The sequence below is a fragment of the Ananas comosus genome, linkage group 14, assembly GCF_001540865.1.
Source record: "Ananas comosus cultivar F153 linkage group 14, ASM154086v1, whole genome shotgun sequence".
NCBI classification, from domain to species: domain Eukaryota; kingdom Viridiplantae; phylum Streptophyta; class Magnoliopsida; order Poales; family Bromeliaceae; genus Ananas; species Ananas comosus.
The window spans coordinates 1,887,221-1,955,172 of NC_033634.1; the positions used below are offsets into that span (position 1 = coordinate 1,887,221).

The 67,952-nt window shown below is 39.1% G+C and overlaps 10 protein-coding genes across 15 annotated transcripts in view; 6 read left to right on the top strand and 4 right to left on the bottom strand.

The window, feature by feature from the left end:
* LOC109720585 (ubiquitin receptor RAD23b-like) overlaps nt 1–4,651 on the top strand; it is a 4,925-nt gene extending 274 nt beyond the window's left edge. The window contains exons 2-13 of one of the 3 annotated variants that reach the window (XM_020247814.1): nt 791–952; nt 1,198–1,236; nt 1,310–1,368; nt 1,495–1,539; nt 2,038–2,215; nt 2,542–2,697; nt 2,774–2,839; nt 3,000–3,047; nt 3,134–3,243; nt 3,821–3,902; nt 3,988–4,125; nt 4,262–4,651. In XM_020247814.1, coding sequence (XP_020103403.1) covers nt 791–952; nt 1,198–1,236; nt 1,310–1,368; nt 1,495–1,539; nt 2,038–2,215; nt 2,542–2,697; nt 2,774–2,839; nt 3,000–3,047; nt 3,134–3,243; nt 3,821–3,902; nt 3,988–4,101 — 1,059 coding nt within the window. In that variant the 3' untranslated portion in view covers nt 4,102–4,125; nt 4,262–4,651. The remainder of the gene's footprint in view (nt 1–790; nt 953–1,197; nt 1,237–1,309; nt 1,369–1,494; nt 1,540–2,037; nt 2,216–2,541; nt 2,698–2,773; nt 2,840–2,999; nt 3,048–3,133; nt 3,244–3,820; nt 3,903–3,987; nt 4,126–4,261) is intronic. The other 2 variants (XM_020247813.1, XM_020247815.1) reach the window with 2 other exon arrangements.
* On the bottom strand, nt 10,463–12,707 carry LOC109720739 (heptahelical transmembrane protein ADIPOR2-like). Its single transcript, XM_020248031.1, has 4 exons — nt 12,257–12,707; nt 12,056–12,154; nt 11,814–11,859; nt 10,463–11,236 (listed from the first exon to the last, which is right to left on the bottom strand). Exons 1-4 carry the CDS (start codon nt 12,685–12,687, stop codon nt 10,565–10,567), a joined length of 1,248 nt encoding a protein of 415 aa, XP_020103620.1. The 5' UTR covers nt 12,688–12,707; the 3' UTR covers nt 10,463–10,564.
* On the top strand, nt 13,652–16,961 carry LOC109720303 (nuclear pore complex protein NUP43-like). Its single transcript, XM_020247325.1, has 5 exons — nt 13,652–14,385; nt 15,070–15,139; nt 15,684–15,918; nt 16,383–16,456; nt 16,585–16,961. The coding sequence occupies exons 1-5, from the start codon at nt 13,739–13,741 to the stop codon at nt 16,657–16,659; spliced, it is 1,101 nt and encodes a 366-aa protein (XP_020102914.1). The 5' UTR covers nt 13,652–13,738; the 3' UTR covers nt 16,660–16,961.
* On the bottom strand, nt 17,164–22,906 carry LOC109720304 (CMP-sialic acid transporter 2). Its single transcript, XM_020247326.1, has 15 exons — nt 22,743–22,906; nt 21,432–21,495; nt 21,259–21,322; nt 21,049–21,160; nt 20,774–20,853; nt 19,975–20,050; nt 19,785–19,885; nt 19,082–19,153; nt 18,810–18,858; nt 18,649–18,690; nt 18,400–18,521; nt 18,225–18,284; nt 18,100–18,148; nt 17,736–17,830; nt 17,164–17,646 (listed from the first exon to the last, which is right to left on the bottom strand). The coding sequence occupies exons 1-15, from the start codon at nt 22,767–22,769 to the stop codon at nt 17,589–17,591; spliced, it is 1,071 nt and encodes a 356-aa protein (XP_020102915.1). The 5' UTR covers nt 22,770–22,906; the 3' UTR covers nt 17,164–17,588.
* LOC109720301 (sister chromatid cohesion 1 protein 3) lies at nt 23,369–29,623 on the top strand. Its single transcript, XM_020247322.1, has 14 exons — nt 23,369–23,705; nt 24,250–24,511; nt 24,920–24,966; nt 25,059–25,105; nt 25,202–25,269; nt 25,350–25,747; nt 26,051–26,156; nt 26,581–26,717; nt 27,043–27,476; nt 27,832–27,868; nt 27,943–27,985; nt 28,103–28,235; nt 28,524–28,662; nt 29,124–29,623. The coding sequence occupies exons 1-13, from the start codon at nt 23,582–23,584 to the stop codon at nt 28,620–28,622; spliced, it is 1,935 nt and encodes a 644-aa protein (XP_020102911.1). The 5' UTR covers nt 23,369–23,581; the 3' UTR covers nt 28,623–28,662; nt 29,124–29,623.
* Nucleotides 29,615–31,970, bottom strand: LOC109720302. Its single transcript, XM_020247323.1, has one exon. It carries the CDS (start codon nt 31,724–31,726, stop codon nt 29,816–29,818), a length of 1,911 nt encoding a protein of 636 aa, XP_020102912.1. The 5' UTR covers nt 31,727–31,970; the 3' UTR covers nt 29,615–29,815.
* Nucleotides 33,654–36,126, bottom strand: LOC109720569 (aspartyl protease family protein At5g10770). The gene is made up of 3 exons (XM_020247790.1): nt 35,879–36,126; nt 34,862–35,296; nt 33,654–34,696 (listed from the first exon to the last, which is right to left on the bottom strand). Exons 1-3 carry the CDS (start codon nt 36,081–36,083, stop codon nt 33,858–33,860), a joined length of 1,479 nt encoding a protein of 492 aa, XP_020103379.1. The 5' UTR covers nt 36,084–36,126; the 3' UTR covers nt 33,654–33,857.
* On the top strand, nt 41,973–46,138 carry LOC109720502. Its single transcript, XM_020247663.1, has 6 exons — nt 41,973–42,310; nt 42,975–43,229; nt 43,623–43,796; nt 43,882–43,988; nt 44,203–44,471; nt 45,036–46,138. The coding sequence occupies exons 1-6, from the start codon at nt 42,131–42,133 to the stop codon at nt 45,605–45,607; spliced, it is 1,557 nt and encodes a 518-aa protein (XP_020103252.1). The 5' UTR covers nt 41,973–42,130; the 3' UTR covers nt 45,608–46,138.
* LOC109720458 (DNA-directed RNA polymerase III subunit RPC5) lies at nt 50,568–64,669 on the top strand. 4 transcript variants are annotated; one of them, XM_020247589.1, is made up of 15 exons: nt 50,576–51,068; nt 51,954–52,022; nt 52,218–52,325; nt 52,882–52,947; nt 53,304–53,405; nt 54,614–54,661; nt 55,361–55,467; nt 56,523–56,594; nt 57,214–57,312; nt 58,222–58,273; nt 58,689–59,299; nt 62,248–62,448; nt 62,537–62,651; nt 63,289–63,402; nt 64,367–64,669. In XM_020247589.1, exons 1-14 carry the CDS (start codon nt 50,727–50,729, stop codon nt 63,349–63,351), a joined length of 2,055 nt encoding a protein of 684 aa, XP_020103178.1. In that variant the 5' UTR covers nt 50,576–50,726; the 3' UTR covers nt 63,352–63,402; nt 64,367–64,669. The 4 variants fall into 4 exon arrangements, with proteins under 4 accessions (XP_020103181.1, XP_020103178.1, XP_020103179.1 ...); XM_020247590.1 differs by having other exon boundaries at nt 57,217–57,312; XM_020247591.1 differs by lacking the exon at nt 57,214–57,312 and having other exon boundaries at nt 50,578–51,068.
* LOC109720178 overlaps nt 66,005–67,952 on the top strand; it is a 4,671-nt gene continuing 2,723 nt past the window's right edge. Inside the window, exons 1-3 of the mRNA XM_020247092.1 lie at nt 66,005–66,047; nt 67,042–67,664; nt 67,760–67,952. The exon at nt 67,760–67,952 is cut by the window's right edge and continues 858 nt beyond it. Coding sequence (XP_020102681.1) covers nt 67,044–67,664; nt 67,760–67,952 — 814 coding nt within the window. The 5' untranslated portion in view covers nt 66,005–66,047; nt 67,042–67,043. The remainder of the gene's footprint in view (nt 66,048–67,041; nt 67,665–67,759) is intronic.

Consider the following 67,952-nt stretch of genomic DNA (forward strand, 5'->3'; position numbering starts at 1 on the left):
TGATCGATTTGTGTTATAAATCTATTGCATTGATGTGTTTGGATGCATGCTGGTTGCATGCTCCGCAAACAATTGAAACGGAGGAGTTTGAGCATTGGATTTCTTCGTTGTTTATCTGAAGCTATTAGTTTTTGGTCTAGTGTTAGTTTGTAAAAGTATGTGTCGGAGTGAACTAGGCATTACCAGCGTGATGTTTGTAATGCTCTTATGCGACTTCACGGGGTGGATTAATGTAGTGGTGGTAGTTCTTTTGAAACATGGGGTAAACCAGCATTACAATTTCTGTTCAAAACTATTTAGTTTGAGATGATGCTACATATACGATATACAATTCAGTAGTCTTAAATATTCTTACGGTGTTATACTATGGAGCATGTTTATTTAAACATGACAATATGACATTTTCATTTTGATGTGAAAGTGGGTTCAGCAGGAGCAGTTCTATGGTTCCTTTGGTGATGTCTAGTTTGTGAATAAGGTTTTCTTAAACAGTAAAGTTTATTCCATGCTTTCTGAGTTGTATGATTCTGATTCATAGGCTTGATTTAAGAGAACAATTAGAATATATGTAATCAGTACTCTATTATTGATGCTATATGACTTTTGCTAATATTATGATGTTGTCATCCTATAAACTTTCTAAGTTGTTCAAGAGGTCACCACCTTAATTTTTGTAGGAATTGTCAACTTTTATCTTACATGTACTTATGCGCTAACTTGCTTCTAGTAGTACTTCCGATAAAATTCAACCCCTTTTATTCTTTTACTCATTTCGCTTTTTCTCTTGCAGATAATGGGTGTGAAGAAAATTATCGAAGAGGTACAAGGGAAAGATAGTTATCCATGGGGTCAGCAGCTGTTGATTCATAATGGAAAAGTTTTAAAAGACGAAAGTACTCTGGAAGAGAACAAAGTTAGCGAGGATGGTTTTCTTGTTGTCATGCTAAGTAAGGTGCGTCAGTGTAGCTGGAAATAGGCAGATTGGCGTTTACGTGATTAAAAATGTGTCGGCCTTCCTTAAATATTTCATTCCATTGATTCCAATAGGAAATGTTCATATGTGGCCTGGATTAGGAATTTTTATTTCATCCTTTTTGTGTGAATGCAAGGAAATTGATTTCTTCCTATGAAAAAAATGAAAATTTAAATATTGCTCCCTCCAAAATAAATACTATTAATGTTTTTGTATCTCCTCAGAGCAAAACTTCAGGTGCTGGTGGGTCTTCATCTGCCCAGGTAAATTCCATACTACAGAATTGTATGAATTTTTAATGTCCTTTAGGTATTAACCAGACATCTGTGTAAATAGCCTTCAGCAACTCCTGCTGTGAAACAACCTGCTCCTGCAGAGGCTCCACCACAGGCTCCGTGAGTATTCTTTCTTTTTATGTCGCTAAATTCTCCGAATGTACTTATTGTGTCACTAAATTCTCTGAATGTACCGACCCTGCTCATATTGTTTACTTGTTAATAATCCTTTCTGTTATTTTATAGGGCGTTGTCGACTGTTGCAACCGGATCTGAAAGACCAAATTTGGAGTGCGATTCTTCTTACTGAATTATATTTGCTTCTACCTGTTATCACCTTTGTTTTACTTATATAACTTTGGTGGGTGCAACCAGAAGAGAATTGACTGGAAGTAATGAAATAATAACTCTAATTTCTAATTTTCATTAATCATTATTAAGTGAATGTTGAGTGTCTTGATAGAAGCAATTGTGTACAATGCTCCTTTAGTTAATTTAGTGATTCATCTTTAGGCGTATGACAAGGGTATTTGCTATTGTGTGGTGATTTCATGTAGTTATGCTGAATTAGGTACTACTTTTTATGTAGTTATGCCAACTTGGGTACTACTTTTTATGTAGTAATGCCAACTTAGGTACTACATTTTTATAGTGGTGATCTTTTTTCTCGTGTACTCTGGGATGAGTTAGTTGTATAAATTGGGTCCTGGACATGCAAGCTGCTTGGTTACATTGAAAAATCTTAAGACAAAGAGCTGGCTGAATGACTTTTTTCCCCCTTCTTTGCAGTGTTTCTGCTGATGCATATGGGCAAGCTGCATCTAATCTAGTTGCTGGAAGTAATATCGAACAGACGATTAACCAGTTGATGGAGATGGGTGGTGGTAATTGGGATAGAGATACGGTTCTACGAGCACTTCGGGCTGCTTATAATAATCCAGAGCGTGCTGTGGAATATTTATATTCTGTATGTTACTCTCTTGAGTAAAATTTATAACTTAGCCTGCTGCCTGTTTAGCCTGGAGCCCGTAATAGCTTCTCTCCTCTGAGAAGCAACAGTGAGGTGGTAGAGCTTTTGCTGTGGCAAGAAGCTGAAATGGACTTGTAGGCCCAGGTGCAGAAACTCCAACGTGATGATTCTTGATCTGCTCCAGCGAAAAACTGTTGGCAGTTTTTTAACGAAAAAAGTTGTTAGTGTTCTTCAAATAGTATTCAAACATCACGTCTGCAGCAGCTCTAGACAATTTGAAACTGAGATATTAGTAGCCAATGATTTTCCTTTATGTATGTTAGGGTATCCCAGCATCAGCAGACATCGCTGTTCCAGCTGCTGCTTTCCCATCATCTGAGGCTACTGGTCAAGGGACCAATACAACTGAAACTGCTTCTACCGGGGCGGCACCCCTCTCTGGAGTGCCCAATTCCTCTCCTTTGAATATGTTTCCTCAGGTTTAGTGCTTTCCTTGAACAAGTTTCTATCTTCTTTTTTGTTATCTCTAATGTGTACTATTATAACTGTAAGCAGGGGAACCCAAATGCCGGTGTCGGTGCTGGAGGTGGATCTCTTGATTTTCTTAGAACTAACCAGCAGGTGTGTAATAATTAACATGCCAAACTATCTGGTTTCTCGTAGAGTTTTTATTGGTAGTGGTGTTATTATGTTATAGGTATTTTATATTTCCATATCTTTGAGTTCATCTCGCTCTCTCTCCCCTAATTGCTTACTTCTTTTTATCTTGATGATGCTTTAGTTTCTCGCCTTGCGAGCAATGGTCCAAGCAAACCCACAAATATTACAGGTCTGTCACTCTTGTTATTTCAAAGGATGTTCTAATATGCTTTTGCAATTTTTTTTTTTTTTACTCTTTATACGTTATTATTGCAGCCAATGCTCCAAGAGTTGAGCAAGCAAAATCCTCAACTATTGAGACTGATTCAGGAGCATCATGCTGAATTTCTTCAGCTGATAAATGAACCTATTGAAGGTGTTGAAGGGTGAGTCTCTTCATGCGTGAGCACCAACAATTTCTCAATAACTGAGGGAACATCTGGTAGTAGAAGGTTTTTGTGTGGTCTTTGGGTCACAGTTTATAGATGCCATTACAGGTTGAAACTTGAAACAGTTTACTGGACTTAGTGCCCAAAGTATTTCTAGCAACTGGTGGCTGTTATTATAACTAATGTATATGATATCAGGATTAGCTCTGCTCGTCTACAGTTTAGGCTTGTAAGTAGTTAAATGAAAGTGAATAATGGTATTGAACCAAAGGGCATGGCATATTTTAAGATTCTTTTGCTGATACCATTGTGAACTTTGTTGATTCTGCATAAAGGGTTTCTTACAAATTATATTTGCATGCAGTCAAAGTTAATAACGCTCAGCACATATATACCAGGTTTTGTGTAGTTGTATCACGTAGTCCACTTAATCGACATACAAAACAACTTGTGGTAGACAATTAGACATTGGCTTAGATAAGTTTGTTTACTTTAAATCCTAGATATGTATTTTTTTTTCCACACTAAGTTTTGTACCACTTCTTGAGTGTTTTCCTAACATAGTAATTTTCAGGGATCTTTTTGATCAGCCCGATCAGGATGATATGCCCCATTCAATTAGCGTGACCCCCGAAGAGCAAGAGGCTATTGGACGAGTATGTCCATCCTTTCATTTTCTCCTCTTATATATCTAGTTATATTCTTGCTTTTTCCCTCATGAATTTGTGATAAATTTCCCAGCTCGAAGCAATGGGGTTTGACCGTGAGCGTGTGATTGAGGCATTCTTAGCCTGTGACAGGAATGAGCAGTTGGCAGCAAATTATCTTTTGGAGCATGCTGGTGATGAGGATTAGATGATATACAACATATTTTATTTAGTAAGCACCTTGTCTTTGCGATTCATTAGTTTCTAGCAATTTCCATTTGCTTCCTTCAACTCATATTCATACTTTGCTTGCTTTACTTATACTGAGCATCCGCATCATAGCTAACACAATATGTTTATCTCAACATGCAGCAAGGAATAGCCTTGGACCTTCTCGTACTTATTGAAGATTTGCTCAAGTAATTGAAGACACTTTGGGGCAAATGGTTTAATGGAGATCAGATGGTGTTACAGTTAACTTCTTACTGAGGGTTTCCGAGTTTCGACCCAGTTATTTGTTATCTGAATATACTGTCTTTGAGAAAGCCTTAACTGGATACCGGGCCTTGGGCAAATAATTGTTCACAAACTATTCTTTTGAAACTTCTTTAACTTTGTTGTCACAAACTACTGAACAGGTTGTTTTTAGTGCATTAACTTTGGCCTCTAAGGTAAAGCTAAAGCAGGGTATATTTTCTGCTGGCGAGCAACTGTGGCCTTTGATATTAATTAAACCATTTAGTCTGTTTATTTTTAAATTTCGCCTGATCATAGTGCATCTTTAAATGTTGTTAGCAATGGAAATGAGACCAGCACTATCCCAGTGCTAGAAAAGTTCATGTAAGGAGCTTGATATGGATCGTTCTATATGATTGGAGTGTTTGATGCTAATCAGCTTGATCCAGGAGGTTGATAGTTTGCCGTGAATTATGCACGTCTGTTATAACCACGAGTTGCAGAAACATCAAATTTAGGCGTTACATTACAGTTTGTGAGGTGTTGTTCCTAGTTGCTTAGCATGATCATCTGACTGGTTAAGCCGCGCATCACTGCTGCTGCTGTTTCTATCAACCCGTTTGGCCCCGAATCAACCTGCCCGATTTCAGCCGTACCCTGTTTTTCCACCAATTTTAAGAAATCCTTGTTCAGGTTGTCTGCACCCTTTGTGATATTGATGTTATTATCAACATCGAGCCTTCTATTATGTTAGTTGGCATGGTCTGGCACAGTCGGTATGGTTTCCGTGTCTTTCATGCTGATAAGCTTATGTTATCCATGCAGATCATGCCGACATATGAAATTGGGCATGTTTACCAATCCTTAATTCAGAGCATCCTTAAAGAGTGAAGATGTTAAGTGATCAAAATTCAAATGGAAATAAAATGACCGGAGAGGACCTTCATTGTTGGCAATATCAACCTTGGCTGCAAAACTGTTTTCAGCTCCTTCAATTAAGGTGTATATCTGCATGCTATTTCAAAAAGAGAATAGCTTTTAATACAAAAGGACACGCTAATACTAATAGAGGACGTGTATGTAGACGACAATTCTATGTAGATTACATTATAACAAATAACAAATAAGGATACCGTTTCACAACCAGATCAAAGCACATAACAGATTCAATTCCATTCCTATAAAATCCCAAAAATGAAAGAAAAACGATAATAAGCCATATCAATATTTTGAACAACTGGTAAAACAGGGAACGAGATGTTCCTTGGAACAGTTCACTACCCATATAGAACTTTCAGTAAACACCCAATACTTGCACTGTGATGGCGCAACACAATAATGCCTTATCGAGGCGCAAAGAATCAAGAAATCGGGAGATTCGAGCTTTACGAATCGCCATCGTCTAATATTTTTCTTGCTAGAATTCCGACTAGAAGAATTTCAGCTTCCCCTGGTGTAAAGAAGATTTTGCTTCACAAATCGCCCTTTCGGCCCCAGACAACTCCGAACAGGACTTTGTTGGCCCCAGAGTCACCGCAAAGTACAAATAGATGGTGCATAGAAATGCTAGCACAACGAGCATTGTTAGAAGGAACTTGTGCCGGTCAAAGAGAGTAGACCAACTGCCTAACTCCTCGCGGCCCAAGAACTGCTTCTTTGATGACGACGACGATGATGAAAAGAATGTGTTCTGAGATCTCCTATGGGGAGATGAGAGTGAGTCAAGAACCATGTTAATCCTGTAACAAAGATAAAGGCAACAGCTGAAACCACTTCAAGCTGAAACTAGGTACCTCATTAACTCCAAATCATAGCATTATGCATGTTAAGTAGAGCAACTATAATGTCCACCTCCGATGGAACAAATTAGCCGATAATAACTTATTCAGTATTGAGATTTTCTTTTGTGATTGCACAAATTTCAATTCAAGTGCAAAATCCTCAAGACCGTGATTTCTTTAGGATAATGCATTTCACGTACGAAGCGATTAATCATATTCCTAAAGGTTGACATTCTTTTCATATTCTCATTAATAAGTTACCACATGTCCTCTGAGCAAATAAAAGAGATATTCCGAACAAGATAGTTAAGCATCCAAACGGGACAAAAAAGAAGACCTCAATCCATTAGAACACCTTCGAATACATCGCCGTCATTGTTGACGAACAACCACATACCACAAATGAGCTACACAATTTAGTCTGATCATGAACTTTGAGGATAAAATTTTCTTCCTACTGATGAGACCATACTCGATCCTACAACTCATATGAAAAAGTTTCCCAACATTTCATGGGTGAAAACTCAAACACCTCCAACACCTGGTTTGAGAAATCGATCTTCAAAAACTACTGCTTTTGCTCCTCCCAAACTACGAAATGGCGGCAGGAACCTCCACTAGAGGAGTGCTTCTCTGCTGACATTTTTTGCGCTTTTCACAGCGCATTTAAGTTTCGAGACAACGCAAGGCCCTAACGTTCGTTGAAACGTCCATTCATCAAAACATCAACAACCGAGGCGTTTTGATTTGCATCGTTCGTGGATCTCGCAACAAGTACATACGAAATTGACATTTCCAACAACAGCAGAAGCAGGTCACATCAAATTACACAAATTTCACCCAAAAATTCCTACGAACTCGGATCCGTCCACAAAAGCAATCAAAATTTTCAAATTTCCTCAAGATCGTGACAAATTACCCTTAGATTCACCTACGGAGCGAGGATTAAACCCTAGAAAACAAAATTTACAGGATCTAGAGGTGAGGGCTCTGGGATTTTTGCACGTACCGATCGGTGAAGAGAGAGGAGAGAGATCGGTGGACGAACCCTTGCTTCTCGAACGTTCGTTCGTGCGCGGCACCCCCCTCCCCCCAACTCCCCCTCTCTCCCGAATTAAAGTCGGAAAAAATTAAATAATTAATTAATTCATTAAACAGGCATAAAAAATCCGCCACCGGTTTCAAAAATGTGTATTGTTAATGAGGATTTATTTACAATACAATAATAATATAATATATGAGTGGTGGATTTGGGACGGTTAAAGGGACTTTTGCATATATACCCCTCTAAGACTATGTAATTACGCACGCTTCCTTAGAAAGGTTAGGTGAAAGTAGTAAAAGATGCGTGGAGACACGGTCAACTAAATTGTAGAATAGTGGATTCTCTTTAGACATTGTAAAAGAGAAAAAGAGAAAAATCTAGAAAACATATAATTTTGAAAAAACTTCAAAAATCTTCCGTGTGGTTTCGTAATTTCTCACTTTGCCCTCTTATGATTTAAAATGTATCAAATTGCCCCTTGTGGTTTCGTTTTTATCTTTTCAGTAGCTTTTTCGTTAATATTTCATTAAATTATATACAAAAAACTTCAGATACCCATCTAGATTTATCAAATATTTATTTTAGTACCTTTACTTTTAACTTTATCACTAATTTAAGAAAAAAAATAATAAAATTGATAAGAAAAAGAGAAAAAAGAAACTAGGGGAAGATAAATTGATACATTTTAAACCACAAAGGGGGCAAAGTGAGAAACTATGAAACCACATGGGGTTTTTGAAGTTTTCCCCATAATTTTTCCATCTCTTTCAGACCAAAACAGAAAAAAAAAAAAAGTAAGTATCTTTTCTTTACCACTTTTGCAGAGAAGAAAAAGTTAAGCGGTAACATTCAAACGAGAAAAAATAATTTTATGTTCTAACCTTTTTTTTCCTTCAAATTAAACTAGTCTCTTACTTTCGGGCGTAATCGCAGTAGTTAATTAGTTTGAAGGATACCACACCAAAAATGCTCTATTTACAAAAAAAGATGTATGCATATACTTTTTGTTTTTCTTATTTTGGTTAAGTGATCTATGTGCAAATAAGACGTTAAATCCGATAGACTTTTCAATAAATTAATTAAATATATAATCTAATCATTCAATAAATTTGAATTCTAATTGATTTATATTTTCAGTTAAGTTTATTTTTAAATGAAATAAATAAAACAGATAGCATACTATCTTTTTCTTAAAAAAAAATTCAAGAAATTAAACAAAGTGTACAGAAGAAAATATCGAGGGGCCAATTTTGAAATGTGCTATAATTAAGGTGGTAATCATATTTATTTACACCAAAATGTTTTTTTTTTTTTTTTGAGGAAAAGGTAGCATGCTACCCACTTCATTCATTGAATAGATGAATTAGGTAAAACAAGTTGAGGCAACGAGAGCCTCAAAAAAAAAAAAAAAAAAAAAAAAGGCTGGAGGTTACAGGGACAATGACAGACAGGAAGGGTATGTTCCCACAAGTTCACCCGACGGTTAATCCAGTGGACCACAGACGTGGGATCAGGCCGAGTATTCCTAAAGATTATATCGTTCCGGACCTTCCAGGTGGCCAACCAACAAGCTGCAAATCTGGCTAACCTAAGACTGGGAGAACGAACACCTTTCTGCTCCATCCACCTACCCCAGACCAAGTGGACATCGTCCGCCAAATCCGCAGGGTGGATATCGTCAAGCGTTGTCACAATCAAAAATCTAATAAAAATGCATCTAGAGAACAGATGATCCACCGTTTCCTCCTCGACCCCACATAGGACACAGGCGGTGTTTCCCGTCCATCCTCTCTTAAGCAAGTTATCGGCGGTAAGATGTCTTTTCCTAAGAACGAGTCAACAAAAAACTTTGACCTTGAGGGGTATACAAAGTTGTCAAATCTTGTCCGCTTTGTCATCCCTTAAGCCCCCATCGCTCAACATCATATAGGCCGACTTCACTGTGAAAATCCCGTCCTGGTTCCATCGCCACAAAACACAGTCTGGTCTCTCAACAGGTCGGAAGGTAGAAATTCTCTCTACAAGGTCCAGAAAGCCCGGGCATAGGCCTATCCCAGACGTATTAAAGTCCCCAAATATCTTTCTCCAATCCCAACCATTATTTCCCAGACATTACGAGATTTTTAAGTTTTTACTACTAGACAAGGCGTACACTTGGTGAAAGGCCTCCTGCAAAGTTGAATCTCCGCACCACCGATGTGACCAAAAGTCAACGATACTGCCGTACCCCACTTTAAAAGATAAACCCCAAGTGAATATCTCGTTCTGGCTTAACACGCCTTTCCACCACAAGGAAAGGGGTTTAAAGGATTTGCCCTCTCTCAACGGGTGTCTTCCACGATAATACAACGCGTGGATAAGTTTGTTCCATAAGAGCTGAGGTGCCGTATGGAATTTCCACCACCATTTGGTCAGAAGAGAGCGGTTCATTAAGGATAAGTCCAAGATGCCAAGTCCTCCTTCTTTCTTACTCCTACAAATCTTTTTTCACGCTATCAGGCATCCTTTACCTGGATGGTTAAAAGTTAATTAACCTAAACTAATGGTAGGATGAAAAAGCCTCACATGCGTTACAGAAACTACATTATTGAGCTTAAATCCTTGCTCCAACTAATCAAATTATTATAATAAATGAGAAACAAAACTTGGGAATGTAATTTTGAGAAGGACCAAATCCAATCTATGTCTCAATTCGTCTCAATTCGGTCGGAATCTTAGATGCACTGTTCGATTCTTTATAGATTATTATTATATTTATATTTACTTAACTGGAGATTATAATACGGGGTTGTTGTTTGAGCCTTCGTTGGGGAATCTCTTTCGCGCGAAAATCGTGGCGGGGTTTACGCGGGGAACTGAGGAGCGGTTGACGCGGCGAGTCACACGCGACTGGAGTCTGGAGTCTGGAGTCCTCTATTTTTATTTGTTTTTTGAATTTAGATTTAGCTTATTTTTGTTCTGAAAAAACAGAAACAAAAAAAAAAAAAAGTGATCACTCGCGATAATTAAATCAATTAGTGCGTGGACTCGGGTACGTATATATTATATACTAATACTAGTATGTTGGTAAAATGAATATTACGTACTATGCCATTACCGTACCGTCTCATGCATATACAGAAATGAATTGAAGGGGGATTGTTAATTACAACACTCTGATAAAAAATATACTGCTACTGCGAACTACTAGTAGTCTACAACATCCCTGATGATCTCCTCTCCAAATTCCAAATTCCAAATTCCAAATTCCAAATTCCAAATTCCCCCAGTAATCCCCACAACAAACATTAGTTTGGAATAATAATAAATTAATAATTAATAATAACAACAATTGGCGATCGATGGATGGAATCCTAATAGTATTGTTAGGGCAACGATCGATCGATCGATCATAATAGCGGCGGCGGGGGGAGGGGGCAGGAGGCGGCGGAGCGGTCGCGCCAGCGGAGGAGGACGGCGGTGGCGGCGTAGTGGGCGAGGGCGCCGGCGAGGACGAGGAGGTGGAAGAGCTGGTGGCTGTGGCCGAGCAGGTCGAAGCGGCCGGGACGCCAGCGCTCGGGGACGCGGGCGACGTAGAGGGCGGCGCCGGCGGCGTAGGCGGCGCCCATGGCGGCCTCGAGGGCGAGGGCGACGTGGCAGTCGCGGTGGGGCCAGTGGAGGGCGAGGGCGTGGGCGGCGGGGACGACGCCGGAGAAGCCGAGGGCGAGGAAGAGGGCGGCGCGGAGGGGGCGGAAGCGCGGGAGGGAGAGCGCCGGGGAGAGGAGGAAGACGGCGAGCAGCAGGCCCAGCAGGGAGACGGCGGACAGGTAGGCGAGCCGGGCCAGCGGGTGGCAGAGGAACGCGTAGTAGAGCGGCGGCACGAAGGACGACACGATCATCACCGCGATCCCCGCGTAGTCCAGCCGCCAGCACAGCAGGTTCGCCCGCCGCGAGTGGCACGCCAGCAGGTGCGACCCCGCGCTGATCGCCAGGCAGCTCATCGACCCCACCAGGAACACCAGCCGCGGCCACCGCGCCACCCGCCCACTGCCGCTGCCGCCCGACTCTGCTGCTGCTGAAGCCTGTGCGTGCAACCTCAATTATAATAATATATATGACCAATATAAAAAAGTAAACTATGAATAAATGTATTATTATTATTATTATTATAAGATTATAAGATTACGATTATTAAAAGGGCGGCGAGCACGGCTCCTGCCTCCTGTTGAAAAATATCTATCGCTATATGCCAATTTGTGGTACAACAGGACACACCCTTTTTCCCAAGGCATGAATGAAAGGACACATCGTTGCGTCATGAGACCATCACATCAACAACCTCACATGCAACCACATCCCAGCTGCTGGAAAATTATTTTGTGAACTCGGTCCTACATTCCTAAACCAGTCTTGTTGTTGTTGTTATTATTATTATTATTATTATTATTATTTGTAATGATAACTTTAAATATTATCTAAAAAATATTAATAACAGGTAAAATTAATTAATAATATTCAAAAAAATTAATGTCAAAGCAATAACACGACATAAGGCAGTGCAACCAAAAAGAAAAAGAAAATAATACAAGCAATTGGTGACGTGCACTTAAAGGGTAGGTTTCTTCACATAATAATAATAATAATAATAATATTTATTACCGTGTAATTACTCCCCCACGTGGCGGCCAGTGATTTGACGACAAAGCTGCGACATCAGTAAACAAGAGGAAGAGTAATTGTAATTATTATAATAATAATAATATAATAATAATAATAATAATAATAATAAAAGCAAGGACGAATCTCCATTATGTAATCATGGTTAATAATAATAAAATAATAATTAGAAAATCTCTAACGGAGAGATATCAGGAAATTACGAAACTGCCCCTGCTCCGTACCTCGACGTCCCCATCCCCGCCGCGCCCCGAACATCCTCGATCGCCTCCCTCGTCCCCGCCACCGCGAGCCACAGGAACACCAAAAACCCTCCCAAATGCCTACCGAAAACAAAATGAAAAAAAAGAAGAGAAAAGGATATGGATCACATGATCACGATCGGACGGTGGAGGTGGGGAGGAGGATGCGTCTTATGTACGTACGTCCACACGTTGAGTGTCTCGTTGTGCCAGGAGAAGGCGCTGAGGAGGGCGTCGCGGATGGGCCACTCGGATCGGTAGTGATCGAGGATGAACTCGTTGTCGCGGAGGTAATCGGGGAGCTCCTCGTACCTCACGAGACGGAGCCTCCGCCGCCTCCGCCGCCGCAGAAGGAGGTCGCCGGAGCCCTTCTCGTCCTCCTCCGGCTCCGGCGCCGATCTCGACGGAGAAGAGCTCCGAGCGCCGCCGATCGTCGTTGGCTTCCGCTTCCGGGTGATTGCCGGCTCCGGCGACTCCATCGGTCCTTGGGGTTTGGTCTCTCTCTCTCTGTGAATTTGTGTGGGAACGCGAAAGGGGAGAGGGAGGGAGAAGAGGTAAAAAGAGAGGTGGAGGGGAATAAAGCATCTCGAAGACTCGAACATGGAGAATGGCATGGTTAGAATTTGGGCCACACACGTGGTGACACGTAGCAGCGCACAGCTGGATTTTTTTAATATATATGAAGAAAGTGGGTCGGGTGTGATATTAGGATCCGACCGATAAGCCAATCATTAATTGGGTTCAGTAAAGGCTTTTTTTTTTTTTTTTTTTTTTTTTTTTTTTTCTTCTCTCCAATAGAGTTTGGTTTACACTTTCCAAGCAGTAAGCAAAAATTATTTTAAAAAATTATCTAAATAGCTGCATATAAAGTAGACTCGGAGATTAACATGTCATTATTATCCCGGATAAATTAACATTTTAAAATTTATATAAATATCTCATGATAACTGATAACATAATTTTTATCATTCAAATTTTGCTCCTAGCTCTTTTGAAAGGCGAATTTTTTTTTTATTTAAAATAGCCTAAAAAAATTAAGACTTAACATAACACCTTTTTATTTGCTGTGTATTTATTAGAGTTATGTTAAGCTTCGAAATATACCTTGATTTACTAAGTTTTTCAGATTTTCTAATATCACAAGTGGTTGTAAGTTTGTAACTGAGAGTATCTTAATTCTAGGCCTCATTATACCAGGTATCCAATGTTTAATTTAATCATATGTGTAATCTCATTATCATTCGGATCTGATCAATTGCAGTTTAATTTTTGATTTCGCATAATTTTTATATACGTTATCTTTAGGTTCAGAACATTTTGTAGTGATAACTTTTTCCCTATCTCTAAAGATTATAAAATTATTTATGGATAAAAAAAAAGCAGAACACGAAAAAAGTAGGGAAAATAAAAGTATTAAATTCAGAATTTATTTTATTTTAAACTTTTAAATCTCATATACATATACACTGGTGTAGAACACGAAGCATCTCCTTTATCCATCTCCCCTTCTGCCACGTGTCCCAAAATTTTTCTTTCCTTCTGAATTATTATTATTATTATTATTATTATTAATTATTATTAATCCCTCTTCTCTTTTCCCTCCTCCTCCTCCTCCGTAAACCCTAAACCCTAGCTACCATTTTCGAAGCAAAACCCCTTCCATTAATGGCGGAGCCCGGCGATCTCCGCCTCCACCGCTACCCGCAATCCAAATCCGTCGACGCCGTGCGGTGGCTCCCCTCCGCCTCCGCCTTCGGCCGCCTCGTCGCCGTCGCCGTCCACGACCCCGACGCCGACCCCGCCGCCGCCTCCGCCCTGGAGATCCACTCCCTCTCCCCAACCCAAGCGACCTCCCCCCTCTGCCTCCGCTCCTCGTGGCCCTCCCCCTCCCGCATCGCCGCGCTCCGCGCCTCCCACCTCCCCCACAACCCCCTCGCCGCCGCCGCCGCCGCATCCACCCTCGGCGGCTCCCTCCACCTGCTCCTCGTCGACCTCGTCAATGGCGCCGTCGACACCGAGCTCTCGATCTCCGGAGACCGGTCGTTCCACGCGGGGCCGGTGACGGGGCTGGACATGCAAATCGGCGGCGGCGAGTGCGTCACGGCGGGGGAGGATGGGAGGGTGAACGTGGTGGGCGCGGGGGAGGGGAGGATGGAGCACCGGAGGGTCCACGATAGCAACGGGTTGGCGTCGTACACGGCGGCGAGGTGGGGGTCCCCCGCGGAGTTTGCGACGGGCGGAGTGGGGTTCGGCGTGCGGTGGTGGGATCAGCGGAAGCCCGAGGGATTGGTGGCCCAATTCAAGGGTAGCTGGTGAGTAGATTCTGATCTCACCTTTGCGTCGAGGTGATAAAGCTCTCATTTTTGCACAATTATGGGCTTGTTTAGCTTTTACTGTTAGAGCAGTAAGTTAGTAACTAACAAAAGTATTAAATTAGAGCTTCTATTCTTAAGAAACATTTGAGCGCTTCAGCTTTTAATAATTCAAAATGTCCCATGCTTCTGGAGCAACTTTTATAATCTGAGAAGTAGCACACAGTTGTTTGTAAGCAGAAGATCTGCATTTTTTTGCTCTGGCATCTGAAATGAGCTTCTGGGCTCCAAGAACAAATGCTTCATGCTCCAAATTGTAGCTTCTGAACAGAAGAGCAACAATATTGAAAACTGAGTATGTGCAGATTTGGTCTACTTAATATGCTGTACCTTTTCCTATGGGAATTTCCCTACTGTTCAATTTCAGCTTACTGAACTAATTAGCGGATTACAGCATTTATTTTCACTTTTGAACTGTACAGGATAAATAAACATGCAGCATATGTTTTTTTTTTAAGGAAAAAGAAAAAATCTCTCTAATGTGCAATTCTCATAATCTCATTAATGATGCCGCAATATGGCTGAAGCATATCTACCAAATATGGCTACACTTATCTTCATAAGCTCTATAAGCTATTTGAATTTGCTGTTTAGCTTGACCAAATGAGCATACTGGTGTTGCAGGGGAAGAGGTAGTGTCACTGGCATGGTGCATTCAATTGACATCCATCCATCGCGAAAGCATATATGTATAGTAAGATCACCACAACTCTCTCATAGAAAGCAATTTTTTATTTTATTCGGCAGATGTTCATTTAGAAATGTGTAATCTGTTGTTTTATATCGTTGGATCCAAAAATATCCTTAGTCTATGGTACCTTCATTAAAAGACCAGCAGAAGCTGCTCTCATGTAGTATGTTATGTATACTAATATGCACACATATATATGTTAGCACATGTATTGTTGGGGGAAATTCTTTCAAAGATCAGCAGATGTACCTGAGCTGTCTTTTTATTCATATGTCCTTAATAATTTAGCTTATGTGATTAAGAAATATTCAAATCTTCTGGTGTAAAGAGTTGATAAGATCTTCGGAAGCTAAACGTGCATTCGTAGCTTTAGACATTTCTATATTTAAACACAAATAAGCTTCTTGATAGTTTCTTGCGTTAATGAGCATTTCATAATCACTTTGTTTTGGAATTTTCCCAATTTAATACCATGTCTTTCAGTTCAGTAATGAGTGCTTGATATAATGACATGCTCTTAATGTGCATCTTATTTAAAATTCTGAAGGTGGGGGGCTCTTCTGGAACTGTATTTGCTTGGGATCTTCGTTGGCAGCAGCAGCCGATCCTACTCTCTGGAGTTGGTCTTAATGGGACGGACCAACCAGTCTCCGAGAGCGAGGTGTGGGAGGTTCAGTATGACAGCTACACTCAATCTTCTGGAATTACCTCAGCTCCGTCGACGAAAATTTTACCTGTTATGGTGTGCTCAGAAGATGGGATCCTTGCAGTTCTTGAACAAGGTAAGTTTTCTCTCAAGAGACAGCGAAATATGCTTTAATGTGCAAATTGGCACTAAATTGGACAAGACAAGTTCCTTCCATATTGTTCGTTTGATTATTCAAATAGCTTGAATTATTTATAACGTGATTTGACTTATTTCGTTATCCTTTTTTCCATTGAATTCCATAATTGGTCGGATCAAATCGACGCACTCCTGTGAATCACCAGTTTCAGTCATCACGAATGCTTAGTCAAATAAAAATCAACATAAACAAATGAAAATGAAACGAATATCCGAAGTCATATGTTCAATATAAAGGAACTTTCATCTGAACTCTGTTTTTAGCCATTTATGGCCTAAATATTTCCAAGATATTGCAAACTAATCACTTTGATGCTGATATTTCAGTGGTCTTAAACAATTGGTAAGCTGTTCCTATCTTTTTTGTTTTTTGTTTTTTTGTTTTTGGGTGTGTTTTAGCAGGTGAAGATCCTGTTGAGCTATTAGCTGAGCCATGTGCTATCAATGCCTTTGACATTGATCCTCAAAATCCTTCTGTAAGTTACGAGTCAAAAAGATCAGACTGTTTATTCTTTGTAACATCTTTATAAGTAGGGGAGGAACCTTCCGTCACTCATTGTATGATGTGTATTTGTACGTGTTTAACATCCACATTCTCTTACAGGATGTGGTTTGTGCTCTGGAATGGGAAAGCATGGCGATTTTATCACGTGGAAGAGACGTGGTGGCTATTCAATAAACACAACTTCGATTTTTTTTTTCTTTCTTTTTTCTTTTCTTATCTTCTGCATATTTCGGCATGGAGGATGCTCTCACGGCAGGCGCGATCAGGACATGTTCATCTCTAAAAGAGTATTGGGATCTTTGTTTGTTTTATAAATTACTGATGAATGTAAGCTTTTAAACTTTATTCTTCGGTAGCCGAGAACTCAAATTACACTGTATAATCTGCCGAGTATGCAGATATTTTAGAAGGATAAGGAATCTCCCATTATTATAATTTTGTGAAAATTTTTGATGGCATTACAGACATTTCAAGAAGAATGTCTTAAATTGTTTGATATTTTTGAATTGAGAGGAACTTCAATTACGCAACACGAACTTGATAATGTCAAAGTTGCCCCTACAAAATCTTTATCTTTTTCGTTTAGATTGTTGTTTTATTTTGATTTATGAACATTCTGCTTCTTTTACCAATCTGAACCGACAATTAATCTAAAGGTGAAGAACCAAATCCAGCTCATTTAGCTCAAGCTTTGATTTTTTTTTTTTTTTCCCATTTGGTTGTGCTTTTTCAGACCTATAGAAGCATCACTCTTTACAAATTGTTTGTTTCTAAAATTTACGGTTGTTAGTAGCAGAAATGTCGATAAAACCTAGTAAAACAAAAAGACACAGAGAACACCCCCCATAAACAGCAGAAGAAAGAAAAGGAAAATTCAGAAGAATGGTCGAAGCTGCACTGAAGAACCCAGATTGACCCGAAACGTCTTCCAGGAAGAAAAATGATAGGGAGCGCGAATCCATATTCATTCCAGCCCATTTGGTCAAACTCAACCAATCTCTGCGACTAACAAAAGTGTTTTCACCATATTTGTTAGACCCAGAGCGTCGGCCACACCAGAAAATGCCAGCCGGATTAACAAGCTTCTGAGTCGTGTTGAAGGCTTATTTTTGCGGCTGGGGCTTCCCGATTGAGTGTAGATATATTGACACAGAAACGACACTGAAAAATGAACATACAATTTAACTTTTAGCTGATTGACGGTAACGATGGCCTGAATATTTTTAAGGTTGATCTTTCTGGATACTTACGTCGATCCAAGAAAGAACGCCAAGGAGAGATGGAAACCAAACAGAAAGACAGATACAACTGCTGTCAGCAGCATCGCCACTGAAGTTGAATACACCTGTAGATCACATAACATATTAATGGTAGCGGAAAACGATCTCAAAATGTCCTATGAAGAAATTTGTGTTAGAGAAAGAAAAATTCTTTAATGAAGAGAAGATAAGCGGAACTTTCGGTATCATCTGCATTTGTGGCGAAAGGATGAATTTATGAGCTTATTCCCTAATTTTTGTTTTAGCCCATATTTTACCAGCCTAAGTTCAGGTCCTGTAGGCATACAGCATTTCCCAGTACTAAAACAAGACTGACGCTCCCAATTGTGCTTACCTTGACAATATTATCAGCATATTTCATTACCATGGATACCGCAATTCCGCTGCATACAAACCAACATAATTTAGTATTGTAACAAAGAAATAAAGAATCAAGCAAAAAGCTTCTAAAGTAAGTACCTTAACGCATGGTTCAGAATCATCAAGACAGTGATGAACGAATAGCCATGAAAGAAACCTCTGAATAACACGCAAAAATCATGTCAAGTAAATAGGAGATGATTAGGTATTCCTCTTCATAAGATGGTGGAGTTACGAGACAGAAAAATAGAGGTTTTTTTCATTTGAATTTTACTTGTTCATGACCGCATCATAATCCTGAACACAAATTGCAATTAGATTGAAAAGCACTCCAAAGATATAGAGCCAAAAGTTCTGCACATTGATATTTCTTGAAGGACGCTTCTTCATAATAGCCTGCACATTGGCAAAATAGTATCATGGATGAGTACTCAAATATTTATAAAAAAATGGTGACTGAATACATTTATTAACACAATAAGGAGATAAAATAATGCAACAACATTTACTCGTTTGATAATACCTCTGTGTATACCCCAGCAAAGCCACTTAACAGTGCCATGACCTGTAGGTTGAGTGCAACTATTAGTAACAACTTCAGCAAATCATTTTAGCGAATTAACCAGGCTAACTAGTAAAAAGAATCCCTCATGCTGACTAAAGAGTAGGGTAGAAGAACCATACAATTGCCATGACCCAACCTTGAAAAGGAGTTTGAAGGACGCGATCAGAACTGCAAGAGGGATCAACAGATTTTGATTAATTAATTTTGATTAACTGATAGGCCAATACTAACAAGAAGAGTGGTTCATAAAGTTGCAATGGATCTAGGGGTAATGCATTCTCATGTCCTCCTTTTTTATGTATATTTCGCTACAAATTGCTAACTATATTTTGCAAGAACAAGGAGTATAGACTAAAAAGTTTGCACTATTGAACAAATATATGAGGCTTACGAGGGGTTAAGCTGAGCAGTTGTGCAGCCAGCGCATAGAAGAATAAATGCTGCCCACTGGATTTCACTTAACCTGAAATGAAATATTTGACATTTTACTAGTTTTATTAGATGCAGTATAAACAAGAAGTCAAGAAAATACTCCAGGTGACAAATGCACACAATGACAAAAGTAGAAAGAGAGGAGTTCGCAGACACAACAAGAGTATACATTGTGGAAAGAAACTCTCAGGCATCAGAAAAATTTCAAGTTACAATGGAAAAAACACATCTAGAAACCCTGTCAGTGACTAGGTCTTTTTTTGCTTACAAGCACATCAAAGATAAGCAGAGCACACCAAATGAAAAACTGTTTCCCTACTTACTCTAGACATGTATATAGCAACTTGGACACCTGAAAAGTACACTTTGAGTACATATTTATGATGAATAAAACTCCCGTGAGCATATTATTCCTTCATTTGTTTTTGATCTCTTAGTCCAACAACAATTTCACAAATTTCATGTCATTTGGCATAACCCGAGAAGATAAATATAGAGGGAACACCAAAAAGGAATATATGAATTGAACAAATCGTGATGATACCTTTTCATGCTAGAAGTCTAATACAGTAGTTTAGGATTTTATATACTGGACAAGGTAAACTAGTAACAGAAGAGTACATAATTAAGCCTTTATTAAATGAAGATGAATAATTTCTCACTTCTTTTTAAGAATGATTCGGTATAAGACGCCAGTGCTGATGATGTTCAAATTCTTTAGAATCTGGTAAGCTGGGGCATCCACATAAGCAAAGATGTAATACTGGCAAGTGGCAACGGTTCAAAGAAATTAATCAAGTGTCAACACACAACCGTAATTTCTTATTATTCTTAGAAAAAAAAGTCAAGTACCTGCAGTAAATTCTTTACAAGATAGAGCACTGCAGGGATCGGATAAACACTAACTTCATCGAAAGACGCACTTAACCTGAAAATTACGAGACAACAGAGCTAAGAATAGGGAGTAAAAACAAAGAACATGTCCAGGCTATATATTTAATATTTTTAGCGAGTCAAATATACATGTATAAATTGCAGACAACTCAACAAGCTTAATATGCAGAACGGAAGCAGAAAACATTCAACCAATCATATGATAATGAGCACAGAAACAAGACTTCATGATTCAATATTGCTCACAAGAATTTGTAACTAATATACATATATACAACAAAGATTGCTCCTAAATTGCCCTTCTTATTTGAATAACTTTCCAAATGCGACCTTTCTGAGGTAGAAGATTAAAGTTTTCCAGTTTCTACTAGAAACTACTACACACAAATAAAACAAGAAGAAAGTATTTCGATAAGAAATTTTCTTGAAAGTCAACTAAAATGTTCGAACTTTTAAGAATGTGATACAGCAATTTGTGATATATATTTCTAGTCCTTGATAATTTCACTCTTCTTCATGTTGCTCCAGTATACAATCATCCATTATTCTCGGCAGACCAAGGGAATTCTACTTTTCAGAGGAAGCGAGAAAAACTTATCCATGAACATTCAGTCTTGAAACGCTATTCCAGTTCACTTATCATTAATTACTGCAATGTTGGATATTTCGATTTAATGCTTTCCTAGCATGTTATGTCCTAACAAAGAGGTTCATAATCAGGAAACAAGATAAATAGTCACCGCAATGGAAAACTCACCTGTTATCTTCTGTTACACCTTGAGTTTTCCAGATCCGAAAAAGGGCTACAAGTGACAAAGCACATTTTAAAGCCTCCACCTAGAAAAAAAACAAAAAAGGGGGGAAAAAAAAGGAACAGATAAAGTAAGCAAGAAAAGTAAAGGAGAACACTACAATCTTAGTCTAGTCACATAATTCAATAGTTGCAAATTTCCTTTATCATGTTCCTTAAATCAAGTAGTATAACTGTAACATGTATTTATATTCATTTTCTTGGATCTAGAATTAGCTTACTGAAAAATTTGCCGTTGTCACACTGTATTCATACTTTCCAGCTCTTTTTGACCACACAATCAATATGGCTTGAGAACTTGTTAATAGTGTCAATGCAAGCGTAACAACCGACCTGACATAACATTTAAGTACAACACAATCAATCAGATGATGGCATGTTCAAATTGACAAACCATGTCATCTATTATATACATTTCAAAAGGCCCTTACTTTAACTTCCAACTTGATTTATTGGTTAAGCCACCTCCAGAGGCGGGTATACTAGATGTTAGAGCTACAGATGCAGGAAAGCGATAACATGAGTGAGATAAGAAAAAGAAGGATCAAGAATAACTTATTTAGTAGTAGTTCAGAATTGTAGTGTAGCTCAAACAGATATTTACCACCAGCAAGAGGCTTTCCATTAAGACTTTCGACATCCTTTTGAGATATATCGCCATAGTCATCCTAAAATAATGTTAAATAAGACATTGATTATATAACATATCAGTTCACCCCCCTCAAAAAGAAAAAAAAAAACAAAGAGAAAAAAAATCTTCTAATGATTATGTGAGTAAAAGAGGGTGTTGCTTCAATTTGACATGCTATGATGAACCATAAAATTATTGAAAGAGCAACCAGTAGCATTTATTGTAACGACCCAACGCACTAGCACTCCCTAACCACTGGTTCAAAATGTTTAAATCCAGTTATTAATACTAGAGCTCCTGGTCCGATGTTGGACTACTGGGGCATCACAAGCGCCCTCCGTTTAGACCTTGACATCCTCGTCGCATAGGCAATGTGAGATCTATCTCACAATTCCGGCTGGCAAATCGGCTTTATTACCAAATGAAGCGACCTAGCCCACTACTGCTAATAACTCATTAGGCCCAAAATATTGGCCTAAAATGCTTAAACTCAATTATTAGAACTAGAGGCCATGATCCTTGTATACCCAATCATAATCTCTTTTTCATCCGATGTGGGACTACTGAGGTGTCACATTCATGCTCTTAAAGATTGGGCTACAGTTAGACATAAATCTGATTGAAACCCAACCTGATCCTAAGTCAACAGATAGACCCACGAATGCCACTTTTTATATCATTTCAACTTCTTCTCATTCTAGATATAATATCCTACAAGGGAAAGAGTAAAAAAAAAAAACACATTTTCATCTTCTTCTCATTCTAGAAAACATGGAGAAGACCTTGGCCCTAATTTTGATGATGTTAAACACTATTTACCAAAGCCAACCCCGACCTGAGCTCAAGTTGAATGGTACTTATCAAAAACATACACAATAAACCTAAAATGTAGTGACTAGTTAGCACTTAATCTAATAAATGATTTCAAATTTTGAATTCATCAAAATGCCATCAACCAAGTACTCTAGTGTACATTACTCAGAAATGGAACTCTGCAAACAAAAATACGGATCTGCGGCATACTAACCACCAAAACTTTATACGAAAAATTAAACAAACGCAAACTTAGATCACATATCGCATCAGAAACACAGAATACACCAAAAACCGAGACCAACTCGAAACCGCATGTAGATCACAAAACTACAGAACATAACGATCAATCTAGAGGGGACTTGGCACAAATTTAGTGACTCATTAAAGGCCTCTTCAGGATCATTGAGAGATTTAGCAAAGAAATGCCCGAATGAGTAGAGGAAACAACGAAGGAGACGATCTCGGTACCTGCTCCTTAATCCTACGATACTCCATCTTAGATCTACGGGGGAGAGACGAAGAACAGGATCGATCGAACCCTTCTTATCTCGCTTCACTGAGAGAGAGAGAGAGAGAGAGAGTGGAAGGAAACACAGGAGAGAGCGCTTTTGGGTTTATACTCAACCCGGGTCACCGACGCCATTGTAGCTCGTAGATCGGGTGTAGCGAAGGGAACACGCGGTGATACTTCTACGCTGCATGGGCTAGCAAAGCATGGCTCACCACGTCAGCAATAAACCAGTTACGTGTCTCAATTATAACCGTCCAACCCACAATCTTCAAAAGAAAAGAATAGAATTTTTGGTCGGTCCATAATAGTCCGTGGAGCACGAGGTCCACCAAACCCTCTGCAACCGCCTGTGGAGAAAGCACCAATCTGGGCCCAATCCAGTCCACCAGGGCCCGTAAGCGGCGAAGAGGGCCCAGCCTGTTAGGTAATAAATAATTTGTGGTCCTCGGATGACGTGGTGAACCAGGTTCATGAAATAGTTTACCGCAATGTGATTGGCCACGAGCTCCATCGTGATATATAACAGTTACACCGAACACGACCTTTCCTCCCATTTGGCGCGTGTTGGCGCCAATCTATTTTCTCTTTATTTATTTTTTTCTTTTTCCCTTTCGCGCCTCCCTCCCCGTTCGCGTTTTTAATCTTCACCCACGTCGCTTCAGTTTCCTATTTCGAGAAGAACCAAAACCACAACCCTAGCTCCGATCGCAGCTCGGAGAAATCGCACAGCGGAGACGAGAGGAAGAGGAGGAGGAGGAGGAGGAGGAGGAGGAAGGAGAGGAGGGGGTAGTCGAAGATGTTCTACTCGCACACGTTCCTCGCGCGTAAGACCCCACTGGGGACGGTGTGGATCGCGGCGCACCTCGAGAGGAAGATCAAGAAGCCCCAAATCGACAACATTGACATCCCCTCCTATGCCGGTGCGTTCCCTTCCTCCCGAATCTCCCTTTTGTTAGGGTTTTGATTTCTCAATCGGCGCTGGAACACGACGCATCCTCGCTTTCTAGGGTTTGCAGATTTATTCCTGGTTCGGTGATTTCTATGTTTGTGTGTTTTTGCTCGATTAGTTTTGTTGGGTAATAATTTGTGCTGTTTTTGGAGAAAATTGCAATGATGATCAATAAGAAAAGAGGGAGCTTGATTTGATGATTTTCCTTTTGGGCTTCGTTGGTGTACGGTTTGAAGATGTTTTTTGTTCGTTTGTGCATCGACTATGCTCATTAGGTAGTAAATTGTGTTGTTTTTGTATAGAATCGTAATAATCAATAAGAAAAAAGGGATCTTGATTTTCCTTTTTTCCCCCCAAAATTGGCTCCAAATCTTCTTACAATATGTTGGCAAAAAAGTTTGTACAGCTACTTCGTTTTTGCTTTTGTTTTTTCTGATGGTTCTTTTTTTTTGAATTCTTATCACTTGCTTGCTCTTAAATTGTCTTCACACGAGTATTTTTCCTTGCTTTCACAGAATGCATAATGTTTCCTGAAGTCCCAATCGCTCTGAGACTGTCGGGGCATCTTCTTCTCGGCCTGGTGCGCATATACTCATGGAAGGTCAATTACCTCTTTCAAGATTGCAACAGAATGCTCTCAGATATAAGGACGGCATTTGCCACCGTGCAAATTGATTTGCCAGTTGAAGCCGACCATGCTCCATTCGAGTCTGTCACATTGCCTGAGACATTCGAACTCGATGCATTGGAGTTGGATGATTCAGTCTATCAAACAGAGTAAGAATTTTCTTATTCCCTGTTTTGATACTCTGGCAGTGAATCACACCATTAGTCAGTGAACTTACTGTGAAATTTCACTTAGATCACAGAACTACAGTTTCTCAGTCTCCAAGAGATGTCATGGAAATTACATAGCAACTAATTCATCTGCTACATCATCTCAAGATTGTTGTGAATGAACTTCCATGTCAAATCAGCTACTTCATAATCCTTTTGTTAAGAATACTAAATTCTGTCTGATGATAACAGAAATTGAAGTTCCATAAGATCAATTGCACCAGATTGTAGTTTGGTGAAGTGAAATTTCATGGCAAACTTAGAAACAACAGTGTGATGTAACCAAAAACAAGGAGTCTGTTTGACTCACTATTCTAACCATATCCTATATATTTTGTTTGTCAACAGTGGTCCAGATAATCACCGTAAAACTTATGATCAAATTACTCTAACAGGTTTCTCTTTTCTTTTCACTCTTTTCATTTCTAGTGGTAGGTTTTAGCCAGTTGTTTTTCTTGACTGGAACATTCTTTCTTTATGTTTGCAGACAACACTTCTGGTGGAGAACAGTATGTAGCTTTCATGATTGATGAGGTCGCAAGTTATTTGACTATGATTGACATTGGTTAATGTTGTTTCCCACTTATTGTTCAAATGCTTGCATGCTTACATGTGTTCCTTGTATTACAGGATAATAGGGTGGATTCAGTAACTCAACCAGAAATCTCAAACACTGGAGCTGCACTAATGGATGAGGAGTATGTTCTTTATATAAATTATTTCTTAAGTTATGTTTTGATTCTTACTTGATAGGTTTTTTTTTAAAAAAATTCCGCAGCATATTGCCTCCATTTGAGGGCAGTTTAGAAGCGTTTGAAACTCCAGTTCTAAATACTGAAAGCTTCAGAGACTCTGCTCCGAGCAATCAGGCAGAAGGTTCTGGTAGTTCAAACCAAAGAAATTTAGTCCAGGAGCTTCCTGAGATCGAGATTATGCGTGAAGCTGTGCAGAATTCTGAGCTACAGAACCTTCAGGAATTGGTTGATGTGAACAATGAAGCTGAATTGCTTCACGAAAGTTCTTTTCCTGCAAAGAACGGAAAAGACAGCCTTTCTCCTATAATGGAGGGTGTAGCATTCTCAGGAGGAGAATCTTTTCCGATGCCACCTGTTGCAGAACCTACAACTGTTGCCTCCATAGATGATCCACATTCACTTGATGCTGGAATACCTTTGGGTTGGTCTCTTGCTTTCTTTCCTTTTTACATAGGATATTTATGTATTTTAAATTGATTATTTGCTTGCCATTTGTTTGCTGACATTCAACTGTTTTCTTACCAAATGTTGGTTGCCTGATTGCTTTATTATGCAATAATTGGTTCCTCTCCATTAAGCACTATGTTGTAGAAAATTAACGAACCATGCTAGTTGGTGTATCATGTTGACAACTTACTAGCATAATTAAGTAAAACTTTTGCATCTAAGAAGAACTGAGGTCAACATAGGCATCTCATAATTCTTGTTAATTTTCAATCATCAGGGCATCCCTTACCTGATTTGGAGCTTCAACCATCTCCTCCTGTCCAAGAGCAGAGGAAGAGAAAGAGAAAACAGTTCTATGATGAAACGCTGGTGTTGACTAATGCGTAAGTATGAATTTTTTTTTTCATTATTTTGCTTCTGAGTTTGTTTCTTCTTTGTTAGATCCCATATAAAAGTTATTCTAGACATAAGCTTAGTTTTTTTGTTGGTTGAAGTCCTTGGGGGCGAAATTTCATTACTTGCTAAAACTTATGAAATCTCTTGGGCCTTTTTATGGATTCCATGTACTTTTTTAATTCTTCAATAAATGCCTCCCATGTACTTTTATAGTCTCTTGAGTTCTGTTTTGTTAATTTGGCGTAACACAATATATGAACTGCTAAAAGACCACATATATTTAGTACTTTTTGCATTAGTGGTAGAGATTATTGTGGATGGCCACCATATTTATTCACAGGATTTCAGTGGGACTTTTGTTGCTTCCATTGTTCTGAGTGATATATAAAAATCCTAATGCTTATTTTATAGGGAAATGAAGAGACAGCTTGAAGACACCTCTCGATTACTTCGCAAGAGAAGAAGACTCCCTTGTGCGGCCCTAGATGTGTGGAGGTTTCGTAAGACTCTTCAAAAAGAACGTATTTTTTATGAGCCCTTGCTCTCTGGTAAGCTAATTGCTGTTGGAGTTATCAAAACTTATGTCTCTTTTATGATGTGTTGATACTTTGTTTCAGCTCATCTCCACTTTAATACTATTATATATATATTTATATATTATCTACTAATTTATATATTATCTACTATTATATATATTTATATATTATCTACTAATTTATATATTATCATATAGGATATTGTTTATTGCCTATTACACATTAGCATTTTTAAAACTTTTAAAAAGATGTTCAGATACAGGTAGCTGTGCAATGTAGCATCTCTTGGATTCTTAAGAAAACTCATGTCCTTATCTAGACATATTTCTCTTTGCAGGAATGTGTACCGATCTCCAAGAAGCCTTTAAGAAAAGCTTTCCTCTTTTAAGTGTTGATTCTGCCCACGTGGAGGCTTCTCCTGGTCTTCCTCATGTCTCTTCTCATAATGCTTTTCCAGAAGCAGATATTGAACTTGAGGTGCCTCGATTTGATACCTCTGTGGAAGGAAATCTGCCTGAGTTAAACCCATCTCCATCCAGGAGGGAAGAGCTTACTCCTCTTAATAAAACTCTTGATTCGGCTCCAGGTGCTGGCACAGGAAGCGCTTTTGAGACCGAGGTACTGCCGACATTTGAAAGCACTCTATCGGCTGGACAAGTGGGCACTGAGCCCCCTGGAACTCCTTTGTTTAATTTAGAGGAAGAACAACCTTTTGTGAGCAGAGATGATATTCCAGAAATTCCGGGCCTCTTAAATTCTGCCGATGGGGAAGTAAGATATACTTAGTTGCACTTTCTTTATCTTATTTGACATATTTACATGTACCTCTGCAAAGTTATCTATTTACGGACCTTCAAGAGCATAATCTCTTACATATATACCCTTGTACCTAGCAAAAGTGTTCCTCTTAGGAATGTTTTTTAAATGCAACGTCAACATCACCTCATGAATTGGGTGAGGCAACTTAAGATATGACATTTTTTTGTTAAAAAAGCTGCGCTTTTGTGAAGTGTATTCAGATTTTTAGGGATATAAACTACATAAATGATTTTGCAGGGACACGCAAAGCCCCACTTTTTTCATTTGCTGTATATGTACTGATTCTTGTAAGTTGTCTGCTTTGTAGGACTTGAATTTTTTGGAAGCAAGTAGTACGTCATCAGGTGAGCCTCGAAGCCTTTAAGTATTTTGTGTGATAATTCATTACAATGGATTTTTAACTGGTCTTTTTTCACAGGTTCTGATGGAATGGATGTAGGAAGCATGTCTGCCAGGACTAGGTACACTACAATAGAAAGAGTGGTTACATTAGAAGAAAGGGGAAAAAAAATCTTGAATGATGCAAGTTTTTTGCTTTTCTATGTTTTTAGGAGTTGATCAAGGAAATGTTTTTGCAGGGCTGTGGCACAATATCTGAAGGAGCACACACCTTCAACTCCTTCAAAAAATCAGACGGGAAATATTAGTTTGAACAAGATTTTGGAAGGGAAAACCAGAAAGCAATGTGCGAGAATGTTCTTTGAAACCTTGGTAAATTTTCTGTTTCCTCAAACTTTTTTTTTTGAAAGTGAACATTTCTGGTGGGCATATTATCATGCAACTTCTTTCTGCTCCAAATACACCTTATGTGTATTGTGATATACACAGTACATCAAAATATCATCAACTGTGTGCTTAAGCATTGTAGGATTATGAACATTGTGATATATCATATTTTATATCCTTTTCTAGTTTCTCTTATTGTATTTAAAAAAAAAAAATCAAGACGCATTACTTTCTTTATGTCGCACCTTATTTGAAATTCACTTCTCCTTACAGGTATTAAAGAGCTGTGACCTAATTGATGTACAACAAGAGGAAGCATATGGTGATATCCTAATTTCAGCTAAGCCTGCCCTTTCAGCAGCGAAATTCTGAATGGATACTATCAGATGTTTTTGAAGTTATTTGCACAAAGGTAGATTTCTCACTGTTTATGAGATTCAAGCCTTTCCAATTTCACACATGTCATGTATCAAATGCTTGACCATGTCTAAAATAATTTATATATTGAGGTAATTTTGCCTAAATTTTTTAATAAATAATTATGTGATAAAACAGAATTTCTTTGGGCCTTTATACAAGCTCTTTTGCCTCTGTTATGTCAATAATTCTTTTTTGTTTCATACCGACAAAAGAGAAAAATCTTTGTTTGAACAAACTAGTGATCAATCCTAGGTTTATGATTATCGATTAGCTTTTACCGATAATTAGCTTTTACCTTAATAAGATACTTCATGAACTACAAATCAGGGATGCCTCGTCACTATTGTGCCATTGTTCTTGTGATATTTATCTATCTGATTTCTCAGTAATTAATTTCTCTGCCAAACTTTGATTTGTGATTATTGTTCGATTACATTTGTTCCGTTCTTCCAGTTTTGCAGTTTTATGGTCGTGCTCCGTTGCAGCAGATGTGTAGCTCATAAGTCAGAATGGATCTCTAACTTATACCGATCACCGGATTCCCTGCTCTTTGGCTGTATATTCTCCTGCACCATCAGTACATCACAAGTAGCAGTTATCCTAATTATCAGCTAATTATGCCAACACAGCTAGTACCAATGCATCCTCATTGTACTTCTTTTTTTTTTTTTTTTTTTTTTTTTTTTGTTTCCTTGTGCTTGTAAAGCGGCTTTGCCAGTTTTGGAGTATAAAAGACCATCATGTATATAAGTTATTGGTTGCGTCTTTCACTATTGCAAGTACTAATTTACATCCTTTACACCAAACTCAGCACTTCTTAGGCTCTGCTAGTGTCTGTGCTAATCGGCATGTTTAAATCCACCATTGTTTCCATGGAAAACTGTTGAGGCAAAGTGAGTGAAATCCATGTTTAATCTTCATGTCCCTTACCTTCTCTCAAAAAAAAAAAAAAAAAAAAAAAAAAAAAAAAAAAAAAAAAAAAAAAAAAAAAAAAAAAAAAAACTTCTGGAGCAGGTATGCAGTTCTAAAACATCAAGACCTGCTTTGAAACTGTGGCAACATCAACAGAGCTTTCATTGAGCAGGGTCCTGAGAATATTTTGCTTGAGCCTTTTGCTCCTCTAGTTCTGGTTGGCAATTCGCAATTCAATCGAACACGGCGAGCTTCTCATACTCCTTGCCGGCGAGGGCGGCTTCCATGACCGCCCGGGGGCTGACCACGCCATCCCCGTCGAGGAACAGCTTCAGCAGATTCTTCGAGAATCCGCTGACCAGCGCCACCCCCTTCTGCCCTGCCGTCACGGGCACGCTCCTGGACGCCCTCAGGTTCCAGAACACCACCTCCGGCACCGCCGTGCCGTACCCGCTCTCCCCGTACTTCCTCTGTATCGCCTCGTAGTCCGTCTCCCACGGCGTCTCCGACGCAACGTCGAATTCCATGTCGCTGAACACGAACACCCTCTTCACCATCTTCTCCGGGGGGAGCGCTGCCGCGACCGCCACCTCGAGCATTCTGTCGAACACCTCCTGGAAGTCCGTGTTCATCCCCCAATCCATCCGTTTCATGAACTCCGTCTTCTCCTGGAGGGAGTCCCCGGCGATCTTGTGGAGCTCTGGCTCGGCGCTGAAGGTGATGACGCGGCCCTTCCATGGCTCCTCGCTGAGCTCGGAGACGAGGAGGCCGAGGGCGACGGCGACGTCCATGGGCTCCCCGCTCATGCTCCCGGAGACGTCGCACACGGCGATGCAGTTGCGGAGCTTCCCCCTGGCGAGGAGGTCGTCCACCATGCGCCGCCACTGGAGCTCGGCGACCTCGCCGGCGCAGGAGAAGAGGATCTCGTGGGGGAGGAGGGCGCCCGCGGCGATCTTGGCCTTGCCCTCGCGCACGTCGGCGAGGTAGCGGCCGAAGCGGTCGCCGTCGCGCTTGGTGAAGAGCGGAGTGTAGTTCTTCATGGCGACGGAGGCGACGCGCTCGTAGGGGACGAGCCCCCACTCCCCCGCGGAGATGTAGACCTCGGGGAGCTGGAGCGCGCGGCGGAGCGGGACGAGCGCCTCCCTGCGGAGCCGGTCGCGGACGCGGTAGGCGTAGTGGGCGTCGGGGAGGTCGGCGTAGGCCGGGTCGGATTCCCTGGGGAAGAGGCGCCGCGCCACGGCCTCGCAGAGGAGGGTGGAGAGGTCGTAGCAGGAGTCGAGGGACGGGCACCACTTCGCCGCCAGGGAGAGGTGGGGGTGCGCCGCCCCCGACCCGAGGCTGCGGAGGTCCGCGGCGAGCAGCTCCGCGAAGAGCTCCGCCGCGCTGTCGTGGAGGAGCCGGTAGGCCGGGTCGCGCGCGTACCGCTCCACCGCGCGCGCCGCCGCCTCCCCCCGCCTCCGGCGGCGGAGCTCCGCCGCCTCCGCCGCGATCCGCCTCCCCCGCTCCAGATCCGCCGCGATCCGCTCCTCCCTCGTCCCCCTCCCGGCCGCCGCGTCCCTAGGGTTCCGGCGGGAGCGGCGGCGGCGGCCGGCGAAGGCGGTGCAGAAGCGGCGGCCGCGGCGGTCGGGGCGCCGGGGGCGCGGGGGGCGGGTGCGGGAGGGGCCGCCGGTGACGAGGCGGTGGAGGATCTCCGGGAGGTCCTTGAGGTAGCCGAATTGGGCGACGGATGGGAGGTTGAGGGCGAGGGTTTTGGGGTGGTGGTCGTGGAGCCACGCGGCGGAGGCGTAGAAGCCCTCGCGGTCGGACTTGCCGGAGCCGCGCACGCCCCGGAGTTGGCACACGAGGCGGAGCGCCGTGGCCGCGTCCGCCGCCCACGCCGACGCGAGGAGCCGCCCCACCCACCCGGGATCGGCGCCGGGGACGACGTGGAAGAAGAAGTCGACGCACGCGTCCCCCGACGCCACGAACGTCGGCGACAGGTTCTCCGTGACCCCCTTCGCCGCCCCAGCCGCGGAGTTGAACTCCGAATCCATAGCGTCGACGAAGGGCTCGCCGCCGCGCGCGGCGGCCGAAGCGGCGGCGGAGGCGTAGGGGGCGAGGCGCGCCTCGGGAGGGCCGAGGAGGACGTGGGACGCAGAAGCCATTGGGTGTATAGGCGCAGCAACGGGGTGGAACTTAGGGTTTTAGGGAGCTGATAGAGAAAACAGGGGGAGGGAATGGTGCTGCGGAGGAGTCGTCGGAGGGAACGCCGGGGTGGCGGGTATTTAAAGCGGAGGAGGTACGTGGGGGGCAAGTTTCGTACGAAGTTCCCGGGGGTTTGGATGCAACAGAAGAAAAAGGAAAGAGAATAACAAAAAATAAAATAAAATAAAATTCAACCGACCAAGGAAAACAAGGTACGTGCTCCGCACGAATGCTACTTCCATTTTGGTTTTTCAACTCTTTTTTGTTTCACTACTTATTAACATATCCAAAATTATATAATATTTACTATTTATTAACATATCCAAAATTATATAATATATTTAATATGTATAGAAATTCTAGCGACAAAAAAATGCTACAGTGCAGAAATAGCTCGGTTAGAATTACGTGCCTACTCCCATTGCGTCACTGGCCATTTTGATCTAATCCACTGCCGGCAGATGGTTCGAGTCTATTGGCGTGAGAGGCCACTATCCGGCTTGAGAGGCCAGCGTTCCCGCCTACAGCGGAGGGCAAGTTGTACCGCATCATATTCGAAACGGCGAAAGACCGGATTAGATCGAATCATGTTCAGAATAGCATAAGTTGATTGGGCCAAGTTACAAACGAGGTACACGAACATTATGTTTATACGTCTTAAGTGAATTGATTAAGCATTTTTAATACCTTAAGCTTTTAGAATTTATAGTTAGCGTTAATGATCTAACCGAGTCTCAAATCTTTTTTTTCGACCAGAGCACCCCCTAGATAACTTATAACCGCCATATTGCATATAGAAATAGAAATATTGAAAACTTTTTTTTTTTTGAGAGAAGAAATATTAAGAACTTTTTTTTTTTTAGAGAAAGATAGCATGTTACCGCTTCATTCAATAAGAATATAAATTTAACAAACTGTGGAAAGCAACAAGGCTTTCACTGGAAAAAAAAAAAAAAAAAAACTCAACTCAATAAGACTACTGAACACAATAAGTCTCCGACGAACTCCTATAAGAACTATTGTTCTCACAGAAGGTGGAAATAAGGCTTTAATGTCGCTGCAAAGAACAGCTATAAAAAGAATTTTGATTTCCTTTTTCTTTTAATCTCACTACTCGTTAGTAATCTGATATCGTTTTTTCTTGCATTAATTTTTTCAGTATTTGGTAGTGCTTCAATATTTTAAAAAAAATGAATGTTTGTTATGAAATGGCCATGATCCTCTAGAAGAGCTATTCTTTTTCCTCTACATCTGTGACCTTGTCAATGACACTTAATTTGTAACACCTCTTATTTTTCCTTTATCATATTTTGTTATAGTATAACAAAAATTTTTTTTTTTTTCTCAAAACTTTTTTTTTCCCCCTTTCCTTTGCTCTAGATCCGGAGTGTAAAATAAATAGGATAATTGCCTATATTTTTTTTTTTTTTTGTGTTATAGTGTTATACGTTGGGAACCCACTATTTATTCAGGATATACCTTAGCCTGGCCCTGGGCCAGGCCCATATACTTTGGACAAAAATGGTGTTGAACCAACTTGGGACCTAAAAAAAATTGTTTGAAACTTACTTTTGGGCCCAAAAGATATTGAGTGGCTCCCAAAGACCCTGGACAACTTAAAAAACCAATCAAACGCAAACACGAAGAAATAGATTTCACCGATCGTCCCTAGCGCAAGTGCCGAAAGGATTTAGTGGTTGGTACCCGAGACCTAAGTTTGAATCTTAGTTAATTCACATTTCTAGCTAAGTTTATTTCTAAATGAAATAAACGAAGCGGATAACATGCTACCTTTCTCTCAAAAAAAAAAGAAAAAAAGAAATAGATTTCCACAAACTAGAATTTGTCGAAAATTATGGGTGCAAATGAAAATGTCCATAAAAGATGAGCACAAATTAAACTTCAATAGGTTTTGGATACCAAATAAAAGATCACAATTTACAGCAGAAGATATATCTGCAGTTCTTTACACATCTTTCAAAAATAAAGAAAAGCTTGAGGAAAGTTTCACTGTCCCCCACCCTGAATTATGATAAACACAAAGTACATACTGCATTACATTTGCCTTAATTTAATTTCCTTCTTATCCCTTCAGCTGTAGCTACATTCCTCTTGAGCAAACCCTAGCTTTGATCCAATGGTGTCATAAACAACCCTCTGATTCTTCTGCTGGTAGTTTCCTATGATCCCAGCTTGATCTTCATAAGAAAGGCTTGCAAAAGCCAAGCACACCTGAGAAGCATCCCTTTTAACAAAGTAGAAGATCCCTGTTACATCCACATTCAGTTGCACATCTCCCTCAAACCCTAGCCTAAGTGTTGGCACCTTCACTTCCTCATACCCAGACAAGTTGAAGCAAGTGTCCAGGATCGAAAACCCCGGAGCCGTCGGGTACGCCGCGAACTGCCGCACGAACTCATCCTTCAAGGCCTTGTAGACCGAGGGCGCGAGCCGCGTGATCACCGTGCCCGAATCGATGAGAACTTTGCCGTTCGAGAACCCCGGAGCTTGGAGTTCGACGGCTCCGACGCGCAGCCCCGTTAGGTTCAGGAAGTAGAACGGCTGCTGCTCGGGGTCGGAGATCATCCTAGTGTACGAGATCGGCGTAGAGTTTTTATAAACAGAAAGATCACTGCCCAGAACCAAGGAGCCTGAGGAATTGTATGGCCTTGAAGGCAAGCAGTAGGAGAAGACTCCTCCGAACTGATTAGTTGTCTGCGAAACCAACGAGAGTTCGGTCCTTCCGAGACCCATTAAGCCCGAGGTTCCGCCGAAGAGCCCGCGATTGCTTCGACCGCAACCGAAGATGAAATTCTCCACATTTGTTTCGCCGAGACTGATTCTTTCTTGCGCTAGTACTCCGCGAGTGTACGAGCCGTCTCCGTAGCTCACCAAGTAGTAGCAGCTCGTCCGATCATTCCCACAGATACCTGTGCCGAGTGAGTACGAAAGATTAAAACAGTTGCTTTACATAGTATCATAGCCGAGCTTATCCGTATTTAGCTAGTCACGAGTGAATATAAGCGTATTTATATATATATATATATATATATATATATATATGTTTTTAGAGAAAAACGATCATTTCATGAAACCTGAGGTGCCGGTGGCCGCTTGGAGGGAGGAACTGCATGCAGTGGCATTGCACGGGACGGAGCGATAGGAAGGGGAGAGGGAGGGGTCGAATAGCGGGTCCTGCTGGGTGTAGCAGGAGACGCAGGGCTTGCATTGCACCCAAGTGAGATCGCTTCCCGTGTCGACGATCACCGTCGTTGCTTTGCCGCCGATCCCGACGGCGGTGACATAATTCAAGGTCTGGAGCCTGATCCCAGAGTTGAGAGGGATTTGCGTCTCGGAGGAGTCCTTTTGGAAGTTATTCGGAATGGAGCGCTTGATTCGAGATTGTAGCCACGAAACCCTTTCTTCGTCAGAAATGAGGAGATAGCGAAGATGATGCTCGTAGTCCTTGTTTTCCCGGCACAAACGCGAGCTATGTTTCAGCTGTAGTACCGTCGCACCCGAGTGTTCTCCTGTAATTCGGAAGTCGAAGGGAGATAAAAGGAGAAAACAAAAGAGTTAGCAGTACCCTTTTGACACAGCATCATTTCGCAACATCTCCGCTCCCAGAAACAACATTCAAATGTTCGAACGGCGAAAAGCTGAAATAAACTTTTCGAGCCGTAAAACCAGTGCAACATGAAGCTAGCTAGCTAGTGTGGGTATTGATAATGCATATGCACTCGAATTAACATTGCGTTATGAATCACACTTCTTTTTTTTTTCCTTTACTTGTTAGAATCTATGCTCATCATAATATAACAATTACTAGGTGAAAAGGAGAAACAGTACTGTACAAGCTTCTATATAGGATTATTTTGTGACTCTTGCATGGAAGAACATGAATAACTAACTAGCTAAAACCACGCATTTCAACAAGACAACAAATTACGTACTTACCGACTGTCCCTAAAGCAAGTGACAAATCCGAGATCCAAGTTCGAATTCAAGTTGATTCATATTTCCAGCTTAGTTTATTTCTAAATGAAATAAACGAAGCGTGTAGCGTGCTATCTATCTCTCAAAAAAAAAAAAAAAAAAAACAAATTACGTACTTGATATCAAAGGAGAGCTTATCCGAGGAGCACTGCTCTCCCCCCATTCCAGCTGACGCAGAGCTACAACTCTCCTCTCCTCCTCCTCCACCTCTGCCGTGCGGCAACGACCGCCGTCGACGAAAAGAAGAAGAAGAAGAAGAAGAAGAAGAACAAGAACAAGGAGGAGATGATATGCAGCAACGGTGGTGGTAACTCCCAGCATTGCGAATAAAGATGGTGAGCAAGAGATTGATGAGATTTGTTGTAAAAGCGAGAAATTAAGAAGGTGGAGAGATTCTCGGATGTGGTGGAGTCGGGGAAGAGGACAAAAGAGGAGGGGCTGGCGCGTTTGGAGGCATTTGAGGGAATGGAGAATTATTGAACATTCACGGGGCATGTCGTTTTGTTGAGGTACAAGGACTCTGGCCGAGCTTATGCCTCTTCTTTTGGCCCCGGAATCGTTTCTACTAACAACTTACTCCCGTGATTCGTGGAGCGAGCGAGATTTTTAGGTGAAATTTGTATTGACACTGGTCTCTTATTAGTACCCATTTGCCATTTTGAGATTGTTGTTTTGTTTTTTTTTTAGTTGGTTTAGTTAAAATTTTAGTTTTTTTTTTTTATAGAAAGATAGGTAGAACGCTACCCGTTTCGCTAAAAATGTGAATCAACTAGGATTCAAACTTGGATCTCGGGTACCAACTACCAAACCCTTTGCCACTTGCTCTAGGGACAGTCGATTAGTTAAAATTTTAGTTAAATATATATTGGTTGTGTTAGAGACTGTTTGGTTTACTTGTGGGGAAAAAAAAAAATTTCAGGGAACTTCTTTTTTAGTTAAAAAAAAAAATAGTTTATTTGGAAAGCTTTTAAAAAAAAAATGAAAAATAAAAACACTAATTTTTCATAAAATTTGAAAAAAAAAAAAAGAGTTAATTTAATGTTTTTTTGAACCAGAAGGATGGAAAACGTTTTACAAAATTCATAATTTTTTTTCTAGAAATTTCCTTTTATACTTTTTCGAGAAACCAAACAGCTCCTCACTAGTTTGCTATCAAATTTACACTTAGCTGTTTGCTCAGTTAGTTTGTATGGAGGGATCATATCTCAACGGTTGGGGGCCGATTCCTCCATTTGCTCGTATTTTCGGAGACGAAAATACGAAAAGAACTATCAAATTTGATTGAATTGCCGATGACTAAATTTATATAAATGAAAAGAATTCGAAATTTAAATACGTTGTTTACCGGGAAAAAAAAAAAAAACAAGAAAAATAAAGTTGAGAGAGTAATTTCAAAATTGGCTAGGTCATGGCTCGATTGGAGAAAGATTGGGCCCATTGCTGAACAGTTATTGGGCCAAATTTTGCTTTTGGTCTGGGCTCTGGACTCTGGGCCTCAAGTGGAACCCCAATACAGGCCCAGTCGAGGTCTTCTGAAATATATATCCAGAATAAAACTTGAGGACAATCCAAGTGTCCCACTGGAGCTACTTCAGTGGCCCTCTCAGTTGATCTTCCCTTTCTGCAATATTGTAAGTATCTCTAGTTTTTATTCTATTATTATTATTACTAACTTACTTTCATAATATTATCATCCATAAAATTTTTCTAATGCTAATTATTCGCCATATACAATGTATAGTATAAGGCTTGGTGGTTGGTACTTGTTAGGTCATCGACTATAAAGCATGGAACCGGCTGTCCCTAAAGCAAGTGGCAAAAGGCTTGGTGGTTGGTACTTGAGATTCCAAGTTCGAATCCTAGTTGATTCACATTTTCTAGCTAAGTTTATTTCTAAATAAAATAAACGAAGCGGATAGCGTGCTACCTATCTCTTAAAAAAAAAAAAAACACTATAAAGCATGGAAATAACTATATGTAAACTTCTCAAGAGAACAAAAAAGTGCATCACTGTACAACACAATTTTTTTTTTGGTCTTTTTCAAGAGAAAGATAGCATCTTATCCGCTTCATTCATTCAATAAAACATTTAGCTATCAAAATTGAAGCATCGGGACGGTGAAAACGTTAAGAGGTGGCAGATAAAGGAAAAAAAAAACTTCAAATACCACTTTTGTGATTTCACACTTTTTTATTTTAGTATCCTGTGGTTTAAAGTGTATCAACTTAGTACCCCATGGTTTCATTTTCTCTTTTAATTATGCCTTCTACTAATTATTTTTCGTTAAATCAGTGACAAAGTTAAAACTAAAAGGTACCAAGGTGAATATTCGATAAATCTATGTGAGGTATTTGACGTTTTTTTTTTATATAATTTAACGAAATGTTAACGGAAGAGTTGACAAAAAAAGAAAAATGAAACCACAGGCTACTAAATTGATACACCTAAAATCACAGAATACTAAAGTGAGAAAGTGCAAAATCACATAGATAGTGTTTGAAGTTTACTCAAAAAAAGAAAACACAGCGAGGTTACGATCCAAAATTAAAATATAGTACTTAGTTTTGCAAAATTCAATCCATTTCTTTTCCACATTTTGAATACGTCTAACGGCCGCAAAGGGGTTAAAAAATTGTTTTCTAAAAATCACATTGCTTATTTCCCGCCGTATCGCGTTCCCAACTTGCAGCACATATGGCTATTAGGATGCCTACATACAGATGTAAATTTACAGAAAAAAAAAAAGTTGATGATGGTACAAAAAAGAGATAGGCTACTTTTCAATAGAAAATAGAAAAAACTTTAAAAATCTTTCTTGTGGTTTCAATTTTTTTCACTTTAATATCCTATAGTTTAAAGTGTATCAAGTTAGTACCCTGTGGTTTCTCACTTTATCACTTTAGTATCCTGTGGTTTAAAGTGTATCAAGTTAGTACCTTGTGATTTTGCACTTTATCACTTTAGTACATTATGGTTTTAATTTTGTATCAAGTTAGTATCCTGTGCTTTTTTAAATCACATGGTACTAAAGTGATAAAGTGTGAAACTACAGGGTACTAAAGTGATAAAGTGCAAAACCACATGATACTAACTTGATACACTTTAAACCACAGGGTACTAAAGTGATAAAGTGAGAAACTACAGGGTACTAACTTAATACGTTTTGAACCATAGGGTACGAAAATGAAAAAGTGTGAAACTAAGGGGAGCTTTTTGAAGCTTTTTCTAGAAAATATATAAGGTTTTACCCTTTAATTTCGAAGCGTAACAGATTTGTTCTATTTAGATATTTTTATTATTATCATTCCTAGTATATAACTAAATATAAAATAATTATTATTATATGAACTAGGTTATCCGAACCTTATCCAGTAGAGGAGAAGTAGGCGTCCAGCTCAGCGCCCACGCGTCATCCGCTTGTGCAACTCTCCCCGCCGCCGCTATCCTACGCGACCGACACGTGTCGGTCCCCACCCAGTGAATCGCTTCTCCCGAGGGAGGGTGGGCGCTGACGTAGCGAGGAGCCGGGGCGAAGGTTCGTTCGCTGACCAGGTCCCGGGTCCCGCCCACCACGCGCGCCCGAACCCGAATCCGATCGCGTGTCCTTTTCACACGTGCCGAGTGGGCCCCCACCAACCGCTCGCGCGGCCCGTGCCGACATGCCCGCTAAAATGGGAAATGACCAATTTGCCACCGCCCTTCTTTGCAAAATCAGTGCATGCAATTAGAAATTCTTTTTCCCTCTCAACGTTTACGACACGTAAAATTATAAAAAAAAATTTTAATAAATTCTTTTTTTTCATATATATATATATATATATATATAGAGAGAGAGAGAGAGAGGGGGAGTTAGCTTGATATACTATCGGTAGCACAGAGGCTTCCGTGCTATCAAGTTATTTTCAATGACACGGCTTTCAAATCGACGTCAGTTCTGTTAAACTTGATTTACACTTTTGAAAATATTTAGAAACTAAATTTCATAATTTTTCGGCATCATTTACCAATCAAACGAGTAATATAAAAATAAACCGCTAAAAATCAAAATCTCATAAAAAATGATAATAAAATACTTGAATTTAAGATAAGAGATACCGATCTTATTCTAAATAGTGAAAAAAAAATTATAAAAATTTTATTAAATTTAGATTGTTTTACACCGTAAATTCACAAACGCATCACATCTACTATTAAAATTATCAATTTTGAGATCTTGTGATCACTAGTCACATGATATCGAAAAATTATGAAATTTAGTTTTCAAATATTTTTAGTGGTGTAGATCAAATCTTCATGAGCCGATTGTCGATTTGGAAGCCGCATCATTGAAAACAATTTGTAACACGGAGGCCTCCGTACTACCGATAGTGTACCAGCCTAGCTCTCTCTTTATATACATTTATATGTATATAAGAAAGGGAGAGAGGTCCACTGTCATACAGTCCACGAGGTGGAGGGGATCTCGTGGACCCGCGGGCCTTTCTTCTGCAGTGCGGCACGGCGTATTTTCGTTTTCCGCGCGCCCGCTTCGAGTGAAAAATAAAACTCCTATTTTCCTTATAATTCGGGAAAAAAATTTTACTGGCAAGCAAACGTCTAAATTTTATTTTTTCACAATTTTTGTTTCAAGAGAGTTTTATAAGGAACTAAACACACCCTTACCACTAATAATTTTTTAATCTAAAAAATCAAGTACAAGGGCCTTATTTACATGATGAAAATTCAACTCCGGGGGGCATTCGGTTTGACGTAAAATAAATTAAAAAATTATTTTTGATATGAAAAATATTTTTTCACTTATTTGGTTCGGCATAAAATATTTTTTCGTACAAAAATTTTCACATATTTGGAAAAATATTGAATTTTTTCGTTTTTTGCTGTTTTCCATAAAAAAAAAGCAAAAACAGAAGCTGCGTAAAATTTTTTTTGGGGCTTTTTTTGCAAATAGCCCCCTGACAAATTTTATTTATAAAACTAGCCCCGTCCAAAATTATTTGCAAAAATGGCCCTACCCCTGCCACGCCAGCGCCACGTCAGCGCCATGCGGGCAGGGCGGGCCCAGATGTTTAAGTTAAACACGGTGAACCATTCACCGTGTTCAATACAAGATTTTTGTATTGGACACGGTGAATGATTCACCGTGTCCAATACAAATACCCTAACAATGATTAAGTTTGAGGTATTTGTATTAGACATGGTGAACCATTCACCGTGTCTAATTATTTGTATTGGACACGGTGAATGGTTCACCGTGTCCAATACAAATATTTCAATTTTAGCTATTTTGTATTGGACACGGTGAATCATTCACCGTGTCCAATACAAAAATTTTGTATTGAACACGGTGAATGATTCACCGTGTTCAACTTAACCATCTGGCCCAGCCCCGCCCGCGTGGCACTTACGTGGCGCTTACGTGGCGGGGCCAGGACCATTTTTGCAAATAAATTTTTGACAGGGCCAAATTTAAAAAAAAAAATTTGTAAGGGGGCTATTTGCAAAAAAAGCCCTTTTTTTTGTTCATTTTTTTTACCAAACTAAACAAATGTTAATGAAAAATTATTTTTTTTTCCTATAAATCAAACACTAAATATTAAGGAGCGTAAAATTTATTTTTCTTTAATTTTTTTTCAACGAAAATTATTTTTTACAGTTTACGTGAAACTAAATAGCTCCTTAGTGACCGCAACAAAAATAATAATTATTGAATAATGATTATTGGATTATTGTAGTAGTTGTTCAAGTTCCATGTTTGAATAGTGCTTAGGTGCAAGAGATGATTTTTGTCTAATAATAAAAAACATTGTCTATCCTATGGACGAGGTATAAAGTGTAGATATTTCACTATCAAAAATTTTTGTTGGAGTTCAAGTTCGTTCCAACAAAATTAAAATGAAACCGTAACTACAACAACAAACTTTAAATTTACTCAAGCATTAAAAAATCAAACATTGAACAAAATATTCCTGTAATCGAAAATAAATTAAATTAAATTAAATTAAAATCCACATTAAATTTGAGATCAATTCGTAACGCATGGTGAACCGCACAAATTGCTTCGATAAGCAATGGGCAAAATCGTAATATCACATCCGCGATGCCGCGTGCGCGAAATCCACTCGGCACGTGCGAAGTCCACGTCACGCGTCGATTAAATTAACAAATAAACCCTTTACTATTTTATAATTTTCCAACAAGAGAAACATCCCCCCTGGCGGGTATTCCTCGTCGCTCTCTCTCTCTCTCTCTCTCTCTCTCTCTCTCTTCCGTTTCCGCCCTTCGCTTTCCCTTTTTCGGAGCTCCTCTCCTTCGTTGGTTAGGGTTAGGGTTAGGGTTTCGGGTGTGGTCTCTTCTCCGCTGAGAGGAGATGGTTCATCTGCCGAATCTCGGGAAGCTTCGGCCGGATTCTGAGCTCCTTCTAAAGGCGGCGGCGGCGGCGGCGGCGGCGGAGACGGAGAGGATGGGGGTGAAGGTGGAGATCGAGGATCCGTTGGATGAGGAGTATGGGCCGTTTGATAAGAGGTCAAAATTCGCCTCTCCCCAGCAGGTGCCCATCTATCCTTGTTTCTTTCTACGTTTTTTAACTTAATCTAGTGGTTGTTTCTATGATTCGATCTATCCCAATTATTCTATAGATCTCAGCTTCTTGTAATTAAGGTTTCAATTACGACTCCTTTATCAAAAACAATATCCCTTTTTAGTTAGTTTCTATTAGTTTTTTTAGATTTTTACGCCATTAGGTTTTTTATTTTTGGAATTGAGTTGAATTGGGAAAAGCGGAACAAGCTCTTCACCATATATGTATCTTATTTTTTTATTTTTTTCCTTTTGAACTGTTCAACAATTCCGCAATTGGTGCAGGTAGAAAACTATGATTTTGCCTTTTTTATGAAAATTTCTTGCTATGAATTATGAATAGTTTAAAAAAAGACGCCTTTTTCTGGGCGTTTTATGGTTAAAAGTTGTTTTTTCCCCTGTTACTAAGATGGTTTCTGCTGGAAATATTAGGGCAGCGAAAACTTACAAACTAGATAGCCAACGTATCCAGAAACTGGAATCAGATTGGAACAATTCCAAATAAATACAAAATTTCTACTTGGTTACTCCATTTCATAGAGTGGGGTTAATAATTTACTTCGTTTGAGTAGTCTTAGATGCTTGTTAATTGTTATTAACTCTTTCCCTTTGTTTTTTTGATCTATATCTTACAGGAATGGAGCCCTGGTGTTGCTGTGGTCTCTTCAGAGGCCATGCCTTACAATTTGCTTAATGAACCGAGCCCATTGGGGCTGCGGCTGAGAAAGAGCCCGTCTTTGGTGGATTTGATTCAGATGAGGCTTTCTCAAGCAAATGGTGAGCCTGAGAAAACAAAGGAATCTAGGCCCACCGGCGGTGGTTTGGCTTCTTCTGAAAAGTTGAAGGCCTCGAATTTTCCTGCTTCTCTTTTGAAGATTGGCGATTGGGAGGTACTGTTTCTGCAAGCCAAATGTTTTAAGGGTAAACACTATACATTACTGAGGAATATAAAAGATTAGATTGTTGGTGTGATTTCTTCAAGTATCAGTAATTAGCTCATTAATACAAATTGTCGTTAAGAGACATTGGGATAGGTTTCTAGAAAGTGGAACGGTAGGAACTTAAAACAATCATTAGTAATTGTTGTCCGCGGGAGCAAATTGGTATGTACGTTAATAGTTTATCTTTGTTATATCAAGTAGTTGTTGTGAATGTCCCGGTGCGATTTCAAAACTGACCGCGGGAGCAGATTGGTATGTACGTTAATAGTTTATCTTTGTTCTATCAAGTAGTTGTTGTGAATGTCCCGGTGCGATTTCAAAACTGACTTCTATTTCTGACAGCGTGTATCAAAATATGAGAATGATCTGGTAGCAAAATGCTATTTCGCGAAGCATAAACTTGTGTGGGAGGTTCTTGATGGTGGTTTGAAGAGCAAAATTGAGATACAATGGTCTGAGATCACTGCTCTGAAGGCAACTTGCCCGGAAAACGGACCTGGGACCTTGGATGTTGTGGTAAGCTATTCATATTTACCTTTGGTATTTGAATTTGTTGATGCATTATTTCCCTTTCTGATGTCGTCTTGTTTGTTTCGATTAGTTGGCTAAGCAACCGCTCTTCTTTAGAGAAACCAACCCCCAGCCTCGGAAGCATACTTTGTGGCAGTCAACATCAGACTTTACTGGCGGGCAAGCAAGTATACACAGGTTTGTCTGTTCTCTTTACCAGCAAGAAATTTGAAATTTCTCTTCTGTTAAATATATAAAAATGACGCCTTGCATCACAGTTTAAAGATTACCATTTTTATTTAGATCTTGTGGAATGTGTTGTGCATGATCCGATCGATTTATACTTATATCTGCTCTTCCTAATGAAGTGGTCGTCGGTAATTTACATTTTCTAATGGCTTCTTTCTTTCAGGAGGCATTTTCTGCAGTGCCCCCAAGGTCTGCTAAACAAGCATTTTGAGAAGCTGATTCAATGTGACCCGCGCTTATGCTTACTGAGTCGCCAACCAGATTTTATATTGGAGAACCCTTACTTTGAACTGAAGAGCTCTGTTGGTGAAGACCCAGTAGAGTTGAAGTTCCATCATTCTGACAGTATGAACGAGGGCCATCCTTTGCAAATTCAACAAGTCCAGGAGATGAAACCCAGCATTGTGGCTCAAACTCATTCACCAATCTCAGGTACTCTCAGATACTATATTAACAAGCTCGTAATTGTTACACTATGATACTGATGGTACTCTGAAATTATCTTATTTTTGAGGATATTTTTCAAAAGAATTTAATGGAAAGTGACACTCAGGGGGAGAAAAAGAAGAGGAAACCGTACATGTTGTAGCTGTTCTATTATTAGTCAAATCCTCCCATTAATTTCAAATGGTTTTTCAAATTTATGTTTCCAAATATCTTTCTCTTTAAATTTAGTGGAATAGTCAATTCATTTTAGAGGACATTCTAGAGGTTTCTTCCTTTGAGTTACACAATTGCTTGTTGGTAATTTGCACAAATTTCTAGAGCATTAATGCCATGGTTAGTATGTAGTTCTGAAATATATTGTGTTACTCGAAGCCTTCTCATCTTTTTATTGTGGTTTAGGATCTTGTAGACCTCGTATTGTCTCATGATATAACATTCAAAACACCTGAAGTTTTCATTTTTCTATGTTTGATTGCTTTGTAACTTGCTGACTGACAGATATTTGCCCACTGAACTAATTTCCTCTTTTGCCGTTGTTTCCTGTTGCAGTAACAGATTCTCAGGTAAGCGAAGAAAATGCTTCTGGTGAAACTGATGCGCCACAGAGTAGTGGGAGTCAGTTCAAAGTGCCTGGATTTTGGCCTTCGATGTCTATAAGTGAATTTATGAACCACTTAGAGCATCATATTTCGGGCCCGATAAATCTAGGGCATCAACCACTGCATGAAGATTTATTGAACAAAGAAAAGTTAGAACACTTAGCCCAATACCTTCTCAACGACTCGCAGAGCTCGCCCACTGCAGATGAAAAGTCCCTCATGTCGAGGGTCAACTCTTTTTGCTGCTTGATCCAGAAAGATCCTACCACAATTCAAAATTTGCAGATAGCTGCTGCTAATTCTGAAACAGCTGGTACAGATGGCAACTATGATGATAAAAGTGACAAAAAGCCGGTGCGTACTTTTGCTGCTTCTGATGGGGGGACTAATGGTGTTTCTGGGTTCAAGCAGCCGGGGAGTATCTCTCGGAAAGACTCAGTTGGAGAGCTTCTGATGCATCTACCTCGCATTGCTTCACTCCCTCAAATCTTGCACCGCTATGTTGCCGGAAAACCCCTATAAATATTGCAGTCCTCACTTTGCCCCTCTGAAAATTCAAAACCTACATTTCCCCCCTTAAACTACAAGACTTCGTCGCTTTGCTCCGTGGTCAATGGGGTATAATGTAGGTACTGAGATTTCGAGGGGTAATGTAAAAAAATATATCTCCTGTCGGGTTTCTTGCATTTTAGCCTTTTTGTTGTAAATTCTGTTTTAGATTTAGGATATCGTCGAAAAAGGCCTTTTTGGTTGCTTAATACCTTTGTGTTTTTGTATAGTAATGTAGGTCAGAGCTGGGCTTTGTGGGACCGAAATAGAGCGCAAGCTCATTGCATTATGTAGTGTCAGTTTAGAGCTTTGTTTTCTGTTTTAGCTGATGCTAAAATGGCATCTTCCAAAAGTTCTCATTTACATATGCAAATTGGAACGAACATAAATGGGTTTGAGTTGATGTTAGATGTTATAGTTTTTGGGTCCTATTTGAACTTGTTTTTAAATATTTTTGTATTGTGCTCCAAGGAGCAATAGGAAGGTGGTGTTTGGATGTTACAATATTTGGATTTTCTTTTTTCTTTTTTCTTTTTTCTTTTTTCTTTTTTCTTTTTTTGGGAGTGGAGAAAAAAAATTGGTGTTTTTGCTCCCTGTGAATAGAAGTTGACATAAAACTTTTCAGCTCTGAAATTAGAAGATAAAAGCTCCCACTCATGCTAGATGGAAGAGGGTCAAAGGAATTTTAATTTGCTGGCTCTTTTGTGGGCGCTTTAAAAAGCAACAACAGTTACTTTTAAACGTACAGACGAGACATTGGTGTGTTTGTTTTCTGCATCTCCTGTATGAAAGTCGCTCACCTCGTCGACTCTTGTCCGCGGCCATTTGAAACGATCGGCAAAATTGGAGATCAGTCATGAAAAATGATTGGAGCGGCGAAGTCGAAGATCCGACATGAAGACTGATTGGAGGTGTACGGGTTGGTTACGCATTGGCCCCGAGTTCGTGCCGTGCATGGCACGAGATTGCGAGATTACGCATACGGCTGAAGCTCACGATCTACCACCTCTTGCAACACTGAGGCTTCGTTTGGTTCGGGAATTAGTAGGAACTAGTTATTCCAGAGATAGGTACAAGTATGAGTTTTTGTAAGAATAAGAATATTTTTTTATTTGGATAAAAATGTGAGTATAAACTGAAACTAGAAAAATTGTGTTTGAATGGTTATTGAAAATAAGGGAAATAGTTGGTGGAGGATGTAGAGAGAAACAGTATAGAGTTATGTGGCTCAAGTGATTTTCGACAATCATGAGGCTGCACAGAATTTTACATCCATACCAATCATCTAATACTGCTGGAAATCGACATCATTGCCCATTTGGCTTCTAATAAGTATAGGTTTGCATAGATTTTTACATCTATACCATCCATCAAATACAAATGAAAACCATTATCATCGCCAAAATTAAGACCCCTCTCACCGAGCGTAAAAACTGTCTGATGTCAACCACAAAGCACAGCCACCACAGGGGGGCACAGAGCACAGCGCAACGAGAGAACACAGGTCACAGGGCTTCCCACAAATTCATTGAACAGAGAAAACACAGCACAGTTTGCATAGTAAAAAGCTAGTTTTTTGACCACATAGAAGCAATAATACATACGAACATGCATGAAGCTCAGGGAAGCACATCGAAGCACAGAGAATCACAAACAAGCACAGATAATGACAGAGAAGACGATAAATCACACAGGCAAGGATCATTCAGTGCAACATTTCACCGAGCTTACCTTGGGTCGAAGGAAGCATAAAGAAGAACATGGCGAAAGATTTTGCACAGACAAGAAGATCACTTGCAACTCAGAGCGGGGGATCGGGCATAGGCGGCACGGATTTCTCGCCCGAGGCGGCAGTTTTGCCCCAAAGCCAGCGGCGGCCCAAGCAACGAGGAGTAATTTTGGGAGAAGGCGCGGAGAAGAAGCCGACTACAAGACAATTTTACCTCGGATCTACGGTTCAGGATGACAAGAGACCCTCAGATCTAGGGTTCAGCTCAACCAACCCACCTCCTCAGATCGTGCAAGCCACGAGGCGGAACAAAGAAGGCAAAGAGGTTAAGTGGACCTCGGTTGAGAAAATGGTGGTTTCCGCAAATGGAGGAGAAGGCGAAGAGGAAAGAGACGAGGGGGCGCGAGGGCTTTCCTTCGATGCCCTCGGTACAAGATTAGGCGGCTGCGAGAAGTAACCCTCAAATCTAGGGTTCGGCTCGACCAACAATACTCCTCAGATTGTGCAAGCAATGAGGCGGAATGAAGAAGGCGAAGAGGTTTAGCGGACCCCGGTGGAGAAAATGGTGGTTTCCGAAGATGGGGGAGACGGGGAAGAGGAAGGAGACAGAGGGGGCGCGTGGAGGCTTTCCTTGGATGCCCTCGGTATAAGAGCGAGACAAGGGTTGGAACAGTTTGTTCCAATCCAGGATAACCCACTAACAGATGGGAACAACAGTTCCCACCTAGCCCTTTTCTTTGTTTGGGTACAAGATAGGGTATAAGGCCCTTATACCCCATCTTGTACCCAATCCAAACGAGGTGTGAGGAAACAAGCACGATCTAATCGTAAATGTAACTATATTTTGCTGGTAAAAACTAAGTCATTTGTTGTTAAAAATAAAAGTAATAACTTTGTCTTTTTGACATTTATTGCTTCAAAGAAAAAAAAACTTCTATAAATTTTCTTTTCCAGTATTTTTTTTATGGCTAATTTGCATAAAAAAATCACATATTTTAAGCTTTTGTAAAACTAGGCCGTCTTCTTTTGATATTACAAATTCAAACCAAATTTTCAAAAGACTGACCAAAATACGCTTATTTTTTCTCTCATTTTTTTTTTCTATGAAGAGAGAGGCGGAGGCGGAGCCGGAGCGGCCCGTCTCTTCTTTGCCCCCCGCGCACTCGCCCGCGTTCGCGCACCACCCGCCCTCCTTACCTTCGACCCCACCAAAGTTGCGCTCGCCGCCACCCTTTGGGACGTCTTTTCTCGCCTTCACCCCATGCGCCTTTGTCCGCGCTCGCTCACCCCCCGCCCTCCTCGCCTCCAACCTCGCCAAGGCTACGTCACAATCCTCTTTTTTTTTTCTCTCTCTAAACCTCCTCCGCGGCCCTTCGCGATGCACCGCCATCTCCATCTCCACTATAGTAGATTTTTCATCCACCAAATTCACTTCTGGGAACCCATCGCCGCCAACGCCGAAAGGGAAGCGCTTTTCGGCACCAAGAAGCTCATTGGCTAGAGGGAGCACGCGACCCACCGCCCTAACCCAAGGTTGGCGACAAGTGAGGTGGAGATAGATGAGAGCACAACGACGTCAGAGAAGAGGGCGGGGCGGTGGCGAGCGCGGTGTCCGAGTGGGCGGTGACGAGTGCGACCTCGGCGAGGTCGGGGGCGAGTATGACGGGGGGTGCACGGGAGCATTTCTGATCAAGCACTTTTGTTTGCTTAAAATAAAAAAAATTAATGAAAAATAAAAAACTAGAGAAGAAGAAAGAAGAAGAAATTGCACTGTTAAAATAAAGGTATACTGTTTTAGAAGAACGTCACACTATTATAAACGTAAGTTGCACTCTTTGATATATAAATTGTACCATTTAAGATTAAAGTTACATTCTTTAAACCAAAGTTACACTCTTTGAGAGGAGAAACAATATAACTATCTCCCAAAGAGTGTAACTTTTATAATATAACTATCTCCCAAATAGTGCAGCTTTTATTTAAAAGTATAATTTTTATCTTAAATGGTACTCTTTGGAAGGAGAAATAATATAATTATCTCTCAAAGAGTACAATTTTTATTTAAAGAGTGTAACTTTCATCTTAAATGGTGCAACTTATATATCAAAGAGTGCAACCTACATCTATAACAGTTCAACGTTCTTCTAAAATAGTGTAACTTTATCTTAACAGGGCAATTTTATCTTCTTTTTTCTTTTCTCTAGTTTTTCTTTCTTATTCTCTAGTTTTTTATTTTTATTTTTTTTATGGTTTTAAGCAAACAAAAGTATTTGATCAGAGATGCTCCCGTGCACCATGTACCCTCCTCGTCGAGGCCGCGCTGGCCGCTGCCCCACCCTCTTCTTCGGCGTCGTCGCGCTGTCCTCTCTCTCCACCTTGCTTGTTGCCAGCCTCGAATTGGCGCGGTGGGTCGCGTGCCCCCTTCATTGCCAGCGAGCTTTTTGGCGTCAAGGAGCGCTTTCTTTTTGTCGTCGTCGGGTAAGAACGACGAGTTCCCATAAGTCGGTTTGGTGGATGAAAAATCTGCTGCAGTGGAGATGGAGGGGGAGGTGGGTTGCGAAGGGTCGCAGAGGCAGTGGAGAAGGTTCGAAGAGAAAAAAAAAGGATTGTGGCACAGCCTCGATGGAATCAGAGGCGAGGAGGGCGGGAGGTGAGTCGGCACGGGTGAGGGCGCATAGGGCGAAGGCGAGGAAGGACGTCCCAAATGGTGGCGGTGAGTGCAATCTTAATGGGGTCGGAGGCGAGGAGGATGGGTGGGCGGTGAGTGCAATCTTAATAGGGTCGGAGGCGAGGAGGATGGGTGGGCGGTGAGTGCAATCTTAATAGGGTCGGAGGCGAGGAGGATGGGTGGGCGGTGAGTGCAATCTTAATAGGGTCGGAGGCGAGGAGGATGGGTGGTGCACTCTCGCAGGTGAGGGTGTAGGGGGTAGAGGGGACGCAGGTGAGGGCTGCCTCTGCCTGTGTCTCTATCTTCGTAGAGGAAAAAAAAAAAACGAGAAAAAAAGAGAAAGAAAGGAATAAAGGCATTTTAATCAATTTTCTACTAATTCGATCCAAATTTGCAAAATTAAAAAATACGATTTAATTTTACAAAGCTCAAAATATATAAATTTTTTATGCAAAACGGCCCCTTTAAAAGGCTAATATTAATAACACATAGAGGTTTCGAACTTACAATCGGTGACATCAGATCCAAAACAATCACCACCGCGATGCGGAGCCAAATAACTTCTTTTCCACGCTCCCCTCAAATTTTGTAGAGCGCACGCCACTTTTCTGGGTTTAATCAAAACCCTAGCCCCTCCCTCCTCCTCCCTCACGGCGCGCGCGAGAACCCCCTCCCAAGGAGATCGACCGAGCGCCATGGACGACCTCGACCTCGACCTCGACCTCGACCTTGACGGCGCCTCCCACCGCCCCGCAGCCTCCTCCTCCCGCTTCCGCCCCAAGCTCAAGGGCAAGGCCCCCAAGCAAGAGCCCTCCGACCCCCCGAACCCTCCTCCTCCTCCTCCTCAGGCTCCCACGGCGAAACCCGACCCCGAAATCCCCCTCTCCGCCGCGCCCGCCGCTCCCCCAGCGGCGGAGAGCACCAGCGCCGCGATGGACCTGGACGTCGGCGGCGGCGGCGACGACGACGGAGAGGATTCGGTAGTGCGGGAGATTGAGGTATTCCTCACCCGGGGACCCCTCAACGATGACGCTAGGGTAATGACCTCGCCTCTTTGTCCTTTTTATGCTTTCTTGGAAATTATTATGTATAATGTGTTCTTTCCTGTACATTGTCACAATATTCTCCAGTTTTTTTTATAAATTTCGGGAATAGGTCGCGAAATTTTCATTGTCCAAATATACCAAAAGTTATTCGCTAATATTAATCTATTGATATTGACTGAAAGAACAAAAACATAGAAAAAGAATAGCCAACCTTGTTTTAAACCTTATTTAATACCACATAAATGTTCATCACGTTTTTTTTAACTGTTGTTTCTTTAAAGTTGATAAATATGCAATGATTGCTATATAAGAAATTTGTGCTTTTGTATATTTTCAGCACCATATATTGATATTCATATATTTATATTTTATTAATGAACTACGACATTTTTTTTCTTTATAATTCTCTATATTTTATGCTGAATTCTAAAGTTTTTTAAACCCTACTGAATTTAAACTTGAATGCTGTGCTTGTAACTATGCTCTCAAGAACTGATTAGTTTGAAAGAAAATTGTAATACTGGGAAGCCAACTATTCCTATCTGAGAACTAAATTGTCAGGATGAGTGTCGCATTGTTGTCATTTGTTGTATTTTCTAGCATGTTCTTGTCAGAAAAGGGTTGGAAGAATAAATGATTTTGAAAAATGCATATCTGTAGGTAATAGTTTACAGATTGAAAAGCAGTGATTTAGTTTGTGTGAGTCTACTAGTTTTTGAACCAACTGAATATCACAGTGTGACTATTTATGACTATAGACGAATATATGAGGGTTATGAACTGGAATTTGTTTATTGGATGAAACATATTATAGCTGAACTGTATCATTAATTCACTAGCGATGTCTCTCTACTAACAGATTACTCTCTCTTGCAGCTCTACGTCATGCAGTATCCGCTTAGGCCATCTTGGCGTCCATATGAATTGGATGAAAGATGTGTAGAGGTATATCTTCTTCTAAGTATGCACTGTTTTATCAATGGATTGCAACAGGCAGTTTGTCTATCTTCCCCTTTTTAGTATTTTGTGGTGGGGAGGGAGGAGGGGCTCTGTGGATTGGTTTGGATGTGCTTCTTTTTCTTGAAGTGGAAGTGCTTCTTGCTTTGCACTTTTGTTTTATTTAATACATTTCTTTTTCAGGTGCGGGTGCAACCTAAAGAACCGAAAATTGAAGTTGACTTGAGTATTGACGAAAACAGTGAAAACTATGATCGAGAGGTGCCTGAACATTTGAGAATAAAAAAGCAGGTATATGTTTATGCTCTTTGGTTTTTTGGGTTATTCTATAGCGTGTCAACCTTGCTCACGTCCTTCTATATTCTTCACTACTTTTGTACTACACTCTTTTGCATTATTGGAGTCATACTTTGTTAATGATTCTTTGCTGCTGCACTGTTTATGTCGCATCATGAGACCTTTGTTACATGCCATTTGTTGCAAGTTATATTTGCTGTTCCTTTATTTGTTGGACCTGGGTATACTTTGGCCAGTGCAAATGAATGGTCGTTGCAGGGCGGATATTTTATTTTATAACTAATCTAGATCCTTGTGTGGAGTACACTAAACATATTTATTGCAAAGAGAACAATGTATTTGGTGCCAGAAAGGAAAGATAAGTATACCTAGTGTTGGAAAGTAAGGAGGAGGAACACCTCAAAAGATCAAACTGTATCTATTCAAAACATTTTTTTGTATTCGAGAGATTATTTACTCTGTCATGATATTCCTTTGAATAACTTATACTTGCTACTTAATGTGAATCTTTTCTTTAATCTCATGTTTTCCTTCATTTTTGCCTTTTTAGACGCTATCATCATCGACTGTACCTCAAGTAACAAGCTATGCCATTGGGCTGAGAAAAAGTAACCAAGTAAGCTTTATGACTGACTTATTAACCTTTTTTAATACTTTCTCAAAGGCAAATTTCCAGTAATTATATGTACTCTGTTGATTACTGCTTGGAGCTCTTTTTATCGTTAAAGATTTATGTTGTTAGGATTTGAATTTTGGAGCTTTTCTTTTTTAATTATTTTGGAGGTGTCTTTCTTCAAAAAAGAACATATTGGATGATTGACCAGAATTGAAATCACATCCAAGCGTATGGATTTTTGGGTTTCTTTTTTGGATACAAATGTAAATGTTGCTCTATGCCCCAGTTGTGGAAGTTATATCTTTCTAGTTGGATGTTTCAAAGCTTACGTGGGAGAATTTTGGTTTATCTTGCAGATTTTCTTGAACTCAATCGATGCTATAGTGCAACTTCGGCCATCAATGGTGCATTTAGATGCTGAGCCACAAAAGAGAAAGCACGGCACTCAGAACATAGAGGTGAGGATAAGGTGGCTGAACTGATAAAGTCATTTATAGCTCTGTTATGCTGTCAATATTTTGAGCACTGCGTAAACTTGTTACCTTGATGTAGAAGATGCCAAATTTCCATATTCAATTGTACCGACATCATTTTGGATTCTAATCATTACATGGACATATCCCTGTGACGACTTTCTGTCTTTGCTATTGAGTAAATATATTTTATTGGTTTTTGGTAACCTTGCTTTCATTTAAAGTTTCAAGTGTTGTGGCACATACTTGTGCCAACCAATGGTGGGACCGTATGGCACGACACGATGCTGTGCTGATATTCAGTGCACACTCCCAGCGCTGCTGACAGAGGGCCTTGTGTTGACATAGTCTATCACATGATTTTTATTTGTTTTGGTAACATTTTATTCTATTTTTTTTAAGTTTTTTTATTTATTATTTTCTAGTCTATCAGTGTTTTGAAGAAATTTATTTAAGTAAATACAAAATGTATTCAATTCAGGGTTAAAATTTGAAGAAAACCACATTTCCCTAAAATTACCTCTTTATTTTACAGAAATCTTAAACAACTGCAGTCATGATACTTGCCTGGATAATACTACAAGATATTATGTATGAAAAATTTCATTAATATAATAAATTATTTCTGATTTGTTGGAAACCAGGGGTTACGAATCTGCAACTATTATGCAAATTAATCTTCCGTCCCATCAAATTTCAAATGCATGAAGAGAGGACTATGTATGGAAAGCCATTTTAAACCTGTTGGTTGAAAATTTTGCCTAAAAGAAGATTTTGACAGTGTGGCCCTTGGTATGGGGATTGTGCTAATACATTGCTATCACGGCACGGCACCGCACCGCACGGCATGATCCGTGCTGACTGATGCACAAACCATTGCTTTCAATTTTATTTAATTTATATTCTTTGCTATGATCAAGGACGAAAGCTTGTCTATAGTAAGTGGATGTGACAGTGTAGCAACAGACCTTTTAATAAATTACAATTTGATAAAACTGGAATAAGGTAGTAGGCTTTAATAACAATTTGATGTTTAGTTTGATTCTACCATAATTTTCCATTTACAGCAGCAGCATTGATATAGAAAGTGATGTGCATAAACAATGTAGTTGCTGGTTGTAAGATTTTTGGGTCCAACAATAGTTTGATATTGTTATATCCTTTACATGCATTGTGTTTTTTCCTTTTGACAGGGGAAAATGGTATCGGAGAATTCAAATGAAAAAGTGGAAGATACTGAGGTTTGAATGGCTAGACCATCAATCTACTAAAACATAGTTCCTTTGTTGTTTAAAATTTATTAACTACTTTACTCTTGCATAGACTTTGTTTTAAATTTAAATTTAAATTTTATATGTTTTGGACTTTTTTTTTATTTGTCATGATATTGTGTTCATGAAAAATTGAAAGTCTGCATTCTCAAGGCAGAATTCTTTCTTCATGGTTAGTCACTGAAGGCACGCTTGGTTTTCTTTGTTAAAGGAAAAAGAAAGTATGCTACCTAAAAGTATGTCCACAATTTCAATCAAATCATTCTTTTGCTTTGCTTCTATAGAAAACTTATTATGACTAGTATTCTAGTAAATCGGTGGAAGCAAAACAGATCTTTTCTGTATCTTGTAAATGGATTCTTAGTAAGCCTTAGGATGAGATTCAGTTGGTCCGTTTTTTATCTCATGGATCTTTTAAGGATTTTTGAGGGATTTTTGTACTTTAACCTGACCTTATGTAAATTCACTATTGCTATCTTGTTCAGCAAGAATAGAGAATGGAAAATTATCTAGCTTCTCCCAACTTGCTATGTCTTTACTCTCGTTCATGTGATTGAATGTGCAGGGGCCATTAGAGACTACTTGATGTCTTGAAGGAATTTAGATGTTCACTTATACTTAAATAATTGAGTGCTCCTTATTGGTTTTAATTCTTTTCTTCATTTACAGGTTTGGATTTCCCTTGACTACCAGAGAGTGGGTAGCATTTCTTCTGAGTCGTACCTCCAAAAGATGGCTGCAAGTGAGAATAGGCCTATAGAATTTTCAATGAAGCAGTACGTTTCTAGCTACATATTGGACATATCATCAGCATATGTAGAAAATCTTTGTTTTAAGTACAAAATCTCATTATGAAATGCTCAGTTAGGCTCCTTTCTAAATCTGAATATTTTTTTTACTTGTTGAATTAGGCAAACATAGTTAATTGTTGCTTTATCCTATTATGTTTGAAGTTCTGTTGATTGTTAGTGCCTGGATCATTGCAAATTTCTTTTTCATTTTCATGTGGACAACCCATTGCCTGTTCCTTTTTCTTTGAGTACCAATCACAACTGCCAAATTTTACTTTAATGTTTAAGTATAATGATCACCTTATCACAAGAATATATGTGAATTATACTACTGAAGAAGTTATTCATAGATGCTGAAATTATCGTGAAGTCATAATTTTTTAACTTTGGTGTAAATTGGTGGTTGGTACCCGAGACCCAAGTTCGAATCCTAGTTGATTCACATTTCTAGCTAAGTTTATTTCTAAATGAAATAAAACGAAGCGGGTAGCGTGCTACACTGTTACCTATCTCTCTCGAAAAAAAAAAGAATTGTCATGCTTCATGGTTCAGAATATTGGTTGGCAAGGTGAAAACATAAGGCATATGTAAATTAGTTTTGCTAAATTATGCTATGGTTCATGAGCAAGATTTCAAGAAAATATGGGAAAAGAAATGATTGCATGTGAGATAAGTTTAACGTAGCACCTCTCTATCTTTTAGGGCATTGGATATGAACATATTCTGCATGAGTTCAGATGGCACAGTAGTAAGGAAAGGAAAGACCAAAATTGACATTTGAGGGGAGTAATAAGAAAGGACATCATAAATCAATCTTGGTTTAAGAAAGAATGTGGCTCAAAACAGGAGCTGGATGAAGGAATATGTCCACATAGCTATTGTCTAGTTGTCGGTATAAAAGTTCTTTCTTTCTTTTCTTTTTTTAAAAGTTTTCTTCTTATAACAAGTCACTTGATCGAATGAAACTTCATATGCTCATCTTTTGCTTTCTCCATTCGATTTTCAATTAAATTGTTTCTACTGTTTCTCTTTTCTTATAGATCTGACTATGTCACCTCATTGTGCCCTATGACATCAAGTGACAGCAAGAAAGCTTCAAGGCCCCCTTTGAGGTATAAGTTGGTTTGCATCACTTTTCCTTTATCTGGAAGTCTTATTTCATACTTCTGGTCATGTAGTTGAACAGCATATGGAGTTACAACTGGTTAGATTAATTTTGTAATGGACGTTTTAGCTTATTATCTTCTATGATGTCCATGTAGAACCTTTATTATTTTGCTTGCTCTGCCATTTGTGTCTCAATTGATCTCTTGATAGATTTGCCGCAATTACTATTTTGTGTGGGTTGTACATTCTAGAATGTTAGTTCTTTGTTGTAGTGTTTTTTTCTTTTCTTTTCTCACATTAGCTTTTTGATTCTTTTATTCGTAACTTAATAATTTTCTTCCTAACATACTAAGAGGTCGAGATGTGTCTGTCCTTTGCTCTCAAGCGACTTTCGCTTTCTTGAATTGTCGAGCAGAATCAAGTGTTTTTGGTAATTAGTTTTATCTCTGTTTTATCATTTTTGTAGGTGAGTATATATAAGTTCTTATACAAGTTCTATATCATCAGATGTATTAAAGAATGTTAGTGACAGCAAAAAATGAACAGTTCGAGAAAATTAATAGAGTTTAGGTTTTGTGTGGGCAAGTAATAAAACTTTGTAGCTGATTAACCACTTTCAATTAGTAGAGAAGTCAAACAGGCCATTCTGGGAAGATTCTGTGAAACTCATACATGTGCAGCTCTTAGGCCAAAAAGGACTAAAGTTCCGAAGTGGAAGCATTGGTGAGTGATAGGCTTTTAAGCATTTTGCAGGTTATGATAATGATTTAAGTTGGTATTTTTTACAGTATGTCCCTGTCCTGTTAAAAGGAAGTAGTTGCTTTCTCAGGTAGCCATGGCAAATAACAAGAATTGTTCATATTGGAGCATAAAACTGTATTGTGTTTTGTGTAACCTGTTGCCTGCTAATCTATTGTGTTAGGACTTAGGATATCAGTTGTATACTTGTATTTTGCATTTTTGGAGCACTTTCTCGGATTCTTGCTTATGGGAAGGATGTTTGTATAATACATAATTCTTTCTGGAGGTAGGATTTTTATTTTTTTAGGTTGAGAGAAAATACTACTTATTTGAGTTTGTAATATTGCTGCTGATTGAAATGCTAGTTTTATAGTCTGCATTTTCCTCTTTTTTTACATGGATGATCTATTCTAACTTTATGGGTTTAAGGATAGTTTGGGTTTTGACAATTGCCGCCTTCTTCCGTATTGTTGCAAATGTACTCTTAGAAATAATATTGTTGAACAATTAAACTACCAGTATTTCTCATTGTAGATGCTTTAGATGCCTCTGAGATTTCGCACTATAGTTTGTTTTGTCTGAATAAGTGAGGGTGTTTTTTTTTTGCAATTAAACTACCAGTATTTCTCATCGTAGATGCTTTAGATGCCTTGGAGATTTCCCACTATAGTTTGTTTTGTCTGAATAAGTGAGGATGTTTTTTTTTTTTTTGGTTTGTGTGTGCATTACTCTATCTTTCATCTACCATCTGCTAAGGTATTCTAGAGAAATAATATTGATATCTTTCCCATCTTTTCAATATGTTATTTAGCATCATATATATTGAGGTACCCAAAAATTTTTCATTCCCTTTGCTTCGGTAATACCATGTATTTATGGCGTCTGGTGCAGGGAGTTCTTGGCACTTTCTTTGGAAGAACGGCTCAGAAAATGGCTTATTGAGGTTGGTTATGGTGTTTATGTTATCTAGCACTATCTTTGTTGTATGTTTTTTTTTTCATTATTAAACACATACAGATGTTCAAATCGGGCTTTTCAGTATACTACAAGTAACCCTCAGTAAGTTCTTATTTTAAATTCCGTTGAGAGTAGAGAATTGTATCTTCAAACTTGTAGGGCTTTTCTGTCTACCTCTCCAGAAATCAAGCACTTTCACATATACTGCCTGGAATTTAGGATGCTCAGTTTTTACATGTGTACCGTAGTTTTTACTTGTTTTTTGGCGCTGTTTTCCTTTATTCTATTTACAAGATATTTATGACTCTTCATGTCTCTTTTTGTAGCTATGTTCACACTATGATTCGATCCTGCAGAAAAATCATTAGTCTCATCCTGCACCTTTCTAATTTCATATTTAGGTTTCCCAAGTTAACCGGTTTGACGCTCTCATGCATCTTGCTCCAACCAACTCAATTCGTGAAGTTTTAGAGTTGCTTCAGCGTCACGCATATTTGGTGCGCGGGTTATGGGTTTGCAAAAGCTCCTTGCTATATAACGGTGCCGAAGTTGATGCTAGAGATTACATACTTTATCTTTTTACCAAGAATCAGTCTGTTCAACCAGTTCAGTTGAAGCAATTAAGAGTAAAAAGGGAGTCTATTGCAAGTATAATGACACCCTTGGCTATTCAAAGATTGGATTTCAAGGACTGGAAATTCAAAGAGCCTGTGGATTCATCCTTTTCAAAGCGATATCCTGAAATTGTCAAGGAACAAGAAAATGCTTGGTCTATTCGTGTGAAGAATATTTCGGATTCTTTAGAACTACATAAAGTTCCTACACATTTTACCTTGAAAACAAAGAGTTCTCCAAACCCAAATGTCTCCAAGAGTTTAACTTCAAGTAAAGTTGAACCTATCTCAAGTAGAGATGGCATTGCAAGGCCAGGGGGCAACACCATGTCAGCTGAAACTAAAAAGTTTCTTCATGAAGCTTTGGAAAAACTTTTCAGTGACCGGCAAGTTCGCAGGTAATGCATGAAATAACTCCTGTTGATATACTCTTTTCTATTAATTACATTTTGAATGTTTATTCCACCATGGTGCTCGTGCTACCCTTGGTGCTTACATCTGATATTCAACCGATGGCAAGTACATCTATTATGGTTTAGAAAATTAATGCAGTAAAGTTTTCAGATTAATTGATGATTTGCTTTTCTTGTCCATGGTCCGTTGGTTATTTGTTTCATTACATTTTGTTTGGCATGCAGTATTTGGGTTGTTTTTGAAATTTCGAATTTTTGTTTCTTCATGCTGGCCTGTAGGATTTGCTAAAGAAAGAACTCCAAATATCAGTCCAAATGGAGACTTGGCATTGTGTAGTTATCTGTCAACACAAAAGCTTTGAAAGAGAAAGAATGTTAGCTAGTAAAATAGTTTCTTTGGAATTCCATTTCCTGGATTCACACTCAGAGTGATCCGTGTTCCCTACAGCAATCATTAGTTCCCTTGTGCCGTACGACACAGCATTGCATTGTTTGCATACTTTAAGAAGGCCTTTTACTGGTGCAAAATTGGCTGAATATCCTGGTTCTTGACCTGCATTGTACAACTTGCTAGCTTAGTGTAACAATCCTACCCCCTAGCAATAATAACTGTTGGGCCCAAACCACCAGCCCAAAATACTTAAGCCAAGTTATTATATATACTGTTCAAATCCAGACCACACACATATAGATCAGAATTACCAGGCGATGTGAGATTCTAAAGGTATCTTCTACAGATTTAAGAGGTGGCTCCTACCAAACTCGTTGGTGTAGCACTTTGTCCCGCATAGACCTTAGCTCTCGTACTTCCGGCTGGCATTCGGCTTTGATACCACAATTTCTATCATGCCCCAAATCAGAGGCATAATAGATGCCGCATACTTACTAATTTAGTAAATATGCAAGGCTACATAACCAGACAGAAAACAGGCAAAATGACGATTACAAAATTTTTCACTAAATCCAAGAATCAAAAGATGAGAGTGACAATTGAATTTCAACTAGAATCAAATGAATTCTCACATATATAGAACTAGAGTTTAATAAAACCAGAGTTTACTACGAAACGCAAACAAAAATTTGGTCTAACAGATACCATAAATAACAAAATGTGGGTACGAAGAAATAACGAAACAAAAGCGGACAAACAAATGGTCGTTTATGAAGTCCAAAAAAAAATTCACATCTAAACAAACTAAATTCAAACAGTAACTACATCTAACATTCATTCGGTCCTAACCCCGCCCGATAATCAGTCTCGGTATCTGGGTAAGTAACCATACACCGCATTAGTCAGATTAAGCATACAAATAAATATATACAAAAATTAATTTAAGTGACTGGTCTTTAATTTGCCAAATTTCAGAAATAGAGATATTCAGAATTTAAAATTCAGATCAAATAGGAACTATAAATTAATAAAGCATTTTCTCTTTTAGCAAATAAACGAAATGAAAATTAAGTCTCCCGTAACTAACTATATTATGTGATTTGTTGGCGATATCTAGAGGCACCATAGGCGCAAAATTGAATAGAGGCACCCGAAGGTGCATGTACAGAATAAAGACGCTCGAAAGCGCAAATACAGAACATAGGTGCGAATAGGTGCAGACATCCGAAGGCGCAATACAGAAACAAAGCTAGCTTCTATAACAGAATACATATCGACATGACCAATATTAGCATAGCAGAATATCAAGAGATATTATAATTTAAAACACTTATCCAGTCACTAATTTACAGAATAAATTATCAAATTTCAAAATTTTTTTACTAAAAGAACCTTTCAATTACAGTTGAAACTCAGTTTACAAAAATGTTTAATATACACTTAACCCTTAATTTTAAAATCTACAAAATAAAGATTGTCGTACAATCAGAATATTTTTCTAAATTATTTTTGCGAAAACTTACAGGTGTCCAACCACTTACCTTAAAGTAGCTTCAAAACTAAGAAGCTATCTAGTCGAAAATGCAAAGGGAATCGATCACCAAAGCGTAAAATAGAGAATTATGATTCTCTATAAGCTATTAAATATAAAATTACAAAGAGAACATAAGTATTTTGACAGAAAAACTTGTACAAAAATTTAAATTCGGATAGGCTCACATAGGTTGATGAGGTTGGTTACAAATGCATGCAAATAGGTTGAGACGGAGCACAAAGGAGATTTAGAATAATAAACTCAACGAAACTCAACTATTAATCAAGAAGATGAAGGATTTTAAGGATTAAGTTATTAAAAGAAGTAAGATAACATGAATGAAATTTTAATTAATAAATGAAGGTCTTAGTGTTCAAAAAGAGGATTTTTCACATGTAGAAATATAATATTACAATCTATAATAAGATTGGATCGAAATTAGAAACAAAAACGAAACTCCCCTCTCTTAGGCATTTTATCGAACATATAGAGGGCATTCCAAAAAGTAGGTAGAATATGCATAATTTATATAACTGAATCACATGGAGAATACGGGATAAAAATTAATAATACGCACAATCTTAATGGTGGTCTATTGTTGCCTAGAGGTGAATGGAGTTATTGACTTAGTGTTGACATGAACTTGGGGAATCGATGAACTTGGGGAATGACGTCATAAATCATGGTTGGTTCTTAGTGTTCACATGAACTTGGGGAATGACGTCATGAATCATGGTTGGTTCTTAGTGTTGACATTAATGGTTCATTGCATCTCAGAAGCGGAGATAGGCTAATGCTTGACGCCTTGAACCTTATCTTATATTGTGCTTCCTAACCTTCTGTCCTTCCTATTCTAACTTTTATTTGGAACAACATATTAGAATGGAAAATGATGTGGGGTTATGAAATTTTTAGTTATTAATACCTGTGGTTCGGTTCTGCTTTTCCAATATATGAACTATTAGTTATCCCCAAATTTGTTGAAAGTCCTCTACATGTTTGTTGCAGTCTAAACTCTATTGTCCGCGACTTGCGAGAATTTGCAAAGCGCCGATCTGCTCTCCCTAAGGACAAAAGTCGAAACCTCATTAATGCTGCAACAAGTGGTGCCTCCGCCCCTTCAGCTGAGCTTCACTCGGTTGTTACTGAAGTTGCTGTTCAAATGCATGGTGTGTATATCATGAAGTCTTCAGAGAAAAAGTCATTGAGGTTAGTTGAAGCACTTCATTAATTATGTAGTAGAATGTATATGAGCTACACAATCCCTTTTACTCATTTATCGGTTGTTCCTGTACAGAAATGTATTCCTTGTGCTTTTTCGTGATAAAGGACCTGAACTGAGAAAGGAGGATATCCTTCAACAAGCTTCGCGTGTTCTCAGTAGAAAGGTCACTGAGAAAGAGTATAGTCAGGTCTGTAGGAAGTTTCACTAATTTCCGTGATGAAAATTATGCCTAATTGTGGAATGGTTGCTCTAAACTATACATCTATATTCTATGTGTTATGAAGTAGTCAACTTAATGTGAACGTGTGTGACAAACTTACATGGCTAAGAATATATGTGCAAAACTGCCTAGGATTTCTCTAAAGGATTTTTTTTTTTTTTTTTTTTTCACTCTCTACTTGGCATAAATTGCTGAAACCTCTTGATTTATGCCATAAAGATAGTAATTGTGAAGGCTAGTTTGTCCTATAGATTTGAGACTAACATCAATCAGTGATGCAACACATATGGACCAAACAAATATGTCATTATTTTATGTTGTTATGAATTTTGTAGCCATTCTGATGCTCATTATGCCTTTTCCTTAAAAGTCAATGTAAATTTAATGTCCCATAGTCCGCTTTATTGATCTGTTTTGTTTGCCAATTGTGCGGTTGCTCCATCCTATGAAATCAGATTCCTTGTTCCCACTCTTTAATCCAAAGTCATGTCTACAACTATGAATTTTCTCAATTATTAATGTTTTCTCTTTTTTTTTTTAAATTTGCTTTATTCTTACAGATATAGGTTCAATCTGTAAATATATTTATAATTGGTGCCTGCAGGTTGTAGATGACATTTGCGATGAAACGGAAAATGGGTTTTTGGTGCTCAAAAGTGGTGATTAGAACCATGGCACTGTTATCACTCACAACTTTGTACTGCTGTAAATTCCCAAGGTAATTTGGTTTCGAATCATTAAGAAAATGCTTATGTTTATCTCCACCATACATTTTCTCAAGGCAGTCTTTTCATAATAGCATATAGTTCAATTGAGGCAGATACTGTTAATCTTACTGATAATGAGACCAGATCAGTAAGAGATTGTACTATATGCCATTTAAGTCTTGTGCCTGATACTGTTTAAATTGAGTATTTTATACTCTAGAACAGTCTGAATTGAGTATTCAATATGTTTTCATCCCTATTTGTGATTTAGCATATTGTAGGGGTGAAAACGTTTATACTATCTGAATGAATCTGAACCAATTCAGTTGGTGCTGCATTTGGATGCCAAAATTGGCTTACAGTCATATTCAGATTCGAATTCGGTTACAACGATAAAGAGTTTTTGGGATTCAAATTCGAATTTAGTTTTTCTTTGATTACGAATTTAGATTCAGATACTGATTTGGAAATCTGCATTAGCTTTATTTTTAATTTATAGGCTCAGCACTCAACATAAGAAAATAAATAAAGGCTCTGATCTTGGTTTTTGGTCTTTAAAATAATGACTCTAATCAATCAAGAAAGCTAGTCATGTTTGGAACTTGTTAAACGAGACTATCTAAAAATCTTAAATATATGTATTTTGACTTAATGCCCTAATTTCTTATTGTAGGTTTATAAAAACTTGAAATTTCGATTTGTATCCATATTCATCCTAAATCCAAATTGTATTCGAATTCGTTTTGATGAAAGATATATATAAAATTCAGTATTCATTTAATATCTGTATTTGAATTCATATCAACATGATTTTGTCGAATATATAATTGTATGACCCTTTTGTTAAGGATGAGCGTTAAAGAGGATTGATATATTTATATGCTCCTTTTTCTATTTTTTTTCTTGTGGAAGTAATCAATATGCTTTTTTAGAATTTGCGAGTTTTCTCATTTTGTCCATTGCCTCTCTTTGCAGTGTTCTTCGAGATCCTAATAGCGCAAGAGATTAGTACATAATTCTTCCTTTGGGAAAAATCGGCGCTTTTTGTTTTTGGGAGGAAGGATTACAGTATATTTTCAGTTTCCAGATTTTCAATTTCTGGAAAATATGAAATGGTGAAGAGTCCTAACCACGGATTAGTGGTACTTATGCAATTGTATAAAGGAAGATGCGGTGTTCCGAATTTTGTCGAAGTTGCACTAATTTTACTTTGCAAGTATTTGAATTTGAAGCGATATGAAGTGGTATCTTATTTTTATCAGAGCAGTGTTTTTCATATGCTTTTGCTGTTGTTTGATTGCTTGATTTTTACTGTATAATCCCTGCAATTTTTGGGTAACTTAACTAAAAGCATCAATCGCCCCGTTTGGGTCTGGACATGATCATTTGCTCATCATCTAAATTTCAACAATTCTAAATCATATTTCAACGTCAACAGGAGTTGGGCAAATGATTTTCTTTTGGTTTTTATTCTTTTTTTTTGGTTGCCAATAGAGTATGAGAGTAAACTCCAAATTACCCTCCATTTTAACTTTGCCTCTTTTGTGGTTTACCTGTGGTGGAGTGTGTTTTTGACTTCGTCATTTCGTCATTCAAAGAATTGTACTCAACTGGATGGTTAGGTGTTTTTTTTTTTTTTTTTAACTTTGTTATTTTATGTTTTTTTGAAAAATTTTAACTTGTCATCCTATTTGATATAAAATTTTTTAGTAAAATAAAAATTAAATCATATGGAAAAATATAAATTTTTAAATCATGGAATGCAAAGGTAAAAAATGTGTGAAATCTTAAGGGGCAATTTTAAGTTGACCCAAAGTACAATGTATACGTTAGTTTGAAGATCTTGACTAATTCCCTCAAACATTAAGTTTAATTTACCATATATTTTGGTTAATATTTTTAATTAATATAAATTATGCGACAACTAATTCCGTTATCATATTTTTAAACAATATTTGACAGGTGAGCCGGAAATTAAAGTTAACAGCTAATTCAACTTTCTTTCTCTTTTTTTTTTTGTAGAGAGAGGTAGAACGCGGCTTTGTTTATTTCATTTAGAAATAAACTTAGCTAAAAATGTGAATCACGTAAAATTTGAACTTGAAATCTCAGGTATCAACCATCAAGTCCTTTGTCACTTGCATTAGGGCTGGTTCGGTTAATTCAACTTAATATTACAGTTGATTCCATCAGTAATACATAAGGGGAGCAGCTTACTTCCACATCATCTCTCCGATGAGGTAGTTGAATTGGTGGTTGAAATTATTAAATATAATTTATATTGCTTAAAATTTTTACAAATTAAATTTTTATAATTTTTTGATATTAGTTGCTTAGAGGCTAATATTAAGTTGAATTTGCGGTAATTTAATTATAAGTCTTGAATAAATTTACGAAATATAGAACCTAGATATTTGCGGTGTGTAACACTCTAACACTACACAGTTTGACCCCAATTGTTTACTTCTATATAAGTTTTGTCCCTTAATAACTCTCTCTCCCTCCGTATATATTCAACTCCCCTTCCGAGCGCCAAAGACGCTGCTTTTCTCCTCATTTGCATACAAGAAGCCAAATAAACAACTCTCTCTCTCTCTCTCTCTCTCTCTCAGAGTTCGTTATCGTCTTCGAACTCGGTGGAAATTCGAGAGAGGAGGTACCTTTTTTTTCTTTTTTCCTCTCTTCTCGATCACATTTTTGCAGTTTAATCGTAGATTAACCCTCCGGGTTTGTGATAATTCTTGTTTTGGGTTCTATCCTCTCTTTTCTCCGGCTAAATTTGGCGCAAATTTAGATCTCTCTCGCAATCGGATTCACCTGAACACAAAACCCTGTCTCAATTAGGAACCTCGGAGATTGATGTGTGATTCTTAACTTCGCTCATCTTTCCCTTTATCTTGCATGTAATTTGTATAATGATCATAGAAATGTTCCATTATTCTTGTTCGGAATCCACACGTGATATATGTTAATGGGTCACTACATTCATGAGCCATGTGAATATAGTGGAGATTGTGGAGTAGTTTCATTATTTTACTGGATCTTTAAGTTGTTTTGATTGGTGTCACAACTTGGGTTTGTGTTGCTTCTTAGATAAAAATCAGTTCTTGGTAAAGAAATATACATGTTTAAAAAATATTTGATCTTCCTCTTTTCTTGTTCCACGCTGTACCTAAGGCATCATTGAGGAAAACCCTGCTAGATATTGATATTATATGCAACTTATGGTTTTCTTTTTGTTGTTATCTCAGCATGGTTAGTTCACCATTCTAATAATACAATTGCTGCAACGAAGTTTTGGACGAGAACGTTTGGTCGGAGATATTGCTATTAGATGAGTTTTTGATTTGTGATTTAATTATCCGAGGTTTCTGTCAGTTGCAACATTTATCTGGTTGAGCCTCTTCTTTCATTTCTAATGCCCACACTCACTAAACTCCTGATGCTATTTGGGATGATACAAAAGGTGCACAGTTTAGTAATGATGCTTCAAATTCCCTTCATTCTGTGACTCGGTGTGTCGAGATACAGTTTAAACTTGGTTCGAAAATAATCTTTTGGTTGTTTAACTTGTATGCATAAGCTTTACATTTTTATAGTGCCGCAAGAGTTTGAAGAGTAACAAAGCATGACTACTATTATGTTTGCAGAAATGGCCGATCAAAATCGCGATGATAGTTTGTCGGACAATTCACAGGCCTGTTCATCTGCTTCAACGAGTCAACCCGTAAATGAAAATGAGATCGCCACAACTCGATCGAGCAGGTTTCGCGGAGGAACTGGCAGTAGTTTGCAGCTAAATGAGAATTTTATCGGACAGAGGGTAATGAATCAGCAACATCAAGGTAGAACAGCGCAATCGCAGTCACATTCTCGGGATTTCGAGTATATTGCTCAGCAGAGATTAATGGAGTTCCTGAATGCAAATAGAGCGTCTGAACCACATTTCCGACAAGCTAGTTCTAATTGTCTTTTTGCGAGCGGTAACAGTGGATCTCAACATAATAATCAAATTGGGATAGCTTACGATGCTTGGGCCAATTCGAGCAACTTAAATCCTGGACCTTCCAACGCGTTCGCTCATGGGAATTCAAGTAATAGACATGCTAGTGGTGGTTCGAGCCTATCCCACGGTCATGGCACAGTTATGCAGCAAGTGTTTAATCGAGACTGTATAATCCAAACCTCTATTCAGAGTCCAGATCCTGTTCTACCTTCGCTGGTGGGAGTTAATACGATCCGAATGAACACGCATATTACTCTTATTCACAGGGTGATTTTTCTTGAAGCTGTGCCAGAAATTTTTATGAATGCACCTCCAATTACTGCAATCTCACCTGATATGCTGCGTCAAATTCATTTTTGCAGGATATGCAGACACCTTCTGTTCTAGCCGATATGCAGACACCTTCTGTTCATGGGCCAAATTTACCTATAGATGTGATAGATCCTTTTGCTGTCCTGACTGATATGCAAGGACATTCTGCCCATGGGCAACATGTCCCTGAAGTTATATTGAGTGATCTTCGTACCGGTCCAGCCAATCCGCAGATGTATTTTG

Excerpts from the sequence above, each read along its gene's own strand:
- LOC109720739 (XM_020248031.1), bottom strand. The coding sequence starts at position 12,687 with ATGCCATTCTCCATGTTCGAGTCTTCGAGATGCTTTATTCCCCTCCAC. Across the intron at positions 12,155-12,256 it reads GAGACACTCAACGTGTGGAC|GCATTTGGGAGGGTTTTTGG; the intron begins GTACGTACATAA and ends TGTTTTCGGTAG. Across the intron at positions 11,237-11,813 it reads CGTGGGGGAGTAATTACACG|GCTTCAGCAGCAGCAGAGTC; the intron begins GTAATAAATATT and ends TTGCACGCACAG.
- LOC109720303 (XM_020247325.1), top strand. The coding sequence starts at position 13,739 with ATGGCGGAGCCCGGCGATCTCCGCCTCCACCGCTACCCGCAATCCAAA. Across the intron at positions 14,386-15,069 it reads GCCCAATTCAAGGGTAGCTG|GGGAAGAGGTAGTGTCACTG; the intron begins GTGAGTAGATTC and ends CTGGTGTTGCAG. Across the intron at positions 16,457-16,584 it reads TTGATCCTCAAAATCCTTCT|GATGTGGTTTGTGCTCTGGA; the intron begins GTAAGTTACGAG and ends ATTCTCTTACAG.
- LOC109720304 (XM_020247326.1), bottom strand. The coding sequence starts at position 22,769 with ATGGAGTATCGTAGGATTAAGGAGCAG. Across the intron at positions 18,285-18,399 it reads TATGATGCGGTCATGAACAA|AGGTTTCTTTCATGGCTATT; the intron begins GTAAAATTCAAA and ends CGTGTTATTCAG. Across the intron at positions 17,647-17,735 it reads GCGTTCTTTCTTGGATCGAC|TGTCGTTTCTGTGTCAATAT; the intron begins GTAAGTATCCAG and ends TTCATTTTTCAG.
- LOC109720301 (XM_020247322.1), top strand. The coding sequence starts at position 23,582 with ATGTTCTACTCGCACACGTTCCTCGCGCGTAAGACCCCACTGGGGACG. Across the intron at positions 25,270-25,349 it reads GCTGCACTAATGGATGAGGA|CATATTGCCTCCATTTGAGG; the intron begins GTATGTTCTTTA and ends AAAATTCCGCAG. Across the intron at positions 27,986-28,102 it reads AGCATGTCTGCCAGGACTAG|GGCTGTGGCACAATATCTGA; the intron begins GTACACTACAAT and ends ATGTTTTTGCAG.
- LOC109720302 (XM_020247323.1), bottom strand. The coding sequence starts at position 31,726 with ATGGCTTCTGCGTCCCACGTCCTCCTCGGCCCTCCCGAGGCGCGCCTC.
- LOC109720569 (XM_020247790.1), bottom strand. The coding sequence starts at position 36,083 with ATGCTGGGAGTTACCACCACCGTTGCTGCATATCATCTCCTCCTTGTT. Across the intron at positions 35,297-35,878 it reads AAGCTCTCCTTTGATATCAA|GAGAACACTCGGGTGCGACG; the intron begins GTACGTAATTTG and ends TCCGAATTACAG. Across the intron at positions 34,697-34,861 it reads AGCGGCCACCGGCACCTCAG|GTATCTGTGGGAATGATCGG; the intron begins GTTTCATGAAAT and ends CACTCGGCACAG.
- LOC109720502 (XM_020247663.1), top strand. The coding sequence starts at position 42,131 with ATGGTTCATCTGCCGAATCTCGGGAAGCTTCGGCCGGATTCTGAGCTC. Across the intron at positions 43,989-44,202 it reads GGGCAAGCAAGTATACACAG|GAGGCATTTTCTGCAGTGCC; the intron begins GTTTGTCTGTTC and ends TCTTTCTTTCAG. Across the intron at positions 44,472-45,035 it reads AACTCATTCACCAATCTCAG|TAACAGATTCTCAGGTAAGC; the intron begins GTACTCTCAGAT and ends TTCCTGTTGCAG.
- LOC109720458 (XM_020247589.1), top strand. The coding sequence starts at position 50,727 with ATGGACGACCTCGACCTCGACCTCGACCTCGACCTTGACGGCGCCTCC. Across the intron at positions 52,326-52,881 it reads ATTTGAGAATAAAAAAGCAG|ACGCTATCATCATCGACTGT; the intron begins GTATATGTTTAT and ends TTGCCTTTTTAG. Across the intron at positions 58,274-58,688 it reads TCAGAAAATGGCTTATTGAG|GTTTCCCAAGTTAACCGGTT; the intron begins GTTGGTTATGGT and ends TTTCATATTTAG.